We start from the raw sequence: 55,878 nt of genomic DNA, 5'->3' as shown, positions 1-55,878 counted from the left end.
ACTTGAAAAATAACTAAATAAAATTAATTATTAAAAATAAAAAATAAAAAAAGAGGCCTCAGTGAAGGAGAGGAATAGAAGTACACGTAGATGATTATAATACTCTGAGGTAAGTTTAGTGATCAAGGAACACCTGGGTGCATCCCAGGAGCCCACAGAGTGCCCCCAGGGGAACCCTAAAGGCTGAACCGGAGTCTGTGGGAAGGAGAAGGGCTGCTGCAGCGGCCTGGGGAGGAAGACATCCCAGGCAGGTGGAGTGGTTGAAGCAAGCATTTGAGGTGCCTCCGGACATGAGCCTTAGCAGGGGTCATAAACCCAGACATCTGCAGGGGCTGATGGGAAGTGACAAGGGTGGATCCAGCAGGCGGAAGAGAGAGAACAGCATTTTCTGCGATGATGATGGGTGGCTGATGTGCCAGCGGCAGCCTCTGGCAGTGGCAGGGACTGTGGCTGAGTGGAAAGGACATACTCTGCCTGGAGAGAGCTCCCTCGGCGCAGCAGCTGCTGCCCACGTGGGACCATGGGCTCAGCATTGCCAGGTCCGTAAACTTTTACAGAAGAGGCTGGAAATCTGGATTTAATTGAAATCTACAAATGTTTGAATGTTGGCAACAAATTAAAATCCTAACATAGCATTCTGTGAGAGTCAGACAAAAATGCCTGGGTGGATGCAGCCCTGGGGCAGCCAGAGCGCATCTGTGAGTCCTGGGCCCTCGGGAGCCAGGGTGCACGCTGAGTCCTGGTGAGCCTTGCAGAGGCAGGAGACACTGACATCTGGTTTTGGAAAGGCCCCAGATGGTTGTGTGCAGTAGGGATTAAAGGGGCAGGACATGACCCCGGCAGCTAAGGTAGGAAGCAGGCGGCCAGAGAGACAGGGAGACACAGGTGGGGAGGCGGGGAGGGAAGCCCAGTGCCACCCAGTTCATGGAGCAGGTAGGAGATGGGGCGCAGAGGAGGCGACCTTGCAATGCAAGGCAGTGGCCGCAGAGGCTGGAGGCAGCTGTCATGGGGCTTGGTCACTGTGGGCCCAGCAGCCAGGCCAGATTTTCTGCTGAAGGGTCACAGGGTCCACTGTGAGGGACAAGTGTCTGGACGTGGGGCAGGAGGAGGAAGTGGAAGGGGTCCTCCACAAAGACCACCAGGAAGGGAGAAGATAGTAGTAATATTTTGTTTCTACCAGTGGCACAGCCGATGGAGTGTTTCCCACTGCCCTTTGCATTTGTGCTCTCACGGCACATCTGTGGCCTCCACGTCTTCATGTCCTGCTTACTGAGGCCTGGGGAGGTATAGAAACCTTTTAGATTCACAGAGCCGCTACAAAGCCAAGTTCACCCTGAACTCCAGCTGCTGTCTTACCTTGGACCAGGCTTCTCATAGGGTAGCCCAAGCCGCAGCACCCAGCACCCAGGTTGCGCCCTGACCGATGACTGGACCGATTCCTTGAGCAGAATCCCTGGGCGCGGGACCCAGCGTCAGTATCTTTAAAGCGCCCCAAGTGGTCCCCACGGGCAGTGCAGGCGGGAACTGCCGCTTTACATGCTGGTCACAGCCTCCAAGTGGCTCACCTGACTCTCTGTTGACCCAGGAGAGTTATTAATAGCTCTCGCTTGCACTCTCCAAGGTGACCCAATTTGGAGAGTGAAGTATATGGTCGTTCCTTCTTATAATCTACAAAAATAGGGACGCGCAGGATAAATTTATTTTTAAGCTCTATTAGGTACATTTTCAAATCATTGGCTCGATAAGGTTTTCCTCCGTCTCCAGGGTCCTTCTCAGGCGAAATTCCTCTCATCGGGTTGGCGCACTCAGGCTCGCAGTCCAAACCCAGCTCCCCGCTGGTTTTTGCACTCAAGCTTCTCTGGGCCGCCGCCACGCCCGCTCATTTACGCTTTGTCTGCGGTGGCCGAGACCGTATGGCCTACAAAGCTGAAAGTATTGACTGTCTGGCCCTTTGCAGGGAAGTTGAAGTTGGACTCGATAGAAATTGAAGCTAATCCGGCTCCCCCGCCCCCGCCGGAGGAGTAGGAGCAGAGTGACACTAGATGGGACTGGCACTATGATGGGAAAACAGGCTGGGAGGAGAGACTGAGGCCAAATCTCACAAAGCTTTCAGAGCCTTTGGACTCGATTTGGGGCTAACAGGCAGGCATCTACTGAAGCTTTCAGCGTAGGGGCACGTCAGTCTCAGAGCTGTGCATTCAGCAAAAGTAGTTCCCCAGTGAGGGCGGGCTAGACCTCAAGAGAGGCGGGACGAGGGAGGGGGCAGTGGGGCCGCCCGGACTTGTTCAGCAGTCCTGGGGCCAGTGCGCCCATCATTCGTTTACTATGTGTTGATTCCGTGCCTGCTACACACCAGCAATGAACATCGCACAGAGCCTGCCATCGTGGGGCTGGCGGGGAGGAGGAGAGGCAACCAACGGACAAACGCACAATGTGCGGGGTGAAGCTGAGTGTGATGCAGAAAGATAAAGCCGGGTAAGGGGCATGGGGTGAGGGCACAAACTCCGAGATAGAGCGGTGAGGAAGGTGGACGTCTGAGGAAAGAACGTTCCAGGGAAGGGGAGCAGCACGTGCAAATGGCCTGAGGTGGCCAGGAGGACGCCCATGAGAATGGTGTCACTGGGGAAGGAAGTATGGGGGCGGATTTGGAGACATTTATGGAGAATCAGCAAGATTTATGGGTGATCGGATGGCAGGTGGACGGTGTGACTTGAGTCTGGTTTTTAAGTCAGGGATGCTTAGTACTGGCTACACTTGAAAAGTGTCTGGGGGGAGTTTTCAAACTCCATTTTTGGTGCTCTATAGTGCTATTTACATGAAATTCAAAAGTAGACAAACATCCAAAACACAAAAGGAACCCAGTAAGCACTGACTGGTGCGGCTCAGTTGGTTGGGCATCATCCTACAAAGCACAGGGTCGCTGGTTCTGTTGCAGGTCAGGGCACATGCCTGCGTTGCAGATTCAGTCCCTGGTCGGGGCATGTACGAGACCAATTTTTCTCTCCTTCGCCCCTTCCCCTTTCTCTAAAAATGAATGCATAAAATCTTTTTTTTTAAAAAAAAGGAACTCAATAAGAAGACAACAAACTTTTTAAATGTGAACACACATCCTGAAAGATGTGCAGGGGGCCAGCAAGCCCATGAAAAGAGGCTCTGCACGGTTTGCCATCGGGAAAATGCACACGAAACCACACCGAGATAGTGCTGCACAGCCACCAGCAAGACTGGGATGCCTGCTGACCCCACGAGGGGTGTGCAAGAATGTGGAGCGGCTGGAACTCCCATGCACTGGTGGCGGGGATATAAATGGGACAGTAACTCTGGAAAGCAATTTAGTGGTTTCTTATAAAACTATCATAAACTTAGCACGTAACCAGGCATTTCCAACTCTAAGTATTCACCTAAGGGAAATAAAAGCATGTGTTTGTACAAAGACTGTCTTGTACATGAGCGTTTGTAACAGCATTATTCACGGTAGCCCCAAATGGAAACAGCCCGGGTCTCCAATAACAGTGGAGATACGAATAAACTAGGGTATGTCTATACAATGGACACTACCCAGCAGTAAAAAGGGATGAACTAGTGATGCAACAACACGGATACATTTCCGAAAGGCAGTGCTAAGCGAAACAAAACCAAACCACTCAAGACTGCCTACTGTCTGACTCAAGTTGCACGGATTCTAGAAGAGGCAAAGGTGCCGGGGTGGAGAGCAGACCAGTTTGCCTGGGCATGGGGTGGGCAGGGGAACAGGTTGCAAAGGGGCCCCGAGGAGCTTTCCGGTGTGATAGAAAGGTTCTATTGTGGTGATGGTGGTTTACACAGGTGCGTGTATCTGCCAACACTCATTTGCACACCCAAACTTGGTGTATGTTATTGTGTGCAAATCCCACTGCAATGGAGCTGATTAAAAAGAAAACAGAACTCATCCTCAGTTAGGGACAGGTGGTACCCTATACCTTGCTGTCACCAGCCAAGTGTATATTTATGTAAAGATTCACTGAACTGTGTACTTGGGACTTATGCCCTTTACTGCAGGTAAACTGCACCTCAATTTTAAAGGTAGTGACTGAGTCCCATTCCTAGGAATTGGGGTTTAATGGGTCCAGGCATGTGCCCCGGCGTCGGTATATTTTAGGAGATTCTGGTGTTCAGCCAGAGTCAGCGCCACCAGAGGGGTGAGGTGCTGAGTCTGAGGGGTGAGGCTGTGTTCCAATGCCCTGTGCAGTCCGGTGGCACCGCCAGGGCCAGAGGAGGGGGCTCTGCTCAACGTTGGCTTTCAGGGCATTTGCAGTGGGGCTGGGTCCTCTGGGCCCCCACGCGGCCACACGCGAAGCCGCGCAGGAAACTCCAGGGCTGGGGGCTGTACACGGGGCTGACTACGCTCTGAGCGCTCTTGGGGAACGTGCCCCGTGTGGGGTTTGCTTCAGGTCTGGCCCTCCCCAACCCACCCGACTCCTAGGGCAAGATGGCTGCGGACGAAGGCTCGCAGGACACCTTGCGGCTCCAGTTCAAGGCCATGCAGGAGATGCAGCTCAAAAGGCTACAGAAGCGGATGGAGAAACAGAAGGAAAAGGAGCTGAGCCCCAGCAGCAGAGCCGACGGCCCAGAGGAGCCCTTAGAGGCCTGCGATGGCCTCAGCCCTCTCCACGCTGGGGGGCAACACTGGAAAGGCAGCTTCGAGCAGAGGTAAAGGCGGGTGCGACCTCTGCCAGGAGCACCACGGGGAGGTCGGCAGGTGGGGGAGACACGGCTACAGACAGTCAGGTGAGAGGCAGGGGTCGCCCAGAGGTTGTTACTGAGGACTCCTGCACCTGAATGATGGGCGGTGCTCCTGTGGACAAAATTTCACATGAAACGTGCTTACAAACCACGTAAAGTCCCCTTGAAACTGGGAAACTCATCAGGCGGTAAGTTTATTCATGTGGACTTTCTCATGTAGTTTCTCATGGAAACTGTTTGGGTTTCTGAGGAGCTAGTTGGCTGCCTTCGATGGCCATCGGAAGTCATTGTCCCAGTCTCACCCGGGACTGTTCTTCCATGCCAGTGACCTTTCCTGACATAACACACACACCTGTCTGTCCTAAAGGAGCCCTTGGAGGGTTCCTTGCTATTTTGCAGTTGGTGGGAAGGTTGTAAAGAGCCCAGAACCTTTTCGGTTTGCTCTAAATTTGACGTCACACAGGTGCCCATTGATCTGTCCCGGTTGTTATAAACAGGAGTCTGTACTGACACAGAAGGCTTTGTGGACTGGTTTTGAGACCAGTGTGTTAGCATCGGCTCGTCGAGGTTGCCCTAATTCCTCATTCCTATTTCGTACAGACCGGTTCTTATCACCGCCCCGGGCCCCATGAGGTGCAGCAGCCCCGGGCCCTGTGGGGAGGTGGTCACCGGCCTTTGCCTTGCAGGGCGCTGGAGGACCAGGTGGAGCAGCTTTGCAGTCAGCTCCGGGAAACCGCGGATGAGAACGGGCGGCTGTACAAGCTGCTGAAGGAGAGGGACTTCGAAATCAAACACCTCAAAAAGAAAATCGAGGAGGACAGATTTGCCTTCACAGGTAGCTCCCCCGGGGTTGCGACCATCCCTGCCCTGAATGCCAGGTGCCCTGAAGCCCGGGCCCAGGTGTCATGGAGCCTGCCCAGCAGGGCAAGCAGCAGGTTCCACAGGGCAGGTGAGAGTGCCAGGGGCCGGCTGTGGCCCCGCTGGTCCGATGAGTCCTGGGAATGAGGGAGTGGGTAGAGGGAGAGAATGGGCCGAGGAGGCCCGCACTCCAGGGCACGGGAGTGGCAGAGCAGCCGGGGTAGAGGGCCAGCAGCGGGCTTCTGGGCAGGGTTGGTGACTCAGCTAGGACTCTGGACAAGGTCCCGCAGTGGGTTGGCTGCGTGTTCAGGGGGCCAACGGGGTCCATTTTGGGTTGGTGCTCCGGCTCTGGCGTTGAACGGTGGATGTGAGAAAGCCCCCGTAGTAATTGGCATTTACTCTGTTTGCTCTGTTGCTGCAGAGGGTGGACGGGACAGGGAAGCTAGCTGTTCCCGGGATTTCCTAGGACCCAGCACGGTCTAGAATGGACCTTGGCCCTTCAAGGCCAGGCTGGACCTTGGTTCTGTTGCTGGAGACCTTGGCGTCATGGGCCGGGTGGGGACCATGGCTTTGTGAGTTTAAGGTTGACCTTAGCCCTGGGGGTGTGGGCTGGACATTGGCGCTGTGGTTATGACCTAGACCTTGGTCCTGTGGATCTGGTGGGGACCTTGGCCTCTGTTCCAGGTATGCCCACTGAGCAATTCCTGGATGGCTGACTAATAAACCACAAAGCCAGCTCACCAGTCACAGAGAGCAGCCGGCCTCACCCGGCATCTGCCAGGGTGCCCCTCCCTGCCTGTGATCTTAAATGCCTTTAAGAGTGGACACACCCACCCAGGGAACCCCTGCCAGATTAAACAGCAAGGGGCTTTAGCGTCCTAGAGACCCCTTGTAGTCTACTGTGCCTCCCTCCACGATTTGGCCCTTTTTGTCTAAAATGAAGCACTGAAGACCACGCTTTGTGTTGTGAGGACAGAAACACACTGGAGGTTCAGATGTGAAGGGGCAGCTTGCCCTCTGGCCAGGCTGCAGAGGGGCTGCTCGGGCTCCAGGGAGAGCAGGAGATCCCACGCCCAGGAGACCCGGGAGACCGGACAAGTGCTGCTCCCTTTCCCCAGCCTGCCCTGCGTCCCCTCCCTCTGCCTGTCCCCGCCAGCCCCCTCAGGGCCTCACCTGGCTGCACCCCGCCCCCGCTCTCCCTTAAATCTCCCCTCTTAAATCCAGTTTGGACTCTGAAGTTGCCATTTCTGATTTCCAGCTCCACGTTTGGAAGAGAAATGTCTGATTGGCCCAGTTCATGTTTTTAAATGAGGCCACAGGTAACAGGCTGCTGGCAGCTGAGACACTAATTTCCCTTTGGCGGGATTTTCAGCGACTGTTAGTTTAGTTTTGTTTTGTTTTTCTAAAAAAAGATTTTTATGTATTACTTTTAGAGAGAGGGAAGGGAGGGTGAAAGAGAGGGAGAGAAACATCAATGTGTGGTTGCCTCTTGAGCGCCCCCTGCTAGGTACCTAGCCTGCAACCCAAGCATGTGCCCTAATTGGGAATCAAACCTGTGACCCTTCAATTCACAGGCCAGCACTCAATCCACTGAGCCACACTAGCCAGGGTAATAAATAGTTTAGTTTTTTAAACGATATTTTTTGTACTATTTATTAGCGATTGCTCTAGTGGTTACATACTTCACTTTCACAGTCTACTTAGAATTCCTATCCTATCGCTACAAGAGGAATGAAGAAACTTTACCTCCGTGTAGCTCCCTTTATCCTCCCCATTCTGTTGCATCTTGTGTATTTATTATTTCTATATATTGCAAATCCCATCAGACAGTCTTACCATATTCATTTTCACGTAAGGAGACCGAAGCAGCCCGCCGTGTTCACCCAGACACCGAGCATTTCTGAGCTGTCCTTTCCCCACCGGCCCACGGCCGTGGGGGGCAGCTCAGGAGCCGGGCTTGTCTGGAGACAGGGTTGGCGAGAAGTGGAACAAGGACCCAGAGGACGTTTTGCATTGACCCTGAGCTCCCATTCCTGCCCTCAGGATAGGGGAGGGCTCTCTCAGGCCTCTTTCTGATGTCAGGTTCCGGGATTTGTACTGGTTTTGAGTCCTGGGAGGAAGACACAGCCCAGAGGACTCAGGGCTGGACCACTCGTACCTCTAGGCCTGGTTTCCTCCCCGAGCCCCGAGCCCTTCCTCCTGCGGGTCCTCACTCTGTTCAGCGGACAGGATGTAAGGTTGCCAGAGGCAGCTGCTCCTTGTTGCCTTACTCACTGCCGGGCCTTGGCCAGCAACACAAGCCCTGGGCTGAGCCGACCTGAAAACCTTCAAGTACCTTTGTTCATGGTCCGCCTCGGTCTTGCGCCAAGGTGCATTACAGCCTTAAAAGTAGTCTTAAGAAGGTGTCTCCACCAATGACCCAGTGCTGGAGCATCAGAAGCTCTCAGGAACTTGCAGACCATCCAGCCTTTGCACAGATGGGAAGTTGCCCTCCAGAGAAGTCAAGGGACTGCAGAGCTACCGGTGGCCATGCGGGGCCAGCCCCCACTGCCTGCCTTCTCTAGTGCTCCTCGCCACCCCACTTACATCCCTCCAACCACCCCTTCAGCCTCTGCCCTTGAACGGCCTTCCTGCTGCTTCCTCAGCACCCTCCCGCCTCCCAGCCTCAGCACTTGCTCTTTCTTCTGCCGAGAACACTCTTCTGCAGGGCTGGTCCCTCACGTCGTTCAGCCAGGTCTCTGTCCACACTCTGTTACCTCCTCCGAGAGCCTTTCCCAACCGCCCCTGGGAGCATCACCCCACCGTTCTTGTCCCCTTGCCTGGCATCAGTCTATCTCGTAGCACTTACTCCTCCCAAGGTATTTGCATACGTTTATGTTTGCTTTTTATTATTTGTCGGTCTTTTCTAATCACCACTGAATCCCTAACACCGAGAGTGTTCCACACTTGGTAGGAACTCCGCGAACACAGGCGTTTATATTGTTAGGCGTCACCACAGAATTCCGTGAAGACGACCACGCAACCTCGGCACCATTCGGCCATGAGCATCAATGTGGCCCCAACACCTGGGGGTTGGCTGGGGGTCCACTGACCTGGGCCGGGCTCGGCCAGGTGGGCCAGCTCTGTCCCAGGTCTCTCTGCTCCTCTTCCTGGGACCAGCCAGCGGGCCCGAGTGGGCTGTCCCTGTGCAGGTGGCACGCACGAAAAGGGCGAGCTTACCTGCACTTTCGAGCCTCCTCCTCCACCTTGTCTGCTAACATCCCACTGGCCAAACGAGTCCTTGGCTGCATCCAGAGTTAGGCAGGCTTGACGGCTGGGGGTGCTCCCTCCTCACTGGAGGGCACAGCAGTTTCAGAGCATGAGGTGTAGACACGAGACCCTGGCACTGAGGAGGGCAGGGAGAATTGGCACAATCAAGTTACCTCCCATAGAATTAAAACTCTGCTCCCCTATTTTATCATTTCCCCAGAACCTGCTGAGTCCCGGAGTGGCTGCCTTCTACTTGGCAGAGTCGGGTCTCAAGGTCCCTCCGTGTGGGGTGACTCTCCTGAGCCCCTGCCCCTCTGTGACCACCCTACCTCGCGGCCTGAGCTTTGAAAACCCTGGCCGTCGGGGGCGTAGCATGAGTTGGCCGTGTTGCCTGCATTTTTAATTGACTTCACCATTCTCCTTCATTTTAGGGACGGCCGGTGTGGCGGGGGATGTGATCGCCACCAAAATTGTCGAGCTGTCCAAGAAGAACCGGGTGCTGGTGGCAGAGTCAGAGGGCTCGAAAGCCAGAGTGAAGCGGCTGAGCAAGCGCGTCCAGGAGCTGGAGCAGGAGGTGAGCAGCCGGGTCGTTCCTGCCTCTGGAGGGGACTCAGCCCCCAGGCCGCCCCTCCAGGAGGGGGAGCCACACTTAGGTGCTGTGGGTCCTTCTGAAGGGCTTGTGGGCCAGTGTTTGCAGCGAGTTCCTCAGTCCTTGTCACGTTTCAAGAGGGGAAAGTGTGTTGGGAAGTGAGGGGACGCAGGTCACGGAGAGGCAGCTCGGCACGGAGGTTGGGACATGGAGCCAGAGCCCAGCTGCCTGAGTGCGGGTCTCAGCTCCATCCCCGACTTGCTTGGTGGCTTTGAGCATAAACACTCTGTGCCTTCTCGTCCCCCATCTGTCACACGGCAGTAAACAGAGTACCCACCCCGAGGTTTTCTGAGCACTAAATGACATCGCATTGCACAATGCTTAGAACAGGACCTGGCATGCAGTGAGCACTAGGCAAATGTTTGTCGAATATTTGAACAGGGATCCTTGCTAATTGGAAGCTCGTGGTCTCACTTCCATCCGTCTTCCCTTTCTGCTGCCCCCACCCCTGCCCTCCCACAGCTGACCACTAAGCCCTCCAGTCGGGCAAGGGCACAGCCCAAGCAGTTCCTAGTCCCTTAGCATCAAGAATGAGACCCACAGCCAGATAGGACCTATGCAGCCTCTCCTTGTATGGCTGAAGGAGCCGAGGCTGGGAGAAGCTAAGAGGCTCCTAAGTGACACCGTGTGTGGTGGTGCCAGACTCCGAATCCAGTTCTGCTGCTCTCCAAAACCCTCCTCAGCCATCGCACTTGGCATGGGATTGCAGCTGCGTGTTCTGTGACACGCAGCTGGTCTCCTTGTCTGGAACCCGAAGCCTCTGATTCCTTCCCCCTCGGCTCCCAGACCGCTGTCAAACTCCGGGACACTGTTGATTAGGTTGTGGGTGAACTCGAGGGCTGCGTCTCGATGCTGCTGGAAGACAGGCAGACAATCCACTGTACCCTCTCCCACTGCACAGTTAGCAAAGAAGATTCTTCCACTGGTGATCCTAATGTGCGTGGAAAGGTGACCATGCACCCAAGGGTGGCACCAGAGTGCCTTGCTTGGGCACCACGGTTGCTGAGCGGAATGAAATACTAAGTGTGAGGTTTGCTTTTTCAGCTGCAGACGGCCCTGGCCAGGCTGCCAGCCAAGGGGGCTGCCGACGCAGGAGCCAGGACGCCAAGGGCCCCAACGGGAGACAGAGCCTTGGTATGAATTCTCTTCTGTGCTAGGGAGTCAGTGAGGCAGCCGCCAGCCCAGGCCTCCCCCCTTCCACAGCGTGTAGGGGCCCCTGTCTGGGGTCCACCCACCTCCGCCGCATTGGGGAGCCCATGCCGCCATCGCCGGATCCCCAGGAGCGCAGTCGGAGAGCTGTGACCAAGCCAGGAGCACCCCAACTGAGGCCCGGGAGGGTCTCACTGTAATTCAGTCTCCAGAGAGGGGGTCAGGAGGCACCTGAGCATCCTGGGGTCCTAGAATTTCAGGACCAGGAGGGAGGGCCTGGTCCAGCTGGCTGCCCGCTCTCAGCCCACTAGGGAGACAGCCAACCTCTACCTCATCCCAGAAACAGGGCGCTTACTGCTGCCCCACGGAGCCCTGCTTTGGGGGGCAGTTTATGTGTGGCGCCCCAAGTCTAGAGAGCAAAGTGACTGCTGGGAATGGGAGCTTGTTCCTGTGATTCCGCGTTACTCGGCAGCGATGAACCAGGAGGTGTGAATTGCAGCTGCATGGAAGAGGGCAGGCTGGCCCCCGTGGGCTACAGGGAGGGGCACGGAGCCCGAGCCAGGGAGGAGATAGCACCAGAGTCTCCAGAACACCTCAGGAGGCCTCCCCGGGGGGTTTCCCCGAGAAGCCAGGCCCGTGGGTGACCCAGGGGTCCAAGCCTCACGACTCCTTTCCCGGGCCCTCCTCCCGCTGCCCACAGCTCAGGGCCGAGTCACTTCGTGCCTGTCTGGAGGAGAATTCCGTCCTTGTGTGCAGGGACCGGCCCCTCGGGTGCCAGGGCAGAGACACCCCCCGAGGGCCGCTCTTGTGTACACCTGCTCGAAGCTGGGGAGGCAGAAGAGGGGCTCTGCGCTCAGCAGAGGCTGGCCGGCTGGTCCGCACCTTTGCTGGCTCTGGGGGACGAGCTGGGCAGCCCCTGGTTTGTCCAGAGCGCTGAGCACGGCCGTGTGCCTGAGCCCCATGAGAGCTTCCCGGGTTGGGAGAGTGCTGGTCTGGGCTCTTGTCGAGCCCTGTGACCCAGAGAATCAGACAGGCCTCTGTCCGGCAGGGAGTCCCAGAGAAGAGATGAGGGGCCATGTTGAATGAAGGAGTTGGACAGGGCTTTCCGAGAGAGGCCCAGGCTCTGAGGTCACGGAGGGAGCGGCCCCTTGCCTGAGGGGGCTGGGAGGGGGCATGGAGGGGGTTCTGGAGGGGGGCCTCGCTGGAGAGGGGCTGTGGGGGAGGGCCTCCCACCAGACAGTCTAAGGCTCAGAGGCCAGGCAGCCATCAGCACTTGCATCCTGTTCGCTGGCTGGGTGTCAGCTGCATGACCCCGGCCACCCCCCTCCACCCCCGTGGCTGCAGGGAGCCTGGCAGGCTTCCACCGGCAGAGCGGGTGACGGGCCGCCAGTCTCGATTCATCGGTGCCATGCGTTTTCTCTGGGCCTCCTCGGATCCCAGAGAGAACAAAAGCAGTGTCCCCGCTCGGCTCCATTGACTGTGCAGGTGGCCCGAGCCACATCGCCTCGGCCTGCAGGCTCGGCCCGCATTCTGGCTCCAGAGCTGCGAGCTCACTCCCGGGAGCGGGAGCGGGGCAGCCCTCCCTCCCTTGCTGGGGCTGCAGGGGCCCGGGGCGTGAGCACCCGTCTGCTCCCCACGGGCCAGGTTTCAGTTATGTCCTCAAGGAACCGAGCCCTACCCAGGCCCCAGACAAAGCCTGTGGAATTTCACTCTGCAGGGAGGCAGCTCTGAGGTGGCAGGAGGAAGTTTCAGCCCCGCCGCCCTGAGTGGGACGGCCCCGGCTGAGAAGGGTGAGAGCTGAGCGTGCACGCAGGCCCAGCCCTAACAGGGGCACCACGGGGGCCCTCAGCCCCTCCACCAGCCGCCCCCCGAGTCAGGTTAGGGCCCTGGCACTGCCCTCTGTGGGAATCTGCACCACGGCGCCTCACAAGTGTCTTTCTACCAACACGCACGGGAGCCGGACGCCGGGTTTGCATTCCCCATTTTACATACGAGGGAATGGGGTTCTAGATCCAGGTTCTCTCTGCACGCTCGTCCCGTGTTTCGAGCAGGCCAACAGCGGGCACGCGGGGGCGGGGGGGCTCTTGCACCATGGCGGCTCCCGTGTCCCCACTCCGCAGGGCTGGTGGGGCTCGGCGCACCGAGGTCTGGCAGGCGAGGTGTGGCCGCCCGCTGCAGGGTGGGCTCAAAGCAGCGCCGAAGCGGGAAGAAAACAGAGCCCAACAGCAGTGAGGAGGGGTGGCAGACAGATAGATGGGGGACACGCAAAATGTGGCTGAAAAGAAGATACGTTTGGGTTTTGTGTAAGTTTCCAGCGTGCAGATTCTGCTCACATTGCAGGCTCTCTGCAGCCTCATGGTGGTGCCGCTGAAGCCGGTGGTGCCGACGTCTCCGGTTTCGGGTCTCTGAGCACAGCAGAGCGCCCACACCCAGGGTGTGTCTGGAAGGTGCAGAGCCTGTGGGTCTCCTCTGTGGCCACCGCCGGTGTCGGGTGTGTGCACAACACTCAGGACAAAGGACTGCCAGGACCCACACCCACACTCCCCCCTCCCCAACCAGGCACCCCACGCCACGGGAACTTGGCCTCCAGCAGCCTCTGCGTTGCATCTCCAAGGGGCTGCCAGGCCAAGGGGCTGCCGGGAGAACCTACCTCCCAGGGCGCGTGAGGCTGAGTGGGCTGCTCCTTGTCAAGCACTTAGCATGGCGCCCAGCGCACGGTGGGGTAAACAGGGGCTGCGGTCGTTATTACCGTGGAGGCAACGAGTGACTGCTCTCCATCCCGTCTTCCCCAACCAGCCGGAGGCCCCAGAGGTGAAGGTCGTGCAGGACAGGCTGGCGGCTGCCAACTTGAAGATGAGTGACCTCCGCAACCAGATCCAGTCTCTGAGGCAGGAGCTCCGGATGGCCCAGAAGGTATTTCAGAGCCAGACTTCAGGTCTCCTTGGCTGGGGCTGGGCTCGGGAAGGGCATGACGGGGACAATGGGCCCCATTCAGGGCCTAGAGAAGGCCTGGCCCCGTGAGCCTCATGCTGCCTGCTCTGGGTTGAGCTCCAGAGCCAGCGACAGCTTCTGCCAGCCCTAGAAACAGACCCTCTGGGTGAGTGGGGTTGCTGGCCGCCCGAGGGGCCCTTAGGCCGTCCAGACCCTCGCTGTGCCCACCCAGCTGTGGACTGAGGAGGACAGAACTGCCTAACTAGGCAGAGTCCTTACAATTTTTCTTGTACCCTGTGACAGATGGCAGGGTGTGCACCCTGGCAGATCCCGGGTCTCTCGTTCGTAAGCCACCTTGGACTTGGAAGCCCCACCAGACCTGCCTTCTGCCCTCCGCTGTCTGTAATATCAGAAAATGAATAGTTGTTTGTGTATTAAAGACCCCTTTCAAAGGAAAATCATCAGACTCGGGATGCAGGCCCAGCTGGTTCATTATTTATTTGTATTTACACAGTGAATTCTCTGGCGTTTGTCTTTCCGGCTGGAACCACTCAGACCAGCCAAGATTTCCCAAACACTGCTCCATTGTAGAAACAAGCCCCAGAGACCCAGTGCACTGCTCAGGTTTCCAAAAGGCTTTGGAGGGGCCCAGGGCCCAGCTGAGTGTGCTGTTTCCACCTCCAAGCCCAGAGGCGGGGCCTGAACACCTCCGGACAGCCACAGCGCCGGGCCCCTCTGGAACCGAGCACCCCTGGGTGACACTCAGAGCCCCTCTCTCTTGCTGCTCTCAGGCATGGCCCCCTGTTGGTGGCTCTTCTCAGAGGGCGACGCCCTGTGGCAATGCAGTTCCTGGAGCCGGCCAGAATGGGCTCCGTTCTAGGTGACCGTGAACAAATTCAGGAAGCAGACGGTCTTGGTCGACCTTGGGGTTCACATCCCAGAGTATGTCAAGAGCAAGGGGCCCCGCCTGGGCCTTGTCGGCAGTTCCTCGTCTGCTCTGAGCATCACCGAGAAACGCTGGGAATGAGGGGTCTGCTGCTTTCCTAGGGCCGACTGCACTTGGAGCCCAGCCTGCTGGCCTTCGGCTCTGGAGGGAGGTTGGCCAGGCAGATGCTGGGCCTCCTGGGAGCCTCCAGATGGGCAGAGGCCCTGGGCCCTGCAGGGCCCCCCTCTCCTGGTCTCATTGAAGGCCCTGCCCTTTCAGGTGTTGGCTAGTGAGGTTGGGGAAGATGTGAACGTCCAGCAGCTTCTGTCCTCGCCAGGGACCTGGAGGGGCCGGGCTCAACAAATCCTCGTTTTACAGAGCAAGGTGAGTGAGTCTTCACGCTTCTGGTCCAGGATGCAGGGCTTGAAACGCCCCAGAAAGACCCCCACCGGCCCCCAGCAGAGCCCAGAAAGGCCCCCTGCAGGGCCCTTGTTCCACATTCTCCCCACCCAGCCTGACTTTAATTTGTTACTTAATGAACAAGCATTTACATAACAGTTACCATGTGCCAGGCTCTGGTGCTCAGCAAATGCCAAGGCCTTTGATTTATCTGACTCCAGGCGTATTTTTTTCTCTCCCGAGTTTATGTAAATTTGCGTGACTAGTGTACTTTGTAGGCTTTTTCCAGTTTTGTCCAGATGCTTGTAGACTTTTGAAAGTTTTAATTACCCAATAAAAACTTAGCGTTGTCTCCCTCTTTCTGTGCTAACCATTTGGAGTCTCCTTGAGACTAGAGCAGGGGCCCCAGAGCCCAACCGCTGGGACTCCAACCCCTGCTCTCCTCTTGCCAGCTGTGTGGCCTCAGGCCTCGGTTGCCGAGCCCCTACACAGGGTGGGTGAGGCAGGATGAGGCAGTGTGCGTAAAATGCCCAGCAGGGGCCAGGCGTGGAGGAAGCGCTGTACCGAGGTTAGCTGTGGTTATTTTCCTCATTTTTGCCTTCAAACCAAGGAACACCAGCAGGCGTATCACGTCCCCAGTTGCCGAGTGCTTTGCCTTCACCCCATGGACTTCAGGGTCATGGCCGCTGGACGGGCAGCTTTTACCATCAGGGTTTCCTGGGTGAATTCTTGAAGCCAACAAGAAGGGGAAAAGGCCTCGGAAAAACTGTAATTACTGACCAGGGTGTGGCCTCGGGGTTCAAGAGACCAAGTGTGTGTCTGCCGTGACCTCAGGTGATTCCCTGCTCTGTACCTCGGTCTCCTCACCTGTGAAAGGGAGACGTCACACTGTATTTTTCTCGTGGGGTTTTGAGGGTTAAATGAAATAACCCTTGGAAAGCACAGTGCTTGGACATAATAAGCACTCAACACATTAATTATCTTTGTTGTTAAATAGTGTAAATAAATTGTGAGACGTCATCCTGTGTTCTTGGATGCTTAATGGAATGACCACACAAGGCCACACGAGGGCGCTGTGGTGCGTTTCCGCATGCAGCCCTTTACCAATGAGCCGGGTGAATTTTGCCCCCGCTCAGGTTTACCCAGCTTTGTTCCATCCTTTATGTGGTGTCGACATGGGGACCAGGATTACAAGGACCCTAGGAGTTTCCCACTTTAACCGCAGCATGATAAAGCCATCGTTCCATGAGGTGACATCTTCCAGCCCCTTACAGAGAGAGACAAGAGCCTCTGAGCCCTGGACTATGAGCTGAAGGCCTCACCCGGGCCATCTCAGGGTTTCTCGAAGTTGCCTCACCCTCAGTATCCCCCGTAGCACTGGTGCAAAATGCAGGTCCCCAGGTCCTTCTCCTGGAGCTCTGACTTGTTGATCTAAACTTCGTGGTTCCAAGAAGTATCTCAGGGGTTCCCAGGCCCGGACAAGTTCAGGGCACCAAATGCTCCTAACAGCATTAGCAGGGTGGACCCTTAGGGCCATTGCACAGGTGAGAGACCTGAGACTCAGAGAAGTTAAGTAATCTGTGCGTGGTCACACAGCCGGTGAGGCTCTGCACTGGTCTCGCAGTCCCCGCTCCGCCCGGCCCTGCAGCATCTCTTGTAAGCAGCCGGGCACCAGGGCCTCCCAGGGAGTGCACCACGTCGTGGGTGGTATGCCCATCAGAGCTCTTTCTGGTTCTGAGACCTTCTTTCCTCTCCCTCCCGGCTTCCTGGGGCCTCGAGTCTGCTTCTCAGCCTCAAAACACTCAGAAGTGGGGCGATTTTCCCCATTGGCTTCGAAGTTTCTCTTTTCTAAGCTAAACCTCTCTAGTTTTGCTCAGGGTGCCACCTGAAATCTCTCTCCACCCCAGGCCCTCTCACGTGGGGCTTCCACGTCCATCTGTCCGGTGGGGTGCCTCGGCTGTCAGCGCGGCCCCTCCGAGCGGTCGAGTCTGACCACCAGTGGAACAACAAGTCTCACTGCCCTCAGGTTCGAGAGCTTGAGAAACAGTTGGGACAGACCCAGAGCCAGTCTGTGGGAACAGCCAGTGACGAGCTGTCTGTCTGTCCAGACCCAAGGAAGCTGACGGCACAGGACAGAAACCTGCTGAGGATCCGCATATTGGAGAGGGAGAAACAGGAAGGCTGGGAGGTAATGCACGCGTGCGGGGGGCGGGGGGGGTCGGTCAGCTGGGCACGTGGCACCCGGAGGTCGTGACCGCCCTGGCAAGGACTCGGGGACGCCCCTGAGAACAGGGACACCCAGGGAGTTGGGTCACCTCTGTCTATGTTCCTCACGTCCTGTCCATCCAGCTTGAGCCTCCTGACGGGGTCATGAACTTTGAGTGGCCCCATCCTGGCTGGTTTGGAGATACTGGACCCGAAACTTTCACCGTAAAAGGAGAGGGAAAGCGTCCGGATCCCAGGCCTGCGCTAGGGTTAGACGGCCTTGAAGGAGGAGCGCTCTGTCCGGGCTGATGAAAGAGCTGTCAGGCTGGGATCAGCTCCAGGGCCTGCATCTCCATGACTGAACAGACTGTCAGAGCCAGACTCCCCCAGGCTGATCCAGGAAGGGGATGTATCCGCCCTTGCAGCCTGAAGGTTGAGGGGTGGCCTCGCTGCAGGCACAGATGGATGCAAGCAGGGGTGGAGGGGTGGGGACCGCCCCTGGAGGACAAGCCAGGAGGTGGCCAGTAGGTTCCCTCTCGTGTCTGACTCTGGCAGAGCAGGGCAGCCACCTGCTCACTTGAGCCAAGGGGAGAAGTGTTGTCACCCATTAGTGACACCTGCCATGTGCTCAGGCAAGACGTGGGGTCAGGGCCCCAGCTCTACCGACTTGCTCCGTGGCCCTGGACAGGTTCCCTCTCCACACTAGGCCTCCCCGTGAGCGGGAGCGAGGGCCCACTCAGCCCCGCTGCCCAGGGCCACACTTTCTGCTTCCAGAAGCTTGCTGGTGAGCGGGACGTCCTGCAGAGAGAGCTGGAGGAGCTGAGAAGGAAGTCCGAGGGCCTGAGGGCCCGGAACAAGGTGCTGGCCAGCGAAGTGAAGACCCTCCGGAGTCAAATGGGGACCCTCATGGAGAAAGGCCGGCACGACGACGAACTCATCGACGCCCTCATGGTGCGGCCCAGCGCGCGGGCGGGGAACTGGGCCCGGCCACAGGGACCCCTCACTTGCCCCCAAATGCCACCTGCATAACCCGAAGCCCAGTGCCTCCAGATGGACCCCAGCCCCAAATCCCTGCCCCAGGGACAGAGCAGCTTGGTGGCTGCCCACGGGCGCGCAGAGGGCGTGCGGTGTGAGGCCTGGGTCAGGCTCAAGCCACTGGGTCTGTGGACCCCAAAGGAGAAAGAAATGGTGAGGGGGACCACCAGGATTGCACCCCAGGTTACTTTTCATCAAGGAATGGAAGGGACAACCGAGGGGCCCTACAAGTCCTTGTCACTACGGTGATGCAGGGCCCCTCCCCTTCTGGGCCCCTGGGAACCAGTTTACAAAGGCTAGTGGCCAACAGCACTCCTTGGGGCATACATTACAATCCCATTTCACAGATGGGGAAAGTAGCTGGTTAGAAAAGTCTTCCGAGACCACACGGCTGGGTTCAAACCAGGTTTATCTGGCCGGAAAACCTCCTCTGAGGAGCGGCGCTGCCTGGGCCTGGCCTGGGCCTGGCAGGCCTGTTCTTTCTGGGGCCTGCGGCACCCCAGGGTCTCGCCTCTGAACTCCAAGTTGTGCTTGAGGTGGTCTTGCCTGGTTGACCAGGGTACGCAGGGGAACTAATGCTGGCTTAGGCGACCCCATAGTCCATGATCATTTTCCCGGCGGGGTGGTGGGCAGGGCACAGGACCCCAGAAAGCTGGGCCTGCCTCTGTTGCTACTTCGCTGTGTGCCCCTAGGCCAGTTGCATCCCCTCTCTGACCCTCAGCTCCCAGTTTTAAAATAAGGTCCTGGTGTGCCACCATCTTTATCACTGAAGGAGGCGTGATGAGAGCTGGTCCAAGTCTCCCAGCAGAGTGGGATGGGGCTTCTTTTCACCCAAATATCGGCCCCGCTGGCTGAGGGACCACCATCTGAGCTGCTTTCTGTCGTCTCAAGAGCCCCTTGGATGTCCTTCTTGGCCCCGATCTCAGGGAGAAGAAAGTTGAGGGCAGGAAAAGGGCATGGCTGCCACCTGCCTGGTGAACCCCCAGCATGCAGGCAAGAAGGAGTTCCTCCTGCTTTTCAGGGGAACACCAGCGCCCCACTGTGAGGTTCCCGCAGGCACGGGGAATGGTGGGGTGCTGGTGGCGGCAGGGGCAGTCTTCCCCTGTTCCTCCTTACCCAGGGGCCTTACCTCCCTGCCCTCCTGCTTGGCACCCCCAGGACCAGCTGAAGCAGCTCCAGGAGATCCTGGGAAGCCTGAGTCTGCAGGAAGAGAAGACACGAGCCTCCCAGCACCGCCTGGGCCAGCAGCTCAACAACGAGGCTCAGCAGAGCAGCAGCCTCGTGGCCCAGCTGCGCGCCATGGTGGCTGAGCGGGAAGCCAAGGTGCGGCAGCTGGAGCTGGAGATTGGGCAGCTCAGCGTGCAGGTGAGCTGGGCACCTGCTTGGCCCAGCATCCAGAGACATCTTGGCCACTCCCACGTTTTCCCACCTGCCTTTATTCAGGTTGCACCACATCCTACTTGGTCCCACTATGGCTCCCTGCTTCCACCAAGCTCCCCGGCCTATTCTGCACACACCTTTCCTCTCTAAGGTGCAAACCCGACCATCTCCCTGCTCTGCATAAAATCGGTCGGTGACTCCCCATCACCCTTGTCCTCATGCAGTCCTCAAGGGCCTGGGCTCCTTCCAGCTCACCCCTCGCTCCCCAGCTGGGGTCCTCATCCTCCTGATCCAATATGGTGGTTGGAGTGCCAGCCTTCGTGCTCACATCCCAGGCAGCAGCAGGAAGTCACACTTCCTCGTCCAGCGTGCAGGGCACCAAGTGACCAGCTCTTGCTGCCACCTCTCCCTCGTCTTCCCTCCACCCCTCCCTCTCCGCCACACTCTGGCCACGGGGATGTCATTCAGCTCATCACTCTGCCCTGCTGTCTCCCCACTCCAGGCCTCTGTGCACACCTTCCCCCCACCCGCTGTCTGGCCAGCTGCCCCCCGGCCCTTAGGTCACACTTATCTAGTCTGAGCGCCTCTGGGAAGCCCCAGGCCCTCCCCCTGTCATATACCCCACCGGGCACTCTGTGAACTCCCTGTGCATCCCGGAGCTGAGCTTCTGTCACACTGTGCCATCGCTTGCCAGTTGTCTCCCCCAAGTCCATGGCAGGGGACACAGACCATGGCAGCGTCACTGTGTAGACTCGAGTACGTGCATACCAAGTGCATGAGCTCCTGAAGACATTTTGCCTCGGCCTTGGCCTCGAGGGAGCAGCCTGGGCTGCGGGGGGTCAGGCCCCTTGGTGCGGGGTGGGGGAGGGCTTTGGGTTTCCCAGTGGCAGAGACGCCTCACAGCCAGGTCGATGGTACAGACACCGGTGTGTCTCAGCATTCCAGCTGCCCACCCCCACCCCCAGGGCTCCGTGGTCCAGTCGGAGGATGGGCACACCCAGGAAGCCCTCGGGCCCAGGCTGGTGCTGGCTGCAGTTGGCGGTTTGCCCTGCAGCCGCAGGACTGGCCGAGGTAGAGGGTACCAAAGCCCCCGAGGCTGAGGGAGAGCCAGGGAGATGAGCAAGGCCTGGGAGCAGAGCAGGTGTGGCAGTGAGTGGGGCCATCTCCTCACTCAACGAGGCTCATCGGAGGGGGGAGTGAAGTCTGAAGGGGCACCCAGGACATTCCAGCACCTTCACCTCACCTATCCTGGCTCCAGGCACACAAAAGAGGACCGACCCTCCCCTCAAAGGTCACCAGCCTGCTGGGGGCCAAGCACGACCCACCAGACAAGTTGGGGCCACGAGTTTGCTCAGAATGGGTGGGACGGGGGCACAGCAGGTGTTAGGGCTCATACCAACGGTCCACTCCCTGCTGACTGCCTGCTGGGGTCCTCCGGTGGTCCTGCGTCAGCCAGGCCGGGAAGCTCAGCCCCCCCTAAGGCTGCCTGCCTTGCTGACGCCCTGCTGGCCTCTCTGGCTCCAGGTACCTGGAACATCCAAGGGTCTCCAGCTGACAAAGGCAGCTGGCCTCAGTCACACCTGGCAGTGTGGGTGGTGCTGCCAGGAGAGACGTCCCACTCAGGACGTTAGTCTCTGATCTGCCCGATGGCCACGCACTTCCCCTTGATACCTGACTGTCCTCACACCGGGCAGCTCCCTTTCTGAAGGGAGGCATTGTTAGATGTGATTATCATGCAAGGAGGCCCTTCACCAAACAGGCCTCGCCTTTCACTCCTGAAAAGAGGCAGCTTTCATGTCCCCTGAAAGCCCCAAAATCAAGCCAAGGCCCCCTCCTGGCTTATCCAGGCCTCTGAGCCAAACCCTGAGAATCGACCCCATGTCTGTTCCCTGCAGCATCCGCAGAATAAAGGAGGGGGCGAGGGGTCCAGTGGGCCCAAGGTCAACCCCACATACACCACGTTCCTGGAGGACCCGGGCCAGGCCAAGCCCCCCGCCTCAGCAGGCGACTCCGTCGGCAGGGTCGGGTCGTCCCGGTGAGTAGCAAATGGGCCACAGGGGTTGGGAAGTAAAGTGAAGATTAACTATTCAGAAGACAGGAAGTTTCCTGCCGCCTCTGCTGGGAAGCCACGGCTGCACTTTTAACATGGCCGTGGCCTTGTCCTTTCAACCCACGGGCCTCTCCTCTTCCATTAGCGCCGCACCGGCGTAAAGGAGCCGTTCTGCCCAGACGGTGCCGCTGCAAAAGCATCTGGTTGCCTCTGTCTGTGAAATCCTCTCACAAGTCACTGGCTTCCAGGACTCACAACACAGGCCTGGGCTGGAGGCTCTGATGCCCCCTGGTTCTCTCGTTTTGAGCAGGAGTTCACCCACAGGGCTGCTGTGGGGGCCAGCGCTGGCCAGCTCCTCAGGGCCCCCGGCTCCCTGCTGGCCCTGCGCCGTGCCCAGCCTGCCTTCCCATGCTGACAAGCCCCTTTGCCTTCACACAGCTCTGTGACCAGCCTGGGCCACACACTTGTGGAATCTTCTCTCACATGGCCTTCCCTGCCCAGTCCTCATGGGGCCTCGCCCAGGTAAGCACCCCGTTGCCCCGGGCCCTCTCAGTCCTTCTCATCCTTGGTAGCTCGGCCCGGATGGCCATTCCATTCAGAGGAGGAAAACTGAGGCCACACCAAGGCCAGCAACTCTTCCAAGGTTACCGAAGGACATGGAGGGCCAGGGGGTCCAGGGCCTTGTCCAAGCTGATAGGCTGCAGAACTAGCCTTGGGCTCTGCCTCGCAGTCTGGTGTCCCTGCTACCACGGAGTCAGCAGGGTCTTCCGGGGCCTGGGTCCCAGCACCTGCCCTTGTCTTCTCTTGCCCGCTGAGAACCAGTCTCTCGGGGAGACCTTCGCGTCACATGCGCTCCTACTGTACGGCTCTGGTATCCCCCCAGTTCTCTGGCCCCATCTTTGCGATGGAATCGAGATGGGGCTAAAATGGGCCCTTTGTTCCTCCTGCCAGCGCATAGATAAAGGGAAGCTTTGTCCTGCGCTGAGCCCAGTCCTGAGTCCCGTCCTGAGCCCTGTACACCCCACCGTCAGTGGAAGCCAGCCCCTGCCCTCAGCCTCGCCCCCCCCCCCCAGCCAGGCCAGCTCAGGTTCTAGGTCAGAGCCCCTGAGTGAGACTAGTTCCTCCTTTGACTTGCCCGCCGTGTGGCTCCGTGCAAGTGAGGAAGTACCTGAGGCAGCTCTGGCCTGGCATTTGGCAGACAGGGACCAGGGGCCCCTCTCGTCAGAAGGCACCTGGGGACAAGAGGGCCAACTCTGAGCCCTGGGGCTTGTGCCACGGAGAGAAGGGACAGGTGCTGTCTTGCTGAGAGCAAGACACAGCAGTAGTAGCACACAGATGGACTAGATGGCCCCTCAGGGTCTCTTCCACCCTGTGTGACCAGGACCTTTGCACCCAGTGGGACGGAAGAACCAGCGTGCTCCTGGCTGCCCGGCCTGCTGGTTCTCCAGCTGGTTCCTCCCACGACATTCGGTGAACCTGGCCCCGCGCAGGCCCTGCCTTTATGGACCTTACGGTCCCCTCCCGTCAGTGGCAGCCGGCACATCGGGGCGGGAGTGAGCCCAGAGAACGTGTCTGTCAGGGGTGGTGGGGAGACTGGTGGGGTGCCTGGGAGCAGGGTGTGGGGAAGGAAGGAATCAGCTCCTTCCTCTGGCTGCTCCCCCCCCCACCCCCACTGCTCACCCAGATCCGCTGGGGTCGGCCAGGCTAGATGTGGGTTCTGAGTCAGCAGCAGGTCTTAGCCAGAGACGGGGGTCCCGAGTTTCTGCCAGGTTCCCAGGTGAGGCCCTGCCGCTGACTTGGAGACCATCCTCCAAGCAGCAAGGCCTTTGAGTGTGTCTAGGAGCCAGGACATGCAGGAGCCCAAGCCCTCCCAGCCCAGGTCGTCCGGCCGGCCTGTGGCTGCGTGAAGGGACAGTGGGGCCCAGAGAGGGGAAGGAGCTGCCCAAGACCACAGAGCACGCCCGCCTCTGGGCTCGAGTGCCTGTATCCGGTGACATGGGGACAGCCAAGCCTGAGTCACCAGGGTCTCACTGGGAAAGGCGAGGGCGTAGCAGAGGGCAGCTGTAGGGGGTGGGGTGAGGGCAGAGTTCACCTTCTGTCCTGACCCCAGCCCCCAGGTGAGGGGCTGCCCCGTGGTAAGGAGGGAGGCAAAACGGGCCAAGTCACAGAGCCAAGTGTCCGGGCTCAAAGAACTTGGGCTGGGCTGGGGCCAAGCCAGGGCCTGCGGGAAGGTTGGGGCAGGCTGGCATGTGGCAGGGAAGCCAGGCCCCGGGTCACACGGCTATAGGGCACCCCAGGTCCCCAGAAGCCAGCCTCCACAGCAGCCAGACTAACTCCAAGTCCCTGCAGGGGTGGGATGGTCAGAGGTGTTGATGCAGCCGTAGTCCTGGGGGAGGCTGGGATTGGAGCCAGTCACCGGAGGGCTAGTGGCTTCGTCAGCAGGGCCAGCGCCGGTGGGCCAAGGAAAAGCCAGGGGAGGAGGACTGGGTCGGCTTCCTTCTGACTGTCCCTGACTGTCCTCAGCTCTGTCCCACCACCACAGGGGTAAGTGTGTCTCCAGCTAGCCCTTCACATGACCTCGTCCCCCCCGGCCCTGGTTCCCAGGTTCTCGGACTCCCCGGAACAGAAAGGCTGGCAGGCTCAGGTGACGGAGTTCAAGGCCCTCTGGCAGGCCACCGAGGTGGAGCGTGACCGGCTCACCGAGTTTGTCTCAGTCCTGCAGAAACGGTAATGCGTGGGTTCAGGGCGCTCTTTCCTGGGCCTGCGTGGGCCCGGGGGGCCTCTGGGGCAGGCCCGCCAGGTCCAGGACTGGGGCCACCTTACCGGAGAGTGTGGCTCCCACAGTGTTGGCCCAGGGTGTTCCTGGGCCAAGACACAGTGCATGCCCCCACCCAAGTGCCCCGCAGCCTGGGGGCCTTGTCATTACACTGTGGCTTGCCCTGTGTGCTTCCAATGGGGCTGTGGCAGTCAGGGGGATGTGAGGGGGGACTCTCAGGGGAGAGACTCTCTGGAGTGGTCATATCAGTCAAGTTTCCCCCAATATTGGAAGTCCATGGTGAGCGTGGCACTTCCTGTGTGTCACTGGGGGCTAGACTGGTGCCTGATGTGACAAGGAGGGAGAGAGCTGGGGTGCTGAGTCTCCTCTGGGGAGGGGGAGAGAAGCATGTGGCCCCGGGCTGCTGCCCAGGAGTACGGTCTCCCCCAGGGGCTGTTGACAGGTTTCCATTCAGATAAATCAGTGCTCCTCACTCCAGTGACCCTTTGGCAAGAAAGGCAGACGCCCGGTCCAACACACAGCCTAACCACGTGACCTGCACCGTGACAGGATAAAGGACACTGCTGAGCTTCTGCCCTCCCAGGCCACCTCGCACATCAGTCACAGCTCCTTGGTGACAGGCCAGAGAAGCCAGCTCTGGTTAAGTGAAGGGAAAGGCAGATGTTTGGAAGTCACTGGCAGGCTCCAGGGCACAGAGCAGGAGAGAAGCTCATGAAGGTCCAGGAACCGTGGCAGCAGGAACCTTGGGTGGTGTCCCCTGGGCCCCTTGAGCAGTGAAGGCCCAGAGGCTTTCAGTGTGAGTGCCTGTGGGTCCTGGGAGAAAGGTCTAGCTGGCTGGGGTTGCTCACGTGTCCCGCACTGGACACAGGCCACACACCTTGACTGGAAGCACTTCCAGGAGCTCACCGATGGGAGAGGGACAGTTTGCCAATGAGAAGAAAGGACGCCTTTTCCAAAGCAGTTCCGGTGCCGGCAAATGGTTGCCAGACGGCCGCCACCTCAGCAGGGACCAGCGATCGGCATTTACCTGTCGTCTTTTCCGTAGTTCGTGGGGAGGACCCGAGTTTAAGGCCTACTCAGGTCCAGCAGAGAGGAAACAGCCATTCTTTGCCGATGTTGGACAGTGCAAGCCTGAGGTCTGACAGATGGACGAAACACCGTCTGTCCAGGCTTCTCTCGAATTTCCTTGAGCTGCGCCTGGGTTGTGTGGGCTTCAGGAGCCAGGATGACTCCGTTATCCACGTGGAAGAGACCACCCCCAGCCCAGCAGCTGCAGACACAACGGCTTATTCTTCACCGAACAGGTCTCTGTTCACAAAGCATAGACAAGGTCTGTCCGGAAAGTACCCAGCCACGCACTGTGAAAAAGAGAGACATTTACTGAAGAAGACACCAGATACGAGAAACATCGTACATAGGACAGTGCTGCCTCAGTCCCCTTTGAAGTAGGCACCCTGGGACCTCACACACTTCTCCCAGTTGCCATCAGCTGCCCCGTCATATTTTCTTGAATCTCATCGACATTCTGAAATCTCTTTCCTTTCAAAGGTGATATTAGTTTGGGGAAAAGCCAGAAGTCACAGGGCACCAAATCTGGGCTGTAGGAGAGGACTGAGTCACCTGGGCAATTTGGTGTTTCACCAAAAAACTGCATGAGACGTGATGCACGAGCAGGTGCATTGTCATGATGAAGCTGCCAGTCACCGGTTGCCTGTAGCTGCAGCCTTCTGCATCATCTGAATAGTTTCCGTGGGGGAATGTTCAAGCTTAACACACAACTTGATGCAGATTCCTTGCTCTACTCGCTGAGTCATTTTGAATGTGACGGCCACACAGCACACATGCTCACTCAGCGGTGTCTACCACGCCACTGACTAGTACAGTGAAGTCTTCCTTGTTCACGCATGTGCATTCCAGTCCATTCTTCTTGGCTGCCAGGTTACATCAATGTTGCACAAACTGATCTTGTTATATTAACAATGGCTGGGCTTTTTCCAGACAGACCTCATATGTAGTTTGCTGTGTTTGTAAATTCCATCTGAGAATTTGTGTCTGAACAGTAAAGGTCAATACATTCTCATCTTTGTAATATTTGGAAATATTTTGGTCATCTCTATGTTTTCTACTTGGCATAATATTCTTTGCTCTTTTTTCTTCGTTCTTCTCTCTTACAATTTTGGATGGATCAAGTTTTATTTCCCCATCTTGTATACAAGTTTGGACATTATAAGTTCTATTCGTTTAGTGCTTACCCCTGACTTTAACACGAAACTCAGAAAGTCTAAGGTCAGTGGGTTTTTTATTGTCACTTTGAGCAATGGGATAAATTTAGATTATGTTAAGTGGGGTTTGCCCACGTGCATCTTTCATGTTACTATTTTCTTTCTTTTTTTTTAAAAGATTTTACTTATTTATCTTTAGAGGGGAAGGGAAGGAGAGAGGGAGAGAAATATCAATGTATGGTTGCCTCTCATCTGTCCCCTGCTGGGAACTGGCATGCAACCCAGGCATGTGCCCTGACTGGGAATCGAACCACAATCCTTTGGTTCGCAGGCCCGTGCTCAATCCACTGAGCTACACCAGCGAAGGCTCATGTTACTATTTTCTAATAGTTCTCTTCCACATTCTTTTTTTAAACCCTCTGAAATAAACCCTCCACATTTGTCAGGTTAAAAAACAGTCAATAGTCACTTACTTTTGCCAACATGCTTGAAAATGTCTTCCCACTCATTGTTGCTTCTTGCATCTCAATCTTTTCTTTTTTTGTTCTACTCAGTTTTCTTTTACTGAATGTGCACCATTCATTTAGTCTGGAGAGGCCAAAGGAAGGGCCAGCTCTGAGTCTTTACTTATTTGTAAATGTCTTTGTTATGCCTTTGTCGAGATTGAGAATATACCCGGGCATAGAATTCCAGAGAGAGGGGTGTTTTCCTCAGCCCTTGGAGGCCATGACAGTCCGCTGTCTTCAAGCATCTGCTGTTGCTACAAGGAAATGTGTTATCAGCTTGACATGGACGTGTCTGCCCTTTCTCTCTGGCTGCTTCTTCAGAGATTCCCTTTGTCTTTGACATTTTGAAGTCTCACTATGATGTGTCAGGTATTTTATGTTATTATTTTATTTTATTTTATTTTATTTCATTTTTGCTGTTTAGGAATTAGTGTGCTTTTCATTCCAAGGACTTCCATCTATTTATTGTCTCTCCCCCATTGTCCCTATTCTAGTCAATATGTGTTAGATCGTCTTATCTTTTCTTCCACTCTGAAACATTCTTAATATTTGGGCTAATTTCAGTGTGGTTTCCTCAGATCTGTCTCTGGCTTACTCATTCCCTTCAGCCGTAATTCATCTGCCACGAAACCCAGTTTAATAACTGTGTTTTCCATTTCTAGCCATTCTTTTTTGTGTAAACTCTCCTGTTCACTTTCTTACAGCATTTGTTCTTTCATTAAGATTCCTTGCCTTTCTCTTTTCACACTTTTCAACTCACTCAGTCCCTTTAAAGTCGCCCCATCATCTTCCTTACTTAGGGTGCTAAGTGACACCCATTGACCGCCCCTCGTGGTGAACTGTCTCCCACGTGGGTGGTATTTTTTGTGTTGTTTCTGTGAGCTTGCCTTCAGTGTATTTTTTCTCCTGGAAGTTCTTAGGTCACGAAAGTGCTTCCCCAGAATGGTTCCACTTCTGTTGCTGTGGAGACTTGGGGTTTTAGTGGTCATGGGTTGGTCAGTTATGCTAATTGATTGTTTTAGGACTTCCTGAGCACAGGAGTGCTGGTCTTGTTTCCGAATGTTGCGGGAACTGGCAAAGTGCTTTACCATTTTATATGGTGTTTGCGTTGGTTTCTTTTACTATTCTCCCATCACAAATGGAATACAAACTTAAACAAAATGCAAGTAATGCGGATCCTGGCTGGCAGGATCTGTGTGTCGTGGCAGAGAGAGACAAATTCACACGGACTACAGAAGTCCTGTGAAGAAAAAGGGACGCCATGGCCACTGTCTAAGTGAGAGAGAGGGCCCTGACGTTTGCCTGGACAAGCTTTTATTGCTTTTCTGGGCACATTACATTGAGGATGATCCTCATTTACTATGCACAAGTTCACTGCAGGTGAATACCTTTTACAGATAACAAAAGAAAGAATGCTGTTAATTACTTCAAAGAGAAGAATGTTACAGATCAAGAAGAAAAGTGATTGAACTGGTTACACCCCATACTTGGGAGGTTTAGCACAGACTTTAGGAAGCTACAGTAAGCCCTTTCTGCCTCAATTCAGGATAAGGGAGTTTTAGCAAAAGCAAGTCTCATAGTAGTCTAGGTACAATGTAGTCCTGATTCCCCACGGGAAAACCTCTCTGTGGGTGTGGCTTCTGTGTGTCAACTTGCTTCCCACTGGTTTTCCATGTGGGTGCTGAGCTACATTTCCACTGTATGTTCAGCCATGCAGAACAGCTCCCTATATGCAAGCACTAGTGAAAAATGTAACAGAAAAATGAGAGCCTCTTTCCCCTAGAGATAACTAGTCAGCAACTGTCAATGATTCCCGTTTCAGTACATGGGCTGAACTACATCAGCATTGGTATTGATTTGTTTGTATGTTTTCACTATTATACATTTTAAAGTTAGTTCAGATATTATGCACAGTCTTCTGCTACTTATTTCACTAGGTGGTACATCGCAGGCATTCCTCGTGTCAGTACAGATCCTTTTTACGGTTGCAGAGTGTTGCATTGCATTAACCCACTATGATTTATTTAGCATTTATTTACGTAAGGATTTCATACAAATTCTTGAGGCGCTTGCTCCTCTTCACCAGCCCTGTGACTTGTGGGTCTATTTAGTCTGTGCACATGGAGCGCCTCCTCATTCCTTCTCACTGCTGGTCAGTAGGCTTTCTGTTGTTCTATGGAAATGTGCTAAGTCTGTGCTGGCCAGCGAGGTCCTCATCAGCCAATGGGACTTTTGAGCCTTTAAATGAGGCTAGTGGAACTGAGGATCTGAATTTTTAATTCCCTTCAATGTTCACTAATTTTCATTTAAATAGCTGCACGCAGGCCTCACACGCCAGCCCGGCACTGAACGGCCCCGCCTCCATTCCGTCATGCTACACGGTGCAAGTGTGTTACCTCTTACTCTCTCTTTCCTGTTGGTGGGTCTTCAGATTGTGTGGGTTCTTTGTTTAAGAGGCTGTGCATTGTGTTCCTATCACATTTTGTTTTAGCAGTTGTATACTTTTTGAAATTATCACCATTCAGTGCCTTCTCCACTCTTCCCCAAGACCATGTCCCCCCAACACTGTAAATTTCCCAGTGGCCATGCTGATCTGCATGTGTATGTAACCTTTGCCTGGGCTAAATCTCAGGGAATCTCAGCCTTCTGGCAGAGCCCTTCATATCACCAAATGCCTCACCCAGCTGCAGGGAAGACCGTAGCCCTGGTCCCAATGAGATTAAACAAGTCCTTCATGCAAAATAACCAAACAGCAGGGTCTTCAAGGCGCCTGAATTCATGACAGGCATAGAGAAGATAACAATAACAATAATAAACAGAAAACAATCCCTAGCTCCGAGAGAAACAAAATGAAGAAAATGTAGCCGTTCCATTTCCACTGTAGCCCCCGTGGGGGACAGTGGCCCCTGTGCCACTCGTGTCCGGCAGCCATGCCTGCAAACTCTTTATATTATATGGCACAAAGGACTGTGCAGATGTAATTATCATTATGGACCTTAATATAGGAAGATTATCTCAGATTATTGGGTGGGCCCAGTGTAATCAATTGAGCCCTTAAAAGCAAAGAAATTCCCCCAATGGGGCTCTGTCAGGGAGGTGCTGCGGAAGCCAGAGAGAGTCACAGCAGAAGGGTCCCTGCCTGGCTGGGACTAGGAGGGGCCGAGTGGCCTCTCAAAGGTGATAATGACCCAGCCAACAAGTAGCAAGAAACAGGGACCTCTGTCCTTCAACCAGAGCTGAATTCTGCCAACTACCTGGATGAACCTGGAAGTGGATTCTCCCCCAGAACCTCCAGGTGGGAGCCCAGGTCCGCAAGCATCTTGATGTGGCTGGTGGCGCCTGGGGCAGAGACCCCACCAGGACCAGCTGGATCCTCTGACTTAGGGGACCGTGACCATAAATATGTGTCACTGTAAACTGTTATGTTTGTGGTCATCTGTTATGGCAGGAGCAAAAAACGAATACCCCACCTCACGTTAATTCTGCCCCCCCAAATGGTAATCTAACCACACTGGGGGGTGGAGAGGTAGTTCCATTGGGTAAGGGGTGAGTACTGAAATAAAACTACACTCTCCTGTTGCATGACAGAAGGTCTAAGGTTATATTCAACCCTTCAAAGTAGCGGCACAAGCGTCCATGGAAATGAGGCAATGCACAGTCCTGGTGGCAGCCAGAAAAGTGTTGGAAGTGGTTGCCTCTGGCGAGCAGGACCTGGGAGTGAGGAGAAGAGGGGAGCGGACCGGTGTCTTCATTTTAAGCCTTGGAGAGCGGGTTTGTAAATGCTCGTTCCTGTAGGAATACGTCAGTATGATAAACTCGAAGAAGAGTAGGTGCCACCGAGTGAGACGTGCACACCCCTGTGAGAGCTCGAGCAGGTGGGCTGGGGCAGGGACTGTGCAGCCTGCGGGGCGAGTGGCAGCCCCTCGAGTGTCCTGTTGTCCCCAGGGTGGAGGAGAGCGACGGCAAGCTTCTGGAGTCGGAGCGGAAGCTGCAGGAGGAGCGGCAGCGCGCTGTGGTGCTGGAGCAGCACGTGGAGAAGATGCGCCTGGAGCCCGGGCGGGCGGCGGGCTCTCAGAGAGCAGCTTCCCGCAGCAGAACAGGTGCGGCTGGCCCAGGGGCCCCGGGGGTGGGGGGCGGGAAGCCCCGTGCAGGAGGACGTGGGAAGCAGAGGCCTCTGTCAGCGTGGGGCTCTGCCTGCCCCTGCTGCTGCGTGTCCCCCACCCCACTACCTCCCAGTCAGAACCAGGAGCCCCAGAGCACCATTGCCCCAGGTGTCCCTGCCCAGCTCACCTATGAGCCCTTAGCATAAGGTGGCAGGGCCCTTGTTGAATGTCCTCAGCCACCACCCCACCTCATCCCTCAACCCTCTGTCCCAGCTGACTTTGGTCCTGGGGCAAAGCGGGTCACTGGGGAACCTGCGGCAGCTGACTGGCAGAGCAATCCCTTCCTGCCTCTCACTGCCGCCATCGTCATTGTAAGGGGGGCTGAAGAGGCCTCTCCACAGGCCTGGGGACCTGGGCTCCTCTGTCATGTGTGCCACTGTCCTCAACATTCAGCTTGCATCTCATGGTCCAAAGTGGCTGCTTCAGCTCCCCAACCAGCAGCCGGAAGGGGACGACCCGCTCCTTGCCTGTTAAGGCAGGGCCCCTAAGGGGGCCAGGCCCACGGCCACACCCAGCTTCGGAGCAGGGCTTCTTGTCCTAAATGAAAAGGTCTGTTGCTCTGACACAGTGGTTCTCAAAGGACAGTCGCCAGGCCAGCAGCATTAGCATCTTGGGCTGGGGCAAGCTGGGGTGCAGGATGCAGGAGCCAGAAGCCGTTCTGGGGTGGCTGACCCCCAGTGAGGGGGGCTCCAGTGTAGAGGGGCCGGGCCTGCCTCCCGCTGGCATCCCAACCTGCCACCCTCCAGGCTCTCCAGTGGGGTGCTGCCCTGCCTCCCAGCACCCCAGGACTTCCCCTCCCTCCCCCAGCCAGGGACACTTGGGCCTTTGTTCCCAGCCCAGATCAGATCACACCGTGAGCCACAGAGGGGGCGTGGTCCTTCTCCCTTCTCTCACCAGCAGGCCCAGGGCTCAAGGGGGCCTTCCAGGGGCCGCTGCAAACCCAGGCTGAGCGGGGTCCTGGGGCTTAGCCCTGCTGGCCCCACTGGGCCCTCAGCAACATGTCCCCAAAGGTGCGTTGCCTCCAGGCCTTAGGCTCACCCTCTGCTGAGCAGCGAGGCCCCCCAACCTGGGAGGGCCGACCCCTGGCAGGAGAGACCGCTTTGATGCTGCCCACACAGCCCAGGGCCACTGCCTGGGAGAAAGTGTCCACGGGGCCTCTGCCACCCACTGGCCCATGACATGGGTACAGCAGTGCCCCTCTGCCTGCGGAGCACGTCATAGCCCCCATCTGGAAAATGAAGAGACCTGATTCTGGGGTTTGGTCCCTTGAGGCACTTCCAGCCCAGTGAAGAAGACAGACCAGAAACAGACAAGCCAATCAAAGACATGACAGGTTAGACAGAGGCAGGAGCTACGGCCCAAAGCCAGGCCTGCAACAACCTGGTGACGCCCCCTGAGCGACACTGCCCTGGGAACCGCCCGCCTCAAGGGCCTGTCCAGCACAGAGGGTTTCTGGTGCTGGGATCCTGCCCCAGATCCCCACCAGCTGGGCTCTGGTTTCTTTTTCGGGGCATTCTGTGGTCCCTGACGCCAGCCACCCCGGCCCATCTGTGGGCGTGCAGCTGTTGGACAGGATGGGGTTCGGACAGGGGGTCGCCGTGGTATGAGGACATCAGATGAATTGACTGCCTAGACTCAGCCTCAACCTGCAAGCCAGACCTCAGGCCAAGCTCATTTCTAGAAATTTGTAAAGTACAAGGACGGACAGAGGAGTGAGAGGAACCCCCTCAGTGCAAAGTCAGCGCTATAGCAAAGGCCAAAGCCAGTGTCCAGGGGAACCCAGAGCAGTATCAGGGAGGGCTTCCAGAGGGAGGCGGCCTTGTCCTGCACCTTGAAGGAGGTGTACTGTTTCAACAGGTGAGAAAAGAAGGAAGTAGGCAGGTGGGGGAGGAGAGGGAAAGCATTAGTACAGGGCCACAGCCTGTCACAGACAGTGATGCCGCTGCCCCACAGGTCTGCCCGGCTCTCACACCAGGCACAACCCGAGTGGGAGTGAGAGAAAAGACCCCTCTTTCAGCCAGCTCTCCAGCATGCCCGTGGAATCCCAGATGGAGGAGCTGACCACCAGGTGCTCCCTGTCCTGTTCTCCTGAGGGTGGTGTGGTCTGGGTGGAGGCGCTTTGATGGGCAGAAGGACTGCAACCTTCCCCTTTGACTTCCCTTTGCCCAGAAGACTGGCCCCGCTGGGCCGTGGCTGGTAGGCCTGTAATTCAGCGACTGGCCCTCAGGATGAAGGGAGACTCAGCCATGACCCCGATGACCCCAAAGGCCTAAGAGAAGTTCTACTATGCATGGGTTGCCAAACCCACTTTTTCACTCCATTAAACCTTTCAAGGTCAAGTGCAATGATGGGAAAGGAAGGAGAGGGAACCTTTCCAAATGAATACTATCCATGGGGCAGCCAACATTTTGGGGAGCTACCTGGCACCGGGCCCAGGGCTGTGGGTGAGCAGAGAGGAATGTCGCGTGGAATTCCCCCGAGGAGAGGATGGGACCGGGCAGAGAGAACCTGCACCTGAGGAGCAGCCGTGTGGGCAGCCCCACCCCGGGGTGCTGGGTGCACACGCACGCATACACGCCAGCACAGGCCTCACCGAGCCCTCTCTCTGTGCGGTGCAGGCTGGCCATCCAGGTGGAGGAGAATGAAACGCTGAGGGCCGCCCTGGGCAGTGCCCTGCGCGGAAAGGAGGAGGACTTCCGGATGTACCACGAGACCCTGGCCCAGGTGAAAGGCATCTTCCTGCAGGCCCTGCGGCAGCAGAAGGCGGACAAGCACTAGGACAGCGGCCCGGTGTCACCCTGGCCAGAGGGGGCAGCCAGCTCAGCCCCTGCTCCCGGAACAGGCTCCCCCAGGTGACAGAGCCAACCTGTAGGACAGGAGCGCAAAGCAGAAGCCCCTGGGCAGATGAGGCTGCGGCAGGGAGAGGCCCTGAAGCCTGCTCGGCAGCAGCTTGAGTCTGGGACAGCTGACTGTGGGCAGATGCCGTCTCCCAGGCAGGGCTCATCGCCCTTGTCCTCGGGCCTGGCTGGTGCCACCTCAGGCCCACGTGACTTCCTCTGTACAGCAGAGCCCTTGTGCTCTGGGCTGGGAGCGTCCCCCAGGCCACTCGGCCCCGCACACCCCTCCCCTGGGCACGCCTGAACTCCCCATGGCTCCATCTGAGGCCATCCCTGCTCTCTGCTGACCCGGGGGCACAGCACTCCCAGCTGCCTTTTGGCCCACTCCTCGGGGCTATGCCTTAGATGCAAACCCTTGAACTTGTAATAATAATGATTATTTTCATAATTGCCACAGCTCCCAGTGAGTGAACATTGACTGGAAATCTGAGCCCATCTAGTTCTCTTGTGACTCGGGATTGTCACCACGTTTTACACGTGAGGAAACTGAGGCTCACAGAAAGAAGCGGAGCCTGTGTGATTCCAAAGCAGCGTGGTCCTGCAGAGCAGAGTTGCCAGGGCGGGCGCGTCCACCCTGCTGCTGGGCAGGTCCACCCCCGACAGCTGCTCCAAGAGGCCCCTCCGCTCGTTTCCAAAGGCAGCAGCGGGCGGCTGCTGGTGGCAGAGGCCGGAGGTGGGGCTGGGCTGGAGCTTTGGGCAGGAGTCCAGGTGAGGGCACGGTGCCCCTCCCTCACCGCAGCATGTTCAGAAGTGGGGGGCACTGCATCGGGAGAGCCCCAGCCCGGCTCAGGCACTGCGGCCGCACCTGTGTGCACACAGGCCCACAGGTGGACCCAGATGTGCAGACAGTCCCAGGCTCGGGAGCACCGGCCACCTGTGTGCACACGCTGACCCACCGACGGGCCGTAGCCCCTCCACGTGGGCCCGTATGCCCACTCGAGTGGGTGTGGGTGTGGACGCCCATTCCCACACATGGAGATCAGGTTCTGTGTCACTTGGCTGTGACTCACACTCGGGGGCACAGGCTCTGAAAGCACCCTCCCCAGAGGCAGCCCCCTAGTGCTCCTGAGACCCTGTCTGCTCAGGTCCTTCCTCAGGGACACAGCTGTGGAGGGACTCTGTGCTGAGCCCCAGTCCGGGAGCCCCAACCTAGCATGGGGCGACGTAGGCCATCAGGATGAAAAGGTGGTTCTGCTGGGCCCTGAGGGTCCCTGGGAGGAGAAACTCTTCTCCGGTCCCTTGTACAGGGGGATGGTGGGCAGGGCGGGAGTGGGAGGGCCTGTCCCAGGAGCAGCAGCATGACACCAGCCAAGGGCCACATGCAGAGCCAGAACATCAGGCTGGGGGATGGGGTCTTCACCTGCCGGGGAAGTGGGGCCCCAGAGGGAGATCTGAATGCGGGGGATGCAGGCTCTGGCCCTCCCAGGAGGAAGAAGCAGGCATGGGACCAGCCTCGTTCCTCAGGGATGAAGGGAGCGGCAGGGGCCAACTCGGGGGCGCAGGGCAGCAGGCCTCACACCCGGGCCACTCAAGGGTGGCTTTGCTGCCCTTCCTGGCTCAGGTCTGGGTCTGACTGAGGAAGAGCCATCTGGTCCTGGGGTCCGAACAGGCGGGGTGCCTGGGGCAAGTCTCTCCTCACTCGCCAACTCTGTAGCCTTACCTCTCGGAGCCTCCAAGGCCTCTATAAAGTGAGGGCCATAACAGAGCCCTGCCCCCGGGCTGCTGTGTAAGAATAACTCAAAGACATGCAGCGGGTTATTGGCCTGCTGTTTACTGGTGTACAAGTACATGCATCAGTAGATTGATTTCCATCCACAGAGATAAAAGCAGAATTTATGTGAGAGAGCAAGGGGGAGCTGCAGCCAGGCATGGTGAATAAATCTAGTTTGCACATTTGGTGGTAAACGGATTCCCCGGCATCTTGCAGAGCTCAGTCCGGGCGTTCAGTTTTTGTTTAGGCCACAGGCGGGTGTAAAGACAACTGTTTCAATCTCCAGGTCCTAAGAGCAGCCCTGGGGGTGTGGCCAGGAAGCTGTGGGCCAGCGGTCCCTGTCACGCCTGCTGGCACCTGCCATCAGCACCCCAGCCTAGTTACACCAGGCCCATGTCCCATCCAACTCTCCCCAGGAGTCATGGAGTCAGAAAGTGTCAGGTGCTAGAGGGGCAGCTGGCACACAGTAAGTGCTTGATAAGCATGAATCTCTGTTAATTCAAAAAATCCAGCAGCTCCTCTGCACCAGGCACGGGGGTCCGGGTGAGGCAGACTCGGTCCCTGAGCTCCGAGAAGGCCCAGGCCTGAACCCGCCAGGCCTCGGGGCCAGTCGGTGCCGGCCGCACGCCAGCCTCCAGGCGACCAGACTTGCTGCTGCTCTCTGGGAGCTCCTGCTGCGGTCAGAGAGCCTGGGGAACCCGGGGCCCTGATGGAGCCCCCGGAGCCGGAGGACACAGGTGGGGGAGGGAAGTGCAAAGCCAGGAGGTGGCCCCTCAGAGCCTCTACCTGCCCCGCTCCCCAGCTCAGCCCAGCGCTAGGTGGGGAGGGGCCTCTCCAATCTCCTTGAGGTGTGAGAGGGGGAGGAGGGAAGGGAGCAGGATTGTTAAGGGAAGGAGGGGTTGTCAAAGGGGCCAAGGACTGGGACCCTGAAGGATCTGAGCCAGGTGGGGAGTGGGGCAGCCTGGTCTGTCCAGGTTAATGCCACCTGTCCCTGGGGCCCTGAGGACGATGTTCCCTTGCCCTCCAGAAAGCGGGCAGCAGGCCGGACTTGGCTGTTCCCAGAGGAGAACACCCCGCCCAGAGCCACTGGGCGGCAGGGGGAGGGGCGAGGACAATCAAAGAAGCCTCACGTGAGGAGTGAGGACGCTCCTTGGCTGCACCCCAGGCTGAGGCCCAGGGCCTGGGTGCTCAGGTTCCTGACCGACAGGTGAGACCTGGCTGAGCCACGGGTGTGGCTTGGCCACGTCCCCATGGGGGCCTCTGGGGCACCACAGCTGAGCTAGACAAGACCGCAGTGGGGCTCAGGCCGATTCAAGCCCCACACACATCCCACTGCCCCCAGGTCTCTCCTCTGGGCTCTGTACCCGGGCTGGCCTATCCCCTCCGTCCCCTCCCCCAGACAGCCCGCCGCTGGCCCACAGCCTGTCCTCTCCTCTGCCTGCCCAGCCCCTCTCCACATATAGGTACACACCTAGAACACACTTTACACATGTGCATGCCCAACACATGCTGTAGGCAGCATGCAACACAACACATGCACACAGACCCACACACCAACAAAAACACGTCATGTACACAGCCAACGTACTTCCCCTGTGTTGTTACCTGGAGCAACAGCAACGACAACCTTCAGGGTGACAAGGAGCTCGACCCACCACGTCCTTCCCGGCAGCTCTTGTGGCCGAAGGTGCTGGCGTGGTCTCACCCCGGCCGGCCTCCTGCCCCTCGATTCCTGGCCTGGCCACAGTGGGCATTCCCCTCCCACCACCCCTCACACGGGGTGCAGCCGGCCCGGGCCACCCAGCCGCTGGTCCAGGGCCCCCCAGTCCTCCACGCCGCCTGCCATCCCCATGTGTCTACCTCCCTCCAGACCCCACTGTGAGGGAGTCACCGGTGAGCATGTGTTGTGTGTAAGTCCTGCCTCCTGACTGAGGTTTCTGCCTCTCTCTCACTTTTTAAAAAGATTCCATTTATTTTTAGAGGAAGGGGAAGGGAGGGAGAAAAAGAGAGAGAAGCATCAACATGAGAAACATTGATCAGTTGCCTCCTGTAAGTGCCCTGACCAGGGACTGACCCCATAATCCAGGCATGTACCTTGATGGGGAATCGAACCAGCGACTTTTTGCTTTGCAGGACGCTGCCCAACCCACTGAGCCACACCTGCCAGGGCTGCCTCTCTGTATGAGCAACTTAGTGAGCCAAGCCCTTGTCCTGGAGGGAGTCGTCGAACCCCTGAAGGGCCCAGTATGCTCAGGGCCAGAAGTCGCCAGGTTACAGGCGAGGAGCTAAGGCTCAGCCAAGTGGTCACACCAGCTGGGACCCTGGCCCCCACCTCACTCCTTCCCCGGAGGAGTCCCAGTTGCTTAGGGACATTGCTATCTGCCTCCACCCTGCCATCAAGAGGATGCCAGCCACCCCAAATATCCACCCAAGCCTGGCCAGGTGGCTCAGCTAGCACCCCTCCACCTGGGCGGCTCCCCACGGAACAGGGCTGGAGTACAGGGGGTCCCTCAGCCACCTGTCTCGTGCCAGTTTCAATCCCACTAGACAAGCTAGTCCTCCCCTGGGCATGACTCCTGGCCAGCCAGGGCTCTTGGTCTGATGAGATGGACCAGGGCAGAGCAAGATGGTCTGCCCTGGGCCAGCCCTTGGGAGTTCACTTGTAAAGGTGCAGGCTGGGGTTCCTGGGGCTGAGCATGAAAGAGAGAGAGAGAGAGAGAGAGAGAGTGTGTGTGTGTGTGTGTGTGTGTGTGTGGTGCAGGCAGGCATCACAAGCCTGGAGAGACAAGTAGGGGCTACCTGGAAGGCTTCCTGGAAGAGGGGAGTCCAGGCTAGCAGTGAGAGGGAGACACAGGCTCTAGAAACCAGGAGGGGCAGGTTGAAGTGAAGCCCAGGTGTCCCCATCTGAGGCACTGGCCACCCCCTCCCCTCCCCCGCCCCCCGCTGAGATCCTCCCCGCAGCTCCCTGGGCCAGCAGCTCTGCAGCACTCGGCTCCGCTCCACTCCGCACAGCGGCGCTCCGGGACGGCCACCTCCTCCCGGCCCTCCTCCTCCCCTGTCTCCTGCTGTCACCACTCACCTCTCATAGCCTCCAGGGGGTGGGGACCCCAGAGCTGGACCCACTCCACCCTGGCCCCAGAGTCCAGCTGGTCGGACGGACAAACGGTCGGACGCAGGACCCCGGAGCCCTGAGGTGGGCAGTGTGCCAGGGTCCCTCACAGCCTCCTCAAGGTCAGTGCCAGGCGGGGGTGCAGCCACCGTGGGATCCTTGAGACCTTCAGAGCCCACCCCATGCTCCTCGTCTCAGGTCTCAGGTGCCAAAGTGGGCTTTGCCCCCAGGTGTACCCGAGGCAGGCAGGGTCAGGGGACGGGGGGACCTGCGTGTCCACCAGCTGGCCCAGGTCTGGGGGTCTACTGGGAGAGGTCCCAGGCTGGAGACCAGCGCTGGCCCCGCTCACAGAGGCCTCACTGGGGACACCCCGCTCTGGCCATGGGGAGCTAAAATTGGAAAGTGGCGAGTGGGAGGCAGCTGACAAAGCTATTTCGCGGGCTCTTCACCCTGCTCCGGTTTCAAGCTCCTGCTCCATTAACCTGATCCTCGGGGCCTCCCTACCCCCACCGCCGACACCGCAGCAGCTCAGCCCTCCGGCTGGGCCGGCAGAAGCCGGGCCCGTGGCCTCCGGTGTGGGAAGGGGCAGCAGTGTTGGTCTTCTCTCATCTGTGACTCCAGAGGGGCTGACTGAGAACTCTCCGTCCTGTCCCGGGTCCCGGTTTGGCTGCGTGACCTTGACAGGTCCTGCAGCTCTCTCTGGTCCTGGGCCCCTCCACTTGTATGAGAGGGACAGTGCCGACCCAGGGCAGCCGTTTCCAGACTCAGTGAGGGACATTTGGAAGGGGCCTGGGGAGGGGGTGGGCGACAGGGCCACGCCTGCTACCTTTGGCTCAGCCCGTCCTGACAGGGTGCCGAGACATGTTCCTCCCTTTGACTTGGGCCCTGAGCCCGTCATCCATGGGACCCTCGGAAAGGTCAAGCTGGAGTCAGATAGAAAGGGAATCAGTGCTAGCTGAGGTCCCAGAGATGGCCCAAAAGAACTCCTGGGGACTAGGGAGGCTCAGCTAGAAGGGAGTGGTTAGGCTCGCCCCGGGCCTGAGACTGGTCAGCACCTTGGACAGCAGCCAGCACTCGCCTTGTGCCCGCCTGGCCCCACTCCCGCTTCCCCAGGGCTGCTCTTCAAATAGCACAGCCCCCAGCCAGCACCCAGGGCCTGCACACACAGAGCGCTGGGAGAGCGGCCCCGGGTGGCCAGGGACACAGGCAGGGCCCAGGGGCAGGGCAGGCTGGGGCTCGAGGGCGGGTTGGGGCAATGGGGGTCAGTGAGAGGCCAGAGGCTTGGTGGGAGGGGCCAGCCCGGGGGAGATCATAGAAAGTCAAGGTGGCTCAGGAAGGTATGGAAGTCAGGGAGGGAAGGGGGGGGCGGGGCTTCACTAGGCACTGAGGGGCAGGGGACTCCGAGGGCCAGAAACAAATTGCAGTGATGCCCATGGGGCTTCTCCACGTGAAGGGTGTCCGAGGCCTTGGCAGGGGCAGTTTGAGCACAGGGTGGGCACCAGCCACCGGCAAGGTGTGGGGAGTAACCGAAAGTGAGGAAGGCAGGCTGAGGGTGGAGGCTACGATTTCCGGATGTCAGTGGGAAAGGAGGTAGCCAGGGCAGCAGCCAGGACAAGGGGAGGCCTGAGAGGAGTTGGGGCAGGGGCAGGAGAATGATGGCATGACACCCCAAGGGGCAAGGTAGCAGTTTCAAGAATGGGGTCCTCACCACCTCCGTGGGGACCATAAGGTCGGGGGCAAGGCAGGGCTGGGGGTCAGCGGTGCCCTCACCCAGTCCATCTCCTCCAGCCCTTCTAGGCTATGGGCGTCAAGACGGCACTGCCAGCGGCGGAGCTGGGCCTGTACTCCCTGGTGCTGAGTGGTGCCCTGGCCTATGCCGGCCAGGGCCTGCTGGAGGCTTCGCAAGGTAATAGCTGGGTCCCCTCTCTTCCTGGACCTTCAGGGTTCCACAAACCAGCGAGGCCAGAGACTTAGAGGCTCCAGGTCCAAGGTGTTCCCTCGGCCCTGGGGGCTGGGCTGAGCCAGGTACAGTCACAGGGAGACACCTGCGAAGCTTTACAGGGACCTGGACACAGAGTCATAGAGAGAGAGAGAGAGACTCAGACACTCGGGGGACCTGGGACCAGACACACAGTGAGATCTAGAGGGAAGTCTCAGCAGAGAGAGGCTCAGGCTTCCCAGGGAAGGGGCAGCCCCTCGCGGGTGCGGGCACAGCCATGGGGAGGAGGCCCTTCCTCTGAGGCCACGCACACTCTGTTCCAGATGGGGCCCAGAGGAAGGCCTTCCGAGAGTCTGTGCGGCCGGGCTGGGAGTACATTGGTCGGAAGATGGTAGGTCCTCCACGCCCAGGGTCCCTGACTAGGGTGCCTGACCCCTGGCTCGTTTCTCTGACCCCAAACGCTCCCTAACTCTCCCCCATCCCAGATGCTCAGAGGGTTCCCAGTGGGGACGCTCTGGCTTGAGCCCCTCCTGCCCAGCCCTTGCCCACCTAGGAAGTAAATTAGGACGTGCCTTAGCAGTGGCCTCTGGCACCGTCCTTCCCAGGAACAATGCAATAATGCTGAGGTGTCAGGCAATGTGCCCGGAGAGGGGAGCTTTGAGGGGCAGGGCAGCCTGCACGGTGCCCCTCATTCCTCTCTGTCTCCCTGCCTGGTACTTCCCTCAGAGGGCAAGGCAGGGCCCTCCAGCCGTGGTCTGCTCTAATTTGTAAGAAGAACACGGGGGCTGGGGCAGTGCTGGGACTCTGCCCTGCCCGAGGGTCAGCCCACCCAGCCCCTCTGCCCCACCCTAACCTGCCTGGCCCGCCCCAGGACGTGGCTGACTTCGAGTGGGTGATGTGGTTCACCTCCTTCCGCAACGTCATTGTCTTCGCCCTCTCCGGACATGTGCTGTTTGCTAAACTCTGCAGCATGGTTGCCCCCCAGGTGAGCATGACCTGAGCCACCCAAGCCTCCCCCACTGGCCCCTCCTCAGCCACAGGGGTTGTGGGAATCCTGCGCTAGGTCCCAGCCCCATGGGTATGGCTAGGGCAACTCGGCCTTCTTCCCGCTCACAGCTCCGCTCCTGGACATATGCTGTGTACGGGGCCCTGGCTGTGGCCGGCACCATGGGCCCTTGGTACCTGCTGCTACTGCTTGGCCACTGTGTCAGCCTCTATGTGGCCTCGCTCCTGGGTCAGCCCTGGCTCTGTCTGGGCCTCGGCATGGTCAGCCTTGCCTCCTTCAAGCTGGACCCCCTAATCTCCTGGCAGGTGCGCAACAGGGAGGGGCTGGAGTGGTGGGTGCAGGGATAGGACCCCAAACCTCTCACCCATCCAAAGACCTTACCTCCCAAGTCTCCCCCAAGCAATTCCTTCACTTTCCCAGCTGTCTCTGAGACTTTGAGCTTGGAGTATGCCTTGCCTACAAGGTGGTCACCTCCACCAAAGGAGGGGCGTGTCTAGCTCATTCCCTGCTCTATCCCCAGCACTAAGCATAAGCCGACCCTGAGCAGCCCATGTTGACTGGACCTGGAGAAAGAAGGGTCAGGACCAGGCGGGGCCCCTGGGGCAAGCTGGGTGGGCCCCCACAGACAAGGGGCACCTGGTGAGCTGGCGGCCTGTTCTCTCCCATCTAGAACGGGTTTGTAACGGGCACTTTTGATCTTCAAGAGGTGCTGTTTCACGGGGGCAGCGGCTTCACGGTGCTGCGTTGTACCAGCTTTGCGCTGGAGAGCTGTGCCCACCCTGACCGCCGCTACTCCCTCGCTGACCTGCTCAAGTACAACTTCTACCTGCCCTTCTTCTTCTTCGGGCCCATCATGACCTTCGACCGCTTCCACGCCCAGGTGAGCGGACACTCTGTGGGCTCCCACAGCTGGGCTGGCTCTCCCTCTGCAGACAGGGGCTCCCGGTCACTCGTAGGACGCCCAGGGCAGGCTGTGTCCCCATCCTCAGGCATGGCTCCCTTCCTCAGACCCCGGAACTGCACTGCATTTCCCCCTGAGTCAGGGATCGCAGGATGGAGATGTGCCTGCTCCCTCAGACAGGGCTCCCCTCTCACTGAACTGGGGCTCCCAGGATGGGACTGGGTCTCCCCACCAAGGCAGTGACCCCCCTGGAGTGTTTCCACCCCCAGGCGAGGCTGCCAGGATGGAGCCAAGTGCTCCTTGCACTCAGACCCCCAAGCAGTTGGTGACTCCCCACTGGGATACTTGGCACCCCCAGGTGAGCCAGGTGGAGCCGGTGAGGCGTGAGGGTGAGCTGTGGCACATCCGGGCCCAGGCGGGCCTCAGCGTGGTGGCCATCCTGGCTGTGGACATCTTCTTTCACTTCTTCTACATCCTCACCATCCCCAGCGACCTCAAGTTTGCTAGCCGCTTGCCGGACAGTGCTCTCGGTGGGTGCCCAGGGGCCCCGACAAGGGATGGGGCTCTGTGCCATCTGTGCCATCACAGTGTCACTGCTGGGGACGCTGACACCTCAAGGGGCACGGCACCTACCTGAGAGTGCAGCAGCAGGGACTTCTTCAAAATGTGTGGGACTTGTTTGCTTTGTCCCACAAGGCCACACATAAGGGACAGAGCCCTTTCCACCTCACTGGGGCCTCAGACTGATCTCCACACTGGGATGAGGTCTCCCTGGGGTAGCCAGAGCCCAGGAAGTGGGGAGCTGGGTGCCCATGGGGGCGGTCTGGGCAGCAGGACCTTCCCTGGACCTGGGAAGATCCTGCCGGAAGTGGAGGGCAGCCCACCTGGATCTGGGTGTCTGGGGTGGGGAGGCCGCCGCAACGCCCCCAGGCCGTGACAACACGCCGTCCCCAGCTGGCCTCGCCTACTCGAACCTGGTGTATGACTGGGTGAAGGCGGCCGTGCTCTTCGGTGTCGTCAACACGGTGGCGCGCCTGGACCACCTGGACCCGCCCCAGCCGCCCAAGTGCATCACAGCGCTCTACGTCTTCTCGGAAACGTGAGTGCGGGTGGTGGGGCCACGCCCTCCCCCTGCGTCCCCACCAGGAGCTCATGGTTGGCCACGCCCTCCCCCCCCCACCCGGGGTCCCCACCAGGAGCTCATGGTTGGCTCACACCCAGCCGCCCTCCTCCTACAGGCACTTTGACCGAGGCATCAACGACTGGCTTTGCAAGTGAGTTGGGGTGCGCAGGGGAGGGGCCGGTGAGCACAGTCATGGGGCAGGTGTTTGCGTGGGCGGGGCCGGTGAGCACAGTCATGGGGCAGGTGTTTGCGTGGGCGGGGCCGGTGAGCACAGTCATGGGGCAGGTGTTTGCGTGGGCGGTGCTGCGGTTGGTCCAGGTTTTGAAAGACCCCCCATCACCGCCAGAGGAAGCAGGGACGGGAGGGCGGTGAGGCGGTTGTGGCACAGGTCTAGGAGAAGGAAATTCGGGGCCCTGGAGGTGAGAGAAACGGTGGAGCAGAGAGACACAGCAGGCGGCCCGGACAGGACCTGGCCGAGCGACGCAGGTATCTCGAGGGAGAGGGAGATGGCTATCCCAGGTCCTACCCACAGCCTGGGAGGATGGAGGGGTGCTTTCCAGAAAGGGGCTCCATGTGAGCAATGTCTGGTTGGAACCTGGCAGCAGGCTCAGGGGGCGGTTCAGCGAAGTCTGGGGGACGGATGGAACTCTGAGCTTACAGGGGTGGGCGGTCTTTGGGCCCTGAGCACCCCAAGGAGAGATGAGTCCCAAGGAGAGAGAATAGAGAAAAGAAGGGGTAGCCGGGATTGGGCCTGGAAGAACTCTGGACGATGGCGGAGTCGGGGGCGCAGAGGGGAGAGAAGTAATAACACGCAGAAAGGACTGAAAGGAGGGGGCATGGGGCAGGGAACAAGGCATGTGACACGCTGGGACTAAGAGAAGCCCACCCAGGTCTGGTGGGGGCCACAGGGTCAGGTGCCGCTGGGGTCAAGGAAGCCAGAGGGCGAGCATTAGTGTTGGTGGCAGTTAGTCAGCCTTTCACTGGAGAGGAGGGAGGAGAAACTGAGGAACCGCGGGGAGATTCTGCTGTGGACGACTCCTGGAGAAAGCCTGGTGCTGACGGGGAAGACGGTGGGGTGGTCGAAGGGGACAGACAAGAAACAGTGGACCAGCTTGGGTGCTGGGGGCACTTATTCCACAGAGAGGAAGAGGTTGGGATGCAGGACCGAGGGCTGCTTGACAGAGTGAGGTCCCTGAGGAGGGAGAAGGAGACGGAGCCGGGGGAGGAGGAAGAGAAGCTGGTGTGCTGGAGAAGGAGGGCAGGTGGGGGTAGAGGGCGAGGGGCCCCACCTGAAGGCTCTGGTCTGCTCCATGCAGTAGGAGTCAAGGTCATCAGCTGAGAGACACAGAGTTGGGGACGTGGAGGGAGGTGGCATCTGTGTGTCCTCTGCCCTCCTGCTTAGAACCCCTGACACCCACTCATACTGGGCAAGGAGAGATAAGGGTGGCGTGTCCACTGCACAGCATGGGAGAACCTGCCTAGAGAAAACTTGGCATTGAGAACCCAGGTGGGTTGGAGGTAGTGGATTCATGTGAAGGGGTGAGTTTCCCCATCAACACTTAGCTTCCTGGGTGCAGGTGAGGAGAAAGTGGGTGGCCGGCCTCTCCCAGATGGGTGAGAAATATGGGGTTTTAGGTTATTTGTAACAATGACTCACCGAATCTGAGCCTGTTAAGGAGGGGTCACAAGATGAGGAAGGGTGGGCATTAATGAGACTGGAGAGCTGGAACTGGGGGGCAGGCCAGGAGGGGCTGGGTGAAGCATGGGAATGAGTGAAGTTTCAAGTGGCGACAGTTGGGGTGTGGTCACAGGAGTGGGCGGCTGAGGTGGAGTGGAGAAGAGACCACTGGAAATGAGCTCAAGGGCATTGCCCACTGGGTCTCCTGCTGAATTTATTTAACAACTATTTTTGAAGCACCTGCTATGTGCCAGGCACTGTTCTGGGCACTGGGGATACGGTCGTGAACATGGCAAAGTCTCTGAACTCATGGGTCTTTCAGTCTAGCGGGGAGAAACAGACCACACACAGGCAAACAAACATACGCAACTTTAGAGGGTGGTAAGCATTATGAGAAAAACAGAACAGCGTTTGGGAGACGATATTTGAGAGGTGAGTGAAGGGAATCTGGCGAAGATGATTCAAGATAGAGGGGGGAAAAGTGCACAGGCCTCGAGGTAGGAACCCGCTGCGGCTGAGGGTCAGAAGGAGTGAATGAAGGCAAGCGGGTAGCAGACGCCAGCGGACATGGGATCTCCTGGCCACAGTAAGGAAGTCAAGTTTATTCTAGTTACAGTGGGGGGGAGGTATCAGGAGGGGGTTTGATTGTGGAAGTGATGTGATCCGAGGTGCACTCTCAGAAGATGCCTCTGGCTGCTGTGTGGGGGACAGAGGGCAGGGGGCGAAGGCGGAGGTAGGGAGATGAGTTAAGAGACGTGCAACACTCTCTGTGCGAGGAGAGATTGCCTGGACGGAGGTGGCCGTGTGGAGGTGGGGGGACGAGGTCAGGGCTAGGAGGAGCCCTTAGGCTTCGCTGGTGGGGATGTGGCTGGAGATGGGAATTGGGAATCCAGGATGGCACTGAGGCCCCTGGAATGGATGGTGGTGTCATTAACCGAGATGGGGGCAAAGTGGGCTTGGGCAGGGATGGGGAAGTCTGTCGTTCAAGGCAGATGTCTGGGGACAGTTGGGTAGACGAGTCAGGAGGAGACTGGGCTGCAGACTCAGATGCCGGAGACCACTTTCAGAGCTTTGGGTCTGCAGGACATCACTGGGGGACTGAGTGGACACAGCTAGAGGGCAGCTGGAGCTCCAGGAGGAGTGCTCCAAATTCCCACATTGGGAAGAGGAAGAGAAGCCACCTGTGGGCGGGAATGTTGAATGTGCCTGGGATCCGGGATGGCTGTCCTGCTGTGGGTCCTTTGCCTGTGCCCTCCCCACCCTTCCCCACACTGCCACTGGTCCCCTCTCCCACCTTTCCCTCAGGTACGTGTACGACCACATCGGCGGGGAGCACTCTGCCGTGATCCCAGAACTGGTGGCCACAGTGGCCACCTTCGCCATCACCACTCTGTGGCTTGGGCCTTGTGAGATTGTCTACCTGTGGTCAGTCCTTAACTGCTTTGGCCTCAACTTTGAGCTCTGGGTGCAGAAGCTGGCAGAGTGGGAGCCCCTAGCACGAATCGAGGTGAGCGGAGAGGGGCTGGGCACTGCTGTTCTCCGAAGGCTTCCAGCCACGCTTGGTTCCCCAGTCCAGAACTTTCTCACCACCGCCCTCCTGGTTGTCAGGACGACGGCTCACCCTGTGGGTATCTGGCCCTCCGTACCATCTGTGGGGCGTGGAGCACCCAGTCCTGGCTACGTTGGTCAGGCGCTGCCCTCTCTCCAGACCTCTTTCCCCACCTTTAACAATGATGGAGAGCTGACCCGGGACTCTCTGAGACCTCAGGGACCACGTGGGCAAGACCTCTGACCACCCATGTCCTCTTTCCCCTGGGCCTGTTGCCGCATGAACAATGCGTTTCTGGACCGGGCAGGCCTCTCTGTCGGAGCAGACGTCCCGCAGGGTCCGGGCTGTCTTTGGGGCCATGAACTTCTGGGCTATCATCCTGTACAACCTCGTAAGCCTGAACAGCCTGGAGTTCACAGAGCTGGTCGCCCGGCGCCTGCTACTCACAGGTGAGGGCCAGAAGGGAGCGGGATTCAGAACAAGCCAGGCAGCATCCTGGAGGACTGACCTTGTGAAATGCCCCACCTCCCCCACTTCCCTGGGACTCAGCAGTGAGGGCTGGTCCAGTGGGAGAGGCAGGGAAGGGGAAGAGGAGTCGCCGATGGGGGCGGGGCGGCCTGCTCCCCGGCTTCAGTGGCCTCTTCCTACCCAGGGTTTCCGCAGACCACAATGGCCGTCCTGTTTGTCACCTACTGTGGTGTTCAGCTGGTGAAGGAGCGAGAGCGAACCCTGGCGCTGGAGGAGGAGCAGAAGGACAAATTGAAGCCGGAGTAGGTGGGAGGGGGCAGGGACAGCTCTGCTCAGCTATCCTGGGGCCCAGGCCAGGCGGGGCCGGAAGGGGCCTGACCAAGAGAATAAAAGACTTTTCTACCACAGTTCGGCGGGTCCCTCCCTGCCCTTTCCGCAGCAATTCTCCTGGCTCCTCGTCTGAGCTGGATGTGGAGCCAGGAGTTCTGGGCCTCAGGGAGGGGGGCAGGCTCTTGGTGCCTGCAGAGTGTGGAGGAGACACCCACGTGGAGGGCCGAGACCACCAACCTGGGTACCCCAAAAGCTGAACATTAAAGCCCCAAATCTTCAGGCTGGCTGATCACTCTCTTGGAGCACCTGCTTCCAGACCCTGAGCGGCTGGCTCAGAAGGCACTTTATTCTTCTTATGAAAGACTTTCTTTCATCTGTGCTGCAGGGAGCACTTGGTGGGACACTCTCCCAGTGACAAGCGAGGACCAGCTCCTGTGGGGAAGTCACTGGCACACGCAGCCAGGCCGTCTGGGGGGGTGGGCAGGGCCGGGATGCAGCCTGGGATGCGTCCTTGTGTGTCTGGCTGGAGCACCGAGAACACGGCGATGTGGAGACACGGGAGGGGCCTTACGTTCCTCATCCCTGCCCCGAGGCTAGGGCTGCCAATGTTCCCTTCCCTGGCTGAAGCAGATCCAGGTGGGCTCTGGCCCCTCCCAGCCTCCTCCCTGGAGCCCCCAGAAGGCCTGGCCCATGAGGGCCCTCCAGGCTGGTCACATCTTGGTCAAGCGCAGCACGTTGAGCCGCACAGGTACGAAGGTGGCACCGGTGGCGTAGGCAATCTCCCGCAACACACCTTCCCACTTCTTCTCATCCTCGTTATATCTGGGGGTGGGTCGGGGACACAGAACTTGGTCAGCGGAGTTCACAGGAAGCCCAGCAGGGAGGGGTGGCTGGGTGTACTAGGCCCACCCTTGAGGGGTCCTCCTGGCCCCAGCTCTGGAAAATGGTCCGCTCCTGGAGCGTTTCTGACTCTGGGAAAGGAGCCCCCACAAGGCCCACCCCCAAAGAACAGCCACCCCACATTCCAGGAAGGGGGCCACCTCCCTCCAGCAAAGTCTCCTCTACATCTTCCCCTGAGGTGTTCCCCTGAGGTGCAGAATTTCCCTACTGGGCCCTCCAAGAAGTGCTGCCCCTCCTCCACCACCACCCTCCCGACAGCACTGCCCCTGGAGGCTGCCTGCAGCAGTTGGGGGGTGCGGGGGTAAGGGAAGGTTCAGAAGCTGCCCCGAGTGGCAGAAACCTCCGCCCTCCACCCCCAGGAAGGACCAGCCATGGAAAGCAGTGGCTCTCCACGGCCGGGGTCCAGCAGCTTCTCAGTCCTGGCCCCAGGGCCTCCCGCCCCCTGAGCATCTAGGAGGGAAGGGAGAGGAAAGGCTGGCTGCCTCTTCAGGGCCCCTCTGCTTTGGGACCTGTTTCCATGGGTCTGCGCCCCAAGTTTGGGGTCAGCTCACGACTGTGACACTGGTGGGGCCCCACAGTGGGGCATGGTGTCATGTGTGCAAGCCCAGACTTTCCCAACCTCATGGAGAGAACCAGGGCTGAACAGGGGCTGCGTCCCTGCTCCCCAGGACTTGTGGAAGAGCCACAGGCTCTGGCCCCAGATGAGCCTGCCCGGGGGCCTCCCTGTGGCTGCAGTGCTGTGGGCCATCAATCAGCCTTGCTCCTGACTCCGCCCCGCCTCCCGGGGGCCCGGCTCACCTCCAGATGTCAGTGAGCTCCGTGGGGACCAGCTCCCCCGACTCAGTCTCCAGGGTGGCGAAGCCACCGACGGCATAGAGGGTGCCCGCCAGGCTGACCAGGCTGATGGAGCTGCGCTCCTGCGGGAAGGCCTCAAAGGACGCCCACCTGGGGGGTGGGGTGAGGAGGTAAATCACTGGGGGGGGGGCCTCAGCAAGCCCAGCACCAGTCCCACCCAGGCACCCACAGCCTCGGCTGCACCCGCCTGAAATCTGGACCCCAGGCTCTCTGACTCTTGGCGTAACCTCCTGTTCGGGACCTTCTCATAAGTGTCTACCTGGTGCCCCTGCCAGGGCCTCAGAGTGTCCCAATGCCCTTCCCCTCCCCCTTCCCTCTGGTCTTCACTTCCGTCCCCATCCTCTCTGCTCCTCCCACTTCTCTTCACTGTCCCTTTGACATGCCATCCAACCTGCCCTGAAATCCACCCTGGATCTCCCCAGTGTCCCTCTCACTCCTGAACCAGCTCCCACTTGCTAGCTCAGAGGCCCTTGGGCTTCCAACCCCTTGGATTTCTGCCTGGTCCCCTTCTCCCTCAGTCTGATCACTCCCCTCCCAGCTCCTGCTGTTGAGCTCTCACCGCCATCCTCCCAAAGGGCTGGCGGGTCCCCCACCACCACAGGCCCAGCACACACCCCTGCTGGGGTGACTTGCATTTTAACGTGATCTCCCAGAGATCCGTGGGCACGTGGCAGGGTGAGGAGCCCTGCACTACAGCTTTCTGCAGGGCACCCCCTCCGTTCCTTCCCCTCTGCAACCCCGTCTCTGGGCCGCCAGCACCTCTTGCTATAAAGCAGCAGCCCTGCCTCCTGGGAAATTCCTGATGTCATCTCTGCATCAGCTGCCTGGAAGCCTCTTAGTAAAACCCACCAGAGGCATTTCACTGCCCTCAGGCTACCGTTCTCTGTTCTCCGCTGCTGCCTCTGCAGTCCCGGTACCTGCCTCCCCACCTCATTCCACCCTCCACACTGGGTCCAGCTGGAGCAATGGACTTTGCTCTGACGATGGGCCTGCCGTTTTGTCCTGTCTTGGCACCTTCTTTCCTTTGCCTGGGCATCCTTCTCCTACCCCGGGGGTCTTCTTCCTGACGCCCAGGGCTGGGCAGCTGGGTTATCACTGCAGCCCTAGTCCCGGACCACCGCCTGGTGGGAGTCTCTGCATGGGAAACCTGGCGCCTCGCACCCCACCCCTGGCAGCTTCTCTCCTGCAGGCCAGGCTGGCCACAACCCCTGCCCCGCCTTGGGGGGAAGCCCACCTCACTACTGATCAGGGGAGGGGCTATTTCTGTGCTGATGTCCAAGCTCAACTGAGAAAACCCAAGGCAGGGGCCATGCTCTTCTCCAGAGAGGGCCGGCATAGGCCCACAGCCACACAGCTGAGGCTGCAGTGGGACCCCGGGTCCCTGGCTGTCCTGCCTGGGACGGGGAGGGGGGACAGGAGTCAAGGGGCCATACTTGTTGTCCGTGATGCTGTACACCTCAACCGAGCTGGTCAGCCCTGTGTCTGTGACCCCAGCAGCCACAAAAATGCGACCGTCATGGATGGTGGCCCCAAAGAGTGATCGAGCGGTCTGCATGGGAGCCAGCTCCTTCCACTCGAACTTCTTAGGGTCGTAGACGCACATCTTATTCAGGCACTTCCTGTGGGGTGGGGGGCAGTCGGTGAGAGGGAGGAAGTGGGAGCAGAGCCCCCCTCCCTCGGCCCTGCCCCTGAGGCGGCAGCCCTGCCTCCCTGGGCAGCCAGGACAACACCGGCTCCGGTCTAACCTGCAGCCCTGCTTCCGCACTCACTCCAGGCCGGAGCCTCACCTGTCGCTGCCTTTGCCGCCAATGACGTAGACAAGGTCCATATGGGAGAGCACCGCGTGGCCGTACACTGTGTAGGGCAGCGGGTCCGATTCACCCCATTTGAACGACCTGGAGAGGAGGGGAGAGGGTGAGCGCACTCAATCCCTGTCTGGGCATCCACCGACCCCCCCCCCCCCATACGTATCCCGTATTCGGGGCGCACTTGGTAGATTCCCGGAACTCCCCAGGCCTCTCATTTCTTCACTTGCTTCCCACCTGCCGATCGCCCGCCCCTCCTCTTCCCCACCTCCCCTCCCCTCCCCTCTCCGGGCTGGGCCTCCAGGCTCCCGCCCACATCGGGCGGCCCCGCCCCCTGCCCGCGCTCACAGCCTGTCGTAGCACATGACCGAGTCCAGGCTGCGTTCGCCGTCCTTGAGCTCCCGGCCGCCGACCACGTAGATGGAGTTGAGAGCCTCTCCCAGGCCGAACAGGCAGCGCGGCGAGGGCAGCGGCGGCATCCCCAGCCAATCCGAGTCCAGGTGGTCAAACTGCAGGCCGGGCTGCAGTCAGCTCCCGCCCCCATGCCCCCAGCCCTAGCCCCAGCACAGCCCCCTCGGGCCACCCGGGTCACGGAGAAATCCAGGCGTCCCAGTAGGGCCAGCAGAGCCCGGAGGTGGTTTCTGGAGACAGCACCCCTCCTCCTTTCAGGATGAGAACAACCTAGCCCGGCAACCCCCACGCCTCCCGCCTTTGGAATAGCAGACGCCCTGAGATCACTATTACAGCACCAGGATGGGCCAGCTCCGCCAGGACCCCTGAGGTCCACCCCGCGCCCCTGCACAGCAAACCCAAATGCAGCCGGTCCTGCCACTCGCCCCTTACAACCTAGAGTGCAAGTCTGTCACCCTGTCCACCTAGACAGTCTTATAACAACAACACTAGTGGCTGATGTTTCTGAAAAGTTTCCGGAGGGCTGAGCCCTGCGCTGATGAACACTTTATACCCACCATTGAACCCTGAAACAGCCTTATCAAGCAGGAAGAATAACATCCCCATTTACAAACGGAGGCCCAGAGAGAATCAACCACGTGCCCACCTGTGCCCTGGCTGGTAACTGGTGGGGCTGCCCCTTCCTCCCAGCCTCATCCTGGCATCAGGCTACTCCTTGCCCCCCTCACCCTTGATGTCCCTGAGTGCACAACTTATGAGGCTCCTTCCCCACCACACTCCCCTTCAGGGTTTCCAAATTCCACCCACCTGGCTCACACCCACGTGGTCCGTCACCAGGAAGCCACTTCTGCCCTCTGAGATCCCACCGTCACACTATAACTCAGACTGGGCATCCGGCTCTACTGGTCCTTCCGGAGCCTCAGCTTCCTCATTTGTATAATGGGAAGGTTAGGCAGGATGGTCCTTTGTCTGGGACACTCTCTTCCACACTCCAGTCCTGGCCTATGCGAAGGCCCTGCCCAGAACCAGGACTGACCTTGCTCCTCCTCCACACTGTGCCTGACCCCACCCCCTGTGCAGGGCTAGAGCCCCGAACACATCAGACCATCCTGTGACTGTCTTCAGCTTTGAGGCAAGGGCCTGTGAACCTCCTGGTCTACAGCCCACCCTAGACCAATGACATTGACTAACGGGTAGACACAGGCGTCTCCTGGGCCTCAAGGCTGACCCCAGTGTGTGGCACCCAGGGCTGCCACCCCCTCCCAGGGCTGGCCAGGCACCTGCAAGAAGTAAGCACTCATGGGGTCCTCTTTGTTGTCCTCATTGTAGAAGAGGCCCCCAGCCACGAAGACCTGGTTCTCCTTGGTCACCAGGCTGACGTGGTTCTTGGGGATCTGGGTGGACAGGGAGGCACAGTAACACTCATTGGCCGCTGGATCGTAGGCCACGGCGCCCTCCTCACTGATCATGAAGATGAGGTCCTGCAGGAACATGCCAAAGCGCAGAGTGTCGTTGAGGATGCCGGGTAGCACGCGCTCCTCCTCCTCATCCTCCTCCGCCTTGGCTCCGCCCGTGCCATTGTCAGTCGCCTTGGCCCCAGATGCTTCCTTCCCCTTCTCCTTCTTCTTCTTGCGCAGCACAGTGATGCGGCCCTCGTGGGCATCCTTCACCATCTGCACCTTTCGCAGCAACTCAGGCTGGGCCCGCACGAGAGGGTGGCGTTCCACGCGGCTCTCCAGGAAGGCGCGCGGCAGCAGGCGAAAGCGCACGCTCTCGAAGACGGTGGGCAGTGTACGCTGGCGCTCGGCCTTGGCCTCTGCGTCGCCGCTGGCCGCCCACCGCATCACCGCCTCAAACACAGCCTCCTCCTTCTCCACGTTGAGACTGTCGCTGGAAATGATGGCGATGAGCTCATCTGCCGAGAGCCCGAGGAAGTCATTGTCGCGCGACACGAGCGAGAAACGTGCGCAGATGAAGTCCCGGGCGGCCACGGCCAAGCGCGCGCAGTCGAGCAGGAGTCCAAGACGGAAGACCGCCAGGCAGTTGGAGAGACACAGGCGCTTCTGCAGGAAGGACACGCAGATGGTGAAGATCGACGGGATCTGGAAGCGGTGAGCCGCCGCGAACAGATCCTGCACGCTTGCCTCATCCAGCGAGATCTCCGACGTGTACAGGTAGTGCAACACCTGGGCCACCACGTCCGGGGACACCTCCTCCAGGCGCACCTCGCCTGCGTGCTCGGGCTCTGCCAGGAAGCGCGCCCGGAAGTAGGGGCTGCAGGCGGCCAGCACCAGGCGGTGGCACGGGAACTCGCGCTCACCCACCCGCACCACACAGTCGAGGAACTTGCCGTGGTCCAGCATGTCCTTGAGCCCGTCCTGCAGGAGCGTCTGCTGGTACAGCCGCTGCTCCTCTGCCTGTTCCAAGCCCAGCGCCATGGTGGGTGGCCTAGGGTGCAGCGGCTGAGAGTGCCAGGGGCCTCCTCTCTACTCCCTGCTCTCCTGCTGGGTCGGGCTCGGTCTATGGTCTACGCAGCTGTCTTCCTGGGGCTATATATAGAGGTGGGCCTGGCCCTGTAAGGCGAGCCACCTGGCCTCCTGCACATGACGCAGAGGGGACAACTGGGCAGAGGCCCCCTCCCAGGGCACCCTTGACTCAGCCCCGGGGGCTCATGGGATGGGAATGGGGTTTCTGGGCCTTCCTGGGAAGATGAGGGCCTCACTGCCTCATTTCTAAATGAGGGCTTTGACTGCAATTCCTTGGTTGGGCATTGGTTGGGCTATGCTCCTCCCAGGGAGGGGATGACCCAGCCTCTGCCCCTGACATCAGGGAGGGGCAAGAATGAGAGTCCCACTTCCCCTGTCTCCCTGACTCCACACCTTCTGGAGCTTTCCACCCAGGTGCCTCTATCTTCCTCTCTGGAGCACATCTGACTCCAGCCACCTCTGGATACCGCGTGTGTGGGTTTCGTGCTCAGTGAGTTTGAGCATGACATTCACTGGGGGACCTTGTTGTCCCACCTTTAAAATGAAAAGATCTTTTCCAACTTCTGCCCCAGCTTGGATACCCTCCTTCCACTGTGCAGGAGAGTGCCTTAGGTGAACCAAGTGGCCACTTTTCTGTGGAGCCTGGGGCAGGGCAGGTCTCTCTGTTGAGCCTCAGTTTCCCTTTCTACCCAATGAAGAGGTGGAGGGCCTCAGCCCATTCTGCTGAGGTTCGGAGGCACTGAGGTTCTGCATTACTAGGAGCACACAGTCACAGGGTTTTAACACTGGGAGGTATCTGACATGATGGAAGATTGATTTCCTAGAATTCAGCTATTCTAGGTGTTCAATGCTCCCCCCCCCACCCCTGGGTTTTAACATACCAGGGGAGTGGCATCCTGGACTTCAGTGTTCGAAAAGTGACACCCGAAGAGCTTAATATTCCAGGACTGTAGCTGTCTATGCTCATCGGTCTGAGTCCGTTCTTGGCTTGCCCTGGCCTTGGGGCCCCTGTCCCCAGTCTACAGTCTAAGAGACCAGGATGGAGACCCAGGGCAGCCAGTCCCTATGCCCCCACTGCTCTGGATTCCTGAGCAGCCCCCCTTCACACACACAGCAGCCTGCACCACCAAAATTAACTTGTTCCCAAAGTGCCGGAGGCTACAGCTGTGGGTTAAATTTAGCCCCCTGGACACTGGCGTGAACTGTTATGGGGCATTCTCCCATGTTCCTCTGAGTCACTTGTTTATAATCTCTGGCCCTGAGGGTGGAGGGATTGGAGAGGGGACTTCAGGCAGGGCCAGGACTGAGTCACCTCCCTTTTTGTGATCTCAGTGGAGTCACTGCCTGTCCCTCCTGAGCAGTGCTTTTGAGCAGTGCAGGTTGCTTGCTCACCCCACCAAGCAGGTCCCAGAGAGCACAGCACCTGGGAAGGCCCTGGAGGTCCATCTTGCAGAAAGGACAGGAGGGCAAGTGGCGGGTTTCCAACCCAGC

General features: G+C 58.7%; 3 protein-coding genes across 5 annotated transcripts; 2 read left to right on the top strand and 1 right to left on the bottom strand.

The window, feature by feature from the left end:
* The first annotated feature begins 4,468 nt into the window (after positions 1-4,468).
* On the top strand, positions 4,469-34,053 carry CCDC13 (coiled-coil domain containing 13). Its single transcript, XM_037148379.2, has 15 exons — positions 4,469-4,689; positions 5,409-5,557; positions 9,261-9,403; positions 10,523-10,612; positions 13,424-13,540; positions 14,763-14,867; positions 16,909-17,070; positions 17,862-18,038; positions 19,281-19,487; positions 21,398-21,537; positions 21,991-22,074; positions 24,157-24,279; positions 31,002-31,156; positions 33,173-33,287; positions 33,838-34,053. The coding sequence occupies exons 1-15, from the start codon at positions 4,469-4,471 to the stop codon at positions 33,995-33,997; spliced, it is 2,148 nt and encodes a 715-aa protein (XP_037004274.2). The 3' UTR covers positions 33,998-34,053.
* Positions 34,054-38,822: 4,769 nt separating this feature from the next.
* HHATL (hedgehog acyltransferase like) lies at positions 38,823-48,074 on the top strand. 3 transcript variants are annotated; one of them, XM_037148381.2, is made up of 12 exons: positions 38,823-39,020; positions 40,725-40,842; positions 41,199-41,266; positions 41,747-41,860; positions 41,992-42,186; positions 42,552-42,761; positions 43,141-43,312; positions 43,737-43,881; positions 44,021-44,056; positions 46,889-47,090; positions 47,440-47,581; positions 47,785-48,074. In XM_037148381.2, exons 2-12 carry the CDS (start codon positions 40,737-40,739, stop codon positions 47,904-47,906), a joined length of 1,512 nt encoding a protein of 503 aa, XP_037004276.2. In that variant the 5' UTR covers positions 38,823-39,020; positions 40,725-40,736; the 3' UTR covers positions 47,907-48,074. The 3 variants fall into 3 exon arrangements, with proteins under 3 accessions (XP_037004276.2, XP_053525564.1, XP_053525566.1); XM_053669589.1 differs by having other exon boundaries at positions 38,823-39,058; XM_053669591.1 differs by lacking the exon at positions 41,992-42,186 and having other exon boundaries at positions 38,823-39,058.
* Positions 48,075-48,240: 166 nt separating this feature from the next.
* KLHL40 (kelch like family member 40) lies at positions 48,241-54,514 on the bottom strand. Its single transcript, XM_037148380.2, has 6 exons — positions 53,182-54,514; positions 51,839-51,999; positions 51,473-51,580; positions 51,119-51,304; positions 49,629-49,775; positions 48,241-48,752 (listed from the first exon to the last, which is right to left on the bottom strand). Exons 1-6 carry the CDS (start codon positions 54,337-54,339, stop codon positions 48,641-48,643), a joined length of 1,872 nt encoding a protein of 623 aa, XP_037004275.2. The 5' UTR covers positions 54,340-54,514; the 3' UTR covers positions 48,241-48,640.
* Between the last annotated feature and the right edge of the window lie 1,364 nt (positions 54,515-55,878).

The sequence above is a fragment of the Artibeus jamaicensis genome, unplaced genomic scaffold (assembly GCF_021234435.1).
Source record: "Artibeus jamaicensis isolate MK-2021 breed Jamaican fruit bat unplaced genomic scaffold, CSHL_Jam_final contig_519, whole genome shotgun sequence".
Classification (NCBI taxonomy): Eukaryota; Metazoa; Chordata; class Mammalia; order Chiroptera; family Phyllostomidae; genus Artibeus; species Artibeus jamaicensis.
Note: the sequence above shows the minus strand (reverse complement) of the source record. Positions and strands in the feature narration are given on the sequence as shown.

Coding starts and splice junctions, on each gene's coding strand:
- CCDC13 (XM_037148379.2), top strand. CDS start 4,469: ATGGCTGCGGACGAAGGCTCGCAGGACACCTTGCGGCTCCAGTTCAAG. Junction 17,071..17,861: donor AGAAACAGGAAGGCTGGGAG/GTAATGCACGCG, acceptor TTCTGCTTCCAG/AAGCTTGCTGGTGAGCGGGA. Junction 24,280..31,001: donor GTCTCAGTCCTGCAGAAACG/GTAATGCGTGGG, acceptor TGTTGTCCCCAG/GGTGGAGGAGAGCGACGGCA.
- HHATL (XM_037148381.2), top strand. CDS start 40,737: ATGGGCGTCAAGACGGCACTGCCAGCGGCGGAGCTGGGCCTGTACTCC. Junction 47,091..47,439: donor AGCCCCTAGCACGAATCGAG/GTGAGCGGAGAG, acceptor TGGACCGGGCAG/GCCTCTCTGTCGGAGCAGAC. Junction 47,582..47,784: donor CCGGCGCCTGCTACTCACAG/GTGAGGGCCAGA, acceptor CTTCCTACCCAG/GGTTTCCGCAGACCACAATG.
- KLHL40 (XM_037148380.2), bottom strand. CDS start 54,339: ATGGCGCTGGGCTTGGAACAGGCAGAGGAGCAGCGGCTGTACCAGCAG. Junction 51,581..51,838: donor GTCATGTGCTACGACAGGCT/GTGAGCGCGGGC, acceptor CCTCCTCTCCAG/GTCGTTCAAATGGGGTGAAT. Junction 48,753..49,628: donor GAGCTCACTGACATCTGGAG/GTGAGCCGGGCC, acceptor ACCCACCCCCAG/ATATAACGAGGATGAGAAGA.